We start from the raw sequence: 72,089 nt of genomic DNA on the forward strand, positions 1-72,089 counted from the left end.
CCTGGAGAACGTATTTCTGAATACAAAAACCGCCTTCGGCTATCGCAGATCTCTCAACGAGTTGGCTGAACAGCTCAAAATTTACCTGTTCTGGGTGCCGGTCCGCAGAGATATCGCAAGGAATTGTAAAGTGGACGATCATTCGAGACTAAGAACTACCCTACACATTCACAGGCAACTGGAATCTGTGGGTATGCCTCTAGCGATATGTAAGCTAAGTTTTCAGGACCAGGCCCGAAGTGCAACGAATGTTAGATGGTCACAAAGAGGGGGCTGTGAGCATTCCAAAATTATGTGGCCTAATCTAGACTCGAAGTGGTCTTTGGTGTCATTGGCTAGAACAGATGTCTCAGTCATTGTGTCCGTCATGACAGGTCACTGTCTAATCGGAAAACATGCTGACAGACTGAAGGTTGCCAGCAACGACTTTTGCAGTAGCTGTGAGGACATCGAAGACGAAGAGACTATAGAACACTTTCTGTGCGTGTGTGTGTGTCCCGCACTAGTAGTCAGAAGGGGTTCCACTTTAGGTTCTCATTTCTATGAAAACCTGTCTGATTGAGCGGATGTGAACATCCGCAAGTTGTTGGGCTTTTTAAAGCGACTTGGATGGTTCAACGGTAGGAACTAGAAGGCATCTTCCTTCTTCTGTTCCTGTGGTATCACAATGGACGAAAATGTCTAAGTGAGTCTGATGGCAGACTGGCATTTAAGTCTAACCTAACGATGAGACAAATCGGTCTATAAACGGTCATACCTCCTATATAAACCGATATCCGAATTTGACTTCTTGAGCCTCTAAAAGAATAGATTTTTATCTAATTTGACTGAAAGTTGGCACAAAGTTTCTGCTATAACTTCCAACATACCTGCCAAGTATGATCCGAATCGGTCAATAAACTGTTATAGCCCCCATGTAAACCGGTCCCGGGATTTGAATTCATGAGATCTCTTGACATAGGTCTTCTGCTATGACTTCCAGCGTCAGTGTCAAGTTTTTTCCGAATCGGTTAATATAGGCCCTTTAAATACCGATTCCCCGATATGACTTCTTGTGACCTATGCGTCATTTTACATAAGTGAGCTCGTAGTCCTATGTGTCCCGTTATGATACCAATAGCTATACTGACCTCCTTCTTGTCTCATTTCAGTAATAGTCTCGTCTTTTCACGATCTGGACCGCCCCATAGGATTTTCGCCGTCCTACCGACCGGTTCGCTGTTCCACAATGTTGCATGCGCATTCGTCGCCCACTCCCTTAACTCGATCTGCGTCGACCCGAAAGGATTCGGGTTAACCAAGTTTATTGAAGGCAGTCCTCTGGCCTTCACCGCCAAATCGTCTGCCCTTTCATTTCCCCTTACTCCGTTATGGATTTTGCTATCCTCAGAGAAGGCGTTAATCTCCTTCTCACACTGCAAGACTGTTCGTGACCTTACCGTCCTGGTTGTTATTGCCCTTATGGCAATTTTACTGTCGGTAAAGTTGTTCATACTCGACGTCCTGGCGTTAGCACCACACCACTTCACGCATTCCGTGATCGCCCGTATCTCCGCCTGCAGGACCGTGTTATGGTCAGGCAGTCTACAATAGATCTCAGTCCCTGGGTTCTCAATGTAAACCCCCAGGACCACTTTGTCCTCTAGCTTTGATCCATCCGTGTAACATGATCTTCCAGATGGCAATACTAGGGTTCAGTCAATCCAAGACTGTGCCGATGGCAGCACTGCCTCAAACTCGACTTTAAGGTTCATCTCAGGTATCCGATCGGAAAATTCTTCCCTTCCTTCCAGTTTTCCTATCGTCGCCTCGATTATACCGCGACGGTATGAGCTGCTCCCATCACTGCTACGAACTGAGTTAATAAAGCAAATATTTAAGACGCAGGTGTTTCTCATCGTATTCTGGGTGTCTCCATAGGATACTCCATCTTTCCGATAGCATCTTCACTTGCGTTCTTCTTGTCCATGTCGCTCAGATAGCGTAACCAGAAAGGGCATCGCAAGTCCGATATAATGTTAAATGAGGCTTCGTGTGTCTGGTACCTAATGGGGGCCATGCAAATGCCGAAGGCCGTGTAAGTAGCGGCCCGTTTCTCTCCATGGGATTTGCTGTCCTTCTGACAGACTATTCGCTATACCTGCCAAATATTCTCTTCTCGCCCATTCCAGTGAGCCATATGGGGTTTTCTTTTCATTTGCTTTTAACTCAGATCGGGTAGCCAAAAAGGGCATCGCAAGACCGTTATAATGTTTGATGCCACTTTTCGGTGTATCTGTTATATGATGTGGGCCAGGTAGATGTCGAAGGCCTTATTTATCGCGGTCCGGGTATCCCCATTGGATTTTCTGTCTTTCGGACAGACACTTCGTTCTACCTGCCAAATATGCTCTTCTCGCTCATTTTAGCGAGCCATATGGGCTCTTCTTTTCATTGTCTTTTAACACAGCGTAGCCAGAAAGGGCATAGCAAGACCTTTATAATGTTTGATAGGACCTCGCGGTGTATCTGTTATATGATGTGGGACGTGTAGAGGCGGAGGGCTTTATTTCGGGTATCCCCATAGTATTTTCTGTCCTTGCGACAGGCTCTTCAATTTACTTGCCACATGTGTTCTTTTCGCTCATGTTCTTTACTCATAGTCAGCCAGGGTTTCACGTTTTCTAGATTGCCGTCGACAAACCTCTGGCCCATACTTAGTACCTCGTGAATCTGCGGCATACTCTTTTATTTTCACAAAATGATTTTTAATCCAAAACAAAGAAGTATAAGAAATGAGCGAGAACAAATATTTTCTTTACATTATTCGTATATTTTTGCGTTTTAAAATGTATTTGCATTATGTTTGATATGCCACAAGCCATTCAATGCAGAGGCAATGGGCTAAGGATAGTATGTTGGTTGGTTAGCTGTGATGGTAAACGGATTCAATGACTGTGAAGCTTGTTGAGGGTTCCTAGATGTTTGTATGGCATGGCTCAATGTTTGTTTCAGCATATCCTTGAATGACAATGACCCACATATTTTGAGTCTTAGATAAACTGAAACCGCAGAAAAAAAATCCCCCATCTCAAGTAGTTTACAATTGAAGAAAAATCATTTTCATTTCCGAGGATGTCATTTTGTTGGTTGGTTGGATGGTGCATATGCAAGCACATATCAGCATACGCATGACTAAAGAAATTGCTATCAATTGGAGGAAGAGCAACAGAAACTGGAGAAACTTTAAAATTTAATGAGATGGGAGTTGAGTAAGCACAAGATTTCAATGTGAAAATGATTTGGAAATTTGCTGAGGAGAAAGTTGTTTTGTTTCAATGTGAGCTGTCCAATTCAAAGTTTGAATCAATGGTGGGGGCTTCCAATTTTTAGCCTTGTTTGTGGAACAGGGACTTTAGAAAACTTAGACAGACTACATGAGGGTCTATAATGCAAATTTGCCCATGAACACTCCATTAAGGAAAAGGAGCAACTTCTCACATATCTATGAGTGCTGTCCGATTCAAGTTTAAGTTCAATGATGAGGGGCCTCCTTTTTATAGCCAAGTCCGAACGTCGTGCCGCAATGCGACACCTCTTTGTGGAGAAGTTTTACATGGCATATTACCTCACAAATGTTGCCAGCATTAGGAGGGGAAAGCCACCGCTGAAAATTGTTTCTGATGGTCTCGCCAGGCATTCAGCGTCATAGGCGGTTATGCTAACCTCTGCGCTACAGTGGCCTTCTCTGCCATCAGACTCACTTAGACGTTTTCGTCTATTGTGATACCACAGGAACAGAAGAAGGAAGATGCCTTCTAGTTCCTACCGTTGAACCATCATTGATGATTGACTGAGTAATTTGTCGAAGAATACCACTGATGAAGGGATGGAATTCCAGAAACTGCAGTCCGGTTAACCTTTCGACCAAATTTTTGAAAACATTTTGATTTAAAACCAAATGGTGATTTTATAAATAAATAAAATCACCCACGTTTGTCAACTAATAAGTTAGTTGGACAATCATTAGTTTGGAAGTTATCACTGTGATAAATGCGAGCCAAAGCTCGGCTGGGCTGAACTTTGGATACCCACCACCTGGAGTATATATGTTAACCACCTTTCGTCAAAATTCGGCGAAAATGCATACCTTATGCTCCATAGCAGATATATAGAAATATGTTCCGGTCTATAAGGCAGCCTATATCCAAATCTGGACCGATTTGGGCCAAATGAAAGAAGAATGTTGAAGGGCCTAATACAACGCACTGTCTCAAATTTCGGCAACATCGGACAATGAATGCTCTTTTTATGGCTCCAAAACCTTAAATCGCGAGATCGGTCTATATGGCAGCTATACCGAAATCTGGACCGATCTGTGCCATATTGCAGAAGTATGTCGAGAGTCTTTACCTAACTCACTGTCCCAAATTTCGGCGATATCGGACAATAAATGCGCCTTTTATGGACCCTAAACCCTAAATCGAGAGATCGCCCTATGTGGCAGCTATATCAAAATCTGGACCGATCTGGGCAAAATTTAAGTAGAGTGTCTAAGGGCCTAACAAAACTCATTGTCCACACTTTCGTCGACATCGGACAATAAATGCGCCTTTTATGGGCTCAAAACCTTAAATCAAGAGATGGGTCTATATGGCAGCTATATCCAAATCTGGACCGATCGGGGTCAAATTGCAGAAGAATGTCGACTGGTCTAACGCAACTCACTGTCCTAAATTTCAGCAAAATCGAATATTAAATGTGGCTTTTATGTGGCTAAGACCCTAAATCGGCGGATCGGTCTATATGGCAACTATATCCAAATCTGGACCGATCTGGGCCAAATTGAAGATGTATATCGAAGGGCCTAAAACAACACACTGTCCGAAATTTCAGCAAAATCGGATAATAAATGTGACTTTTATTAGCCTAAGACCCTAAATCGGCGGATCGGTCTATATGGGGGCTATATCAAGATATAGTCCGATATAGCCCATCTTCGAACTTAACCTGCTTTTGGAGAAAAAAAAGAATCTGTGGAAAGTTTCAGCTCAATTTTTCTATTTTTAAAGACTGTAGCGTGATTTCAACAGACAGACGGACGGACAGACGGGCGGACATGGCTAGTTCGTCTTAGATTTTTACGCTGATCAAGAATATATGTGGTCGGAAATGGATATTTCGATGTGTTGCAAACGGAATGACAAAATGAATATACCCCCATCCTTCGATGTTGGGTATAAAAACAGATCGACAAAAAACAAAGCTAAAATTGTTTTACTATTGGGTTGTCCAAAAAGTAATTGCGGATTTTTCATATAGTCGGCGTTGACAAATTTTTCACAGCTTGTGACTCTGTAATTGCATTCTTTCTTCTGTCAGTTATCAGCTGTTACTTTTAGCTTGCTTTAGAAAAAAAGTGTAAAAAAAGTATATTTGATTAAAGTTCATTCTAAGTTTTATTAAAAATGCATTTACTTTCTTTTAAAAAATCCGCAATTACTTTTTGGGCAACCATACATACGTTGATATCAGCTGAATTTTAATCAAATTTTAAAGATGAACTAATTCTCCGACTTTTTGCCTCAGCTTATTATCGGGTAACTCCGCATCCTACAGCCCATTTTAAAGCATCACATTCGCAAAGACCACAAACTTCCACAGGACTTACAATTTGTTGCCTTTTTGAAAACAACCATAAAAAGTACTTCACCCATTCTCTATTCGCCATTTGGCCACTAGAATACAGTTTAAGTTACTCTCATTGGTGTTCTGCAATTTGTTCCATCCACTGATATAATGCGTGCATGTGAATTTTGGCCTAATTCTAACCATTGGTGTAGGTCGCATGATTTGGATAGCTGAGTGAGTCTGGTTTTCATATTGCATTACTAACCCAGTTTCAGAGGCACCAGCCTCTTAGGGGAAATAAACGCAAACACATCCTTGTACATACACAACAACTATGTGAGTGTGTGTGTGTGTGGTAGCCACTATCCCTGCATCACTTATGCTTGGAGACAGAAAATCGTAAACTAAAGTCAGTGGCGACTCTTGGCACATGAATGCCTTTGGCAAAGGACAATGAACAGTGGTTACATTCAAGGATAGGCTTAGGTTTACAATTGAGGTGAAAACAAAAAACCAAAGGACTTTAGATGGGCAAAGTGGAGCTTTTGGCGCTCTGCACCATAGCAGTTTAAGAGAAATCTGTGGAATAGAAACCCATTTTACCAAATGCATTAGCAGCAATAGTATTCATGTCGCAAAACATTTTGCAGAAGTTTGGGAAGATCGGTGGATGAATGTTTTATGAGGCTAAAATGTTGCGTTTTTTCGGGAAGATCTGTGCTTTATAAAGCCAAAATATTGCATTTTTTCACCCACATGTTATGTCATTGGTAAACACTGTGACACTCAAGGCTCCACTAAATGTTGCCTGGCATATCGTCCATTTTGGCATCATCAGCCTTTGCCATACCAAGGAGACTTGTGGGATACATGCATGTCTCACTGTTGAAATCATTTACCCCAGTTAAGTGACAGAAAACTGAAACCAGCCAATGTCAGTCAGATAGTCTGAAACTACAAACTCTAACTATGTAAATAATACACACTTGAGTCTGATTAGCAGAGAGTTAAACTTCAAAAAAAGTGATACTAGAAACGATGTCCTATTGCTTTATGGATATTCTTGATGAAAATTAATTAAGATTCAGGGGTTTAGAGATTATTCGGATTTATATCGATGTTACGATACACAATTAAATTTGAGCCTTCCATCCATTTTCGAACAACTCCATTATGGCTATAGCTATTTAGTTTGTTGTGTTCTATCTTTCGTCTGCTTAACACGTACACTGAGGCGGCAGCCGTTGACGATGAAGATTTCATCGGGTCAATCCGGTGCGTACAACCAGCTGCTATGGGATTGCATTATGATCTGCTGTATTCTTTATGATGTCAGTAAAATAAAATTTCTTATAGAGTTGGTCTTCACGCACATTTACACACCTACGAAACAATGTAAAACAAGTGAAAGCGTGCTAAGTTCGGCCGGGCCGAATCTTATATACCCTCCACCATGGATCGTATTTGTCGAGTTCTTTTCCCGGCATCCCGGCATAAGAAAAGATATGCTCTGCTATTAGAGCGATATCAAGATATGGTCCGGTTTGGATCACAATAAAATTATATGTTGGAGACCTGTGTAAAATGTCAGCCAATTCGAATAAGAATTGCGCCCTTTGGGCCTCAAGAAGTGAAAAAAGAGAGATCGATTTATATGGGGCTGTATCGGGCTATGGACCGATTCAGACCATAATAAACACGTATGTTAATGGTCATGAGAGAATCCGTCGTACAAAATTTCAGGCAAATCGGATAATAATTGCGACCTCTTGAGGTTTATATGGCAGCTATATCAGGTTATGAACCGATTTGAACCATACTTGCCACAGTTGTTGGATATCAAAACAAAATACTTCGTGCAAAAATTCATTTGAAACGGATAAGAATTGCGCCCTCTGGAGGCTCAAGAAATCAAGACCCAAGATCGGTTTATATGATAGCTATATCAGGTTATGGACCGATTTGAACCATACTTGGCACAGTTGTTGGATATCAAAAAAAATACTTCGTGCAAAAATTCATTCAAATCGGATAAGAATTGCGCCCTCTAGAGGCTCAAGAAGTCAAGACCCAAGATCGGTTTATATGGCAGCTATATCAGGTTATGGACCGATTTGATCCATACTTGGCACAATTGTTGGATATCATAACAAAACACGTCGTGCAAAATTGCATTCCAATCGTATGAGAACTGCGCCCTCTGGAGGCTCAAGAAGTCAAGACCCAAGATCGGTTTATATGGCAGCTATATCAGGTTGTGAACCGATTTGAACCATACTTGGCACAATTGTTGGATATCATAACAAAAAACACGTCGTGCAAAATTTCATTTCAATCGGATAAGAATTGCGCCCTCTAGAGGCTCAAGAAGTCAAGACCTAAGATCGGTTTATATGACAGCTATATCAGATTATGGACCGATTTCAACCATACTTGGCACAGTTGTTGGATATCATTACAAAACACGTCGTGCAAAATTTCATTTGAAACGGATAAGAATTGCGCCCTCTGGAGGCTCAAGAAATCAAGACCCAAGATCGGTTTATATGACAGCTATATCAGGTTATGGACCGATTTGAACCATACTTGGCACAATTGTTAGATATCATAACAAAACACGTCGTGCAAAAGTTCATTTCAATCGGATAAGAATTGCGCCCTCTAGAGGCTCAAGAAGTCAAGACCCAAGATCGGTTTATATAACAGCTATATCAGGTTATGGACCGATTTGATCCACACTTAGCACAATTGTTAGATATCATAACAAAACACGTCGTGCAAAATTGCATTCCAATCGTATGAGAACTGCGCCCTCTAGAGGCTCAAGAAGTCAAGACCCAAGATCGGTTTATATGGCAGCTATATCAAAACATGGACCCATATGGCCCATTTACAATACCAACCGACCTACAGAAGTATTTGTGCAAAATTTCAAGCGGCTAGCTTTACTCCTTCGGAAGTTAGCGTGCTTTCGACAGACAGACGGACGAACGAACGGACGGACAGACGGACGGACAGACGGACGGACATGGCTAGATCGACATAAAATGTCACGACGATCGAGAATATATATACTTTGTGGGGTCTCAGACGAATATTTCGAGTAGTTACAAACAGAATGACGAAATAAGTATACCCCCCATCCTATGGTAGAGGGTATAAAAATTGCAAATTTTGTCCATGAACATTCCACTAAGGAGCAGGGGCAAACTTCTCCCATATCAATGGGTGCAGTCCGATTCAAGTTTAAGTTCAATGATAAGGGGCCCCCATTTTATAGCCGAGTCCAAACGGCGTGCCGCAGTGCGACACCTCTTTGGAGAGGAGTTTTACATGGTATAGTGCCTCACAAATGTTGCCATCATTAGGAGGGGAAAACCACCGCTGAAAATTTTTTCTGATGGTCTCGCCACGATTCGAACCGAGGCGTTCAGCGTCATAGGTGGACATGCTAACCTCTGTGCTACGCTGCGAAACAATGTATGTGCCTTCAAAATTCTTGTTGTGTTTTCGTATGCTTGAAGTCATTTGTTTGTTCCTCTAATGGTTTTTATAATAAGACGTACGAGCATTTTTCTACTTTAAACGAAAAATCGTTTGCGACTATCGAAACACTTTTACCATTAAAGAATTTTTGATTTTCTATGAAAGAAAGATTCCTTTACTATAGGCGAAATTGCTTAAGGATTCAATAATTCTACGTTTGATATATTGGACCTAAGCATCACATAGTTACAATAAAAATGGAACTTTATAATATTGGGTTGCCCAAAAAGTAATTGTGGAATTTTCATATAGTCGGCGTTGACAAATTTTTTCACAGCTTGTGACTCTGTAATTGCATTCTTTCTTTTGTTAGTTATCAGCTGTGACTTTTAGCTTGCTTTAGAAAAAAAGTGTAAAAAAGTATATTTGATTAAAGTTCATTCTAAGTTTTATTAAAAATGCATTAACTTTCTTTTAAAAAATCCGCAATTACGTTTTGGGCAACCCAATAAAATATTTTTGCTTGTCATAAATACGTTCCAAACGTTTTATTTTTGCGGCCTTAGTTATGTAGAAACAGTTTCAAATAACCATGTGTGGTTTTTGTACAAACAAAACTTTTTCCTTTTCAATGACAACAATTTTCACTTTTTTGCTCTAATTTTCATTTCGGCAAATTTTAGATTTTTCCAATACCATTTCAAAAAACCTTCGCCACTTGTATCGGCTGTTTTCCTAAAGGGTCCAGTCAAATTGCTGCAAATTAAAAACAAATAAGAAATTACTAAAATGGAATTTTTTCCTCTAATACATACCAATAACTGCAATCCATGAACCACCATCCACTTTTACGGTTTTTAGCACAATCATATGTATCATCGGTATCATTATCCTGATCAAATGTTGAGAATTTTGCACCCTTGATATATAACATAGCGTTAAATTCTGCATTACCGCTGTATTCGCCCAACTGGAGTATGGCATATTTCTCTGTTTCATTGCCCACTTGAAAGAGATCATATTTGGCTTGTCTCTCTGTATTATCAAATTCTTGCATCACCACAAGCAGCTCTTGGGGTAAGCCGTTACTGGTTAGATTGTGCAATACTTCGAGGCCAATGAAAAATTCTCCATCGGGGTTGCCAAAACCAGATTTGTAATCAGCCCAATTTCTATAGAAATTCACCGAACCATCTTGGCGTCGAAGTATGGTTTTCCATTCGTTAGTTTCAATGTCTGACAAGAGTAGTTTTTGCCTGAAATTGTAAAGAAAATTGTGTGGTCTTAGCTTTAATATATTGGGTTGCCCAAAAAGTAAAGATTTTGCATATAGTCGGCGTTGACAAATTTGTTCACAGCTTGTGACTCTGTAATTGCATTCTTTCTTCTGTCAGTTATCAGCTGTTACTTTTAGCTTGCTTTAGAAAAAAAGTGTAAAAAAAGTATATTTGATTAAAGTTCATTCTGTTTTATTAAAAATGCATTTACTTTCTTTTAAAAAATCCGCAATTACTTTTTGGGCAACCCAATATGTACATCTTGACGAGGAGTGATCCTATGGCGCTCTCCGATATTGAAAGCCGCAACAAAAGTTTATGTGGAATTTTTTAGTAAAATTTTAGTTTAAAATTTGCTTAAGGATAGACATGGCTAGATCGATTTAAATTATTATGGCCTTCGAGCATATATCACTGATTTACTTAATGGTTGACATTAATCAAAAATTGAGGTTTTTGAGTTAATGTTTTGTGAAACTACTGCCTATCAAAAAATTAGGCTAGAGCTTCATAAAGTATAAATATTCTAGATCATCATAATAAATATGTCGTTCTGGTAATGCCTAAATGAGTTAAGTAAACTAGCAAATGTAGGGCTAAATATCCATATAAACCGATCTCCCGATTTTACTTCTTTAACCTCTAGAGGGCGCAATTCCTCTCCGATTAGGCCAAAATTTATAAAGTAAGGCCTATAGAGGGAACCATTTGTGTTTTATGTATTTATAACTGTCCGAATCGGTCCATAACCTGATATAGCTCACATATTTACCGACTAGCATCACGGTGTTCCGCTTCGCTACCCCCGTTTTTGAGACCCCCTTCTTAGTGTAGGACTTCCAAAAACCTAGGTAGACACTCAGTTTATAAGAATGGGAATTTTGAGCGCTGTAGCTTAATTCACAAAGAAAGTACAATTTTTAGTAGTACAATTTTTTATAGAAAGTACCATTTTTATACCCTCCACCATAGGATGGGGGGTATACTATTCTGTTTGTAACCACTCGAAATATTCGTCTGAGACCCCATAAAGTATATATATTCTTCGTCGTGATCTTCGTGACATTTTATGTCAATCTAGCCATGTCCGTCCGTCTGTCCGTCCGTTCGTCCGTCTGTCTGTCGAAAGCACGCTAACTTCCGAAGGAGTAAAGCTAGTCGCTTGAAATTTTGCACAAATACTTCTTATTAGTGTAGGTCGGTTGGTATTGTAAATGGGCCATATCGGTCCATATTTTGATATAGCTGCCATATAAACCGATCTTGGGTTTTGACTTCTTGAGCCTCTAGAGGACCCAATTCTTATCCGATTGGAATGAATTTTCGCACGAAATATTTTGTTATGATATCCAACGACTGTGCCAAGTATGATTCAAATTGGTTCATAACCTGATGTAGCTGTCATATAAACAGATCTGGGGACTTGACTTCTTGAGCTTCAAGAGGGCGCAATTCCTATCCGATTTGACTGAAAATTTGCATGACGTATTTTATTCTTACATTCAACAACTGTGTCAATTAAGGTTCAAATCGGTTCATAAACTGATATATCTGCCATATAAACCGGTCTGGGATCTTGACTTTTTGAGCCTCTAGAGGTCGCAATTATTATTCGATTTGCCTGAAATTTTGTACGACGGATCCTCTCACGACCATCAACATACGTATTTATTATGGTCTGAATTGGTCTATAGCCTGATACAGCTCCCATATAAATCGTTCTCTCTATTTTACTTCTTGACCCCCCAAAGGGCGCAATTATTATTCGAATTGGCTGACATTTTACACAGGTCTCCAACATATAATTTAATTGTGGTCCAAACCGGATCATATCTTGATATCGCTCTCATAGCAGAGCAAATCTTTTCTTATATCCTTTTTTGCCTAAGAAGAGATGCCGGGAAAAGAACTAGACAAATGCGCTCCATGGTGGAGGGTATATAAGATTCGGCCCGGCCGAACTTAGCACGGTTTTACTTGTTTGTACCTAAATGTATGATTCGAAAAAAAAAAAAATATTCTTTAGAGAAGATAAGATATTTCTTACTATTTTGCACGATTTGGTACCAAAATGAACGAATTTCGAATGGATAATTTAGTCACCCATTATAAAATTCATTTGTTTACCTACATGCCAAATTTCAGAGTTCTAGCTACTTTCTTTACAATTGAAAGTACCAAATGGTACCAATATGTACGAGTTGCGGATAGATTATTTAGTCACCCATCATATTTTTCCTAGTTGTACCTGCTTCTAGCTCCATCTGTGAAGAATGCACCAATTTTGGTACCAAGTCGCCAATAACTCGCCTCGTCATATCGAATATCATAGGCACCCAGTTTAAGCAAGAGCCGGTGTTGGTCGGGCTCTCACTGAGACTCTCCACTCGATACCGCTAATTGTCCGCGACTGCAGTTGCAGCTACACCGTATATGAAGCATCCCAATATCCACAACCAGTGGACGCGCCCGATAGCTCTCAGCTGAGCTTCTCGTAATGACGATGAACACCACACAAATCGGAAGTTCCAACCCGTGTGATGCTCATAGTCATCCCGTGACGGTTTTTATACTTGTCATAGACCGTTGTGGAAGTCGTGGCGATTTCGGAATATGTACCGATGTTAAGTGATTGTGCCGAAAATGCGCTTACCCCCTACTCTCTTCTTATATCTCTCTCTATGTGTCTTATATTTCATAGTTTAGTTTTATCTTTTCACCTGCACTTATGACGGGGTATCACTGAGCAAATCTCGCCGCCAACTTAAACCTTAGTGATGATGGATGGATGGATGGAATTGAAAATGCTTAACTTATTTTAACACCCTTTTTTGAATTTTTATATGAATATACTGGACCATACTCACTGTTTGGTAAGTGGATCAAGCCTGAAATTATAAAATAGTTATAAATACAAGTTTTCATGTAAAAAAAAAACACTGACAGCGTTACCTGTTAAATGCTTCTAGGTCTTCTATCATCTGCTTAATCCGAACTCGAGGCACCTCTGATCTGCAAATCAAAGTAGTTTAAAGGAAGTTAAAAATAAATAAAAGCGTGCTAAGTTCGACCGGGCCGAATCTTATGTACCCTTCTCAATGGATCGCATTTGTCACGTTCTTTGAATTACTTTTTCAAATATATATGAGCCTTATCAAGTTATTGACCGATATGGACCGTACTTGTTATGCCGTACAAGTCATAGAAAAATATCACTTCGAAATTTTCAGGCAAATTGAGTAATCATTGCGCCCTCAAGAAGCTGAGAAAGTCAAATTGGGAGATTGGTTTATATGGCAGCTATATCTGTTTATGAACCGATTAAGACCATACTTGGGACAATTGTTGAAAGTCATACCAAAATGCCATATGCAAAATTTCCAAATTGGATAAGAATTGCGCCGTTTGGAACTCAAGAAGTCAAATCAAGAGATCGGTTTGTTAAGCAGCTATATCAGCTGATTTAGACCATACTTGACACAGTTATTGGAAGTCATACCAAAACATTGGAAGTCAGCCAAATCGGATAGGAATAGCGCCCTCTAGAAGCTCAAGAAGTCTAATTGGGAGATCGGTTTGTAGGGCGGCTAAATCAGGTTATGAACAGATGTGGACCATATTTGGTACAGTAGTTGAAAAGTAGTTGATAACAAAGCATCTCATGCAAAATTTCAACCAATTTATATAACAATTGCGCCCTTTAGAGGCTCAAAAAATCTAATCGGGAGATCGGTTTATATGGCAGCTATTTTAGGATATAGACTGATTTAGACTATACTTGACCCAGTTGTTTGAAGACATACCAAAACGATTTGTGCAAACTTCAAAATTTCAGTCAAATCGGATAAGAATAGCGCCATTTTGAAGGTCAAGAAGTCAAGAGCGAAGATCAGTTTATATGGCAGCCATATCAAAACAGGACCCGAATTAGCCCATTACAATCCCAACCGACCTACACTAACAAGAAGTATTTGTCTAAAATTTCAAGCGCCTAGCTTTACTCCTTCGAAAGTTAACGAGATTTCGACAGGCAGATGGATAAGCGGACAGACGGACGGACAGGCTAGATCGACTTACAATATAATGTCGTGAATATTAAGAATATATATGCTTTATGGGGTCTTAGACGCATATTTTGAGGTATTACAAACGAAATGACGAAATTAGTATACCCCATCCTATTGGGGGTATAGGTAATATCCACATCTGAGTCTATCTAGTCATAGCCGTCCGTCCGTCTGTCTTAATCACGATAGCCGTCGAAAGCGTAGATCTAGCCACTTGAATTTTTACACAGATACCTAATATTGATGTAAGTCGTTGGTTATTGCAAATGGGTTATATCGGTTCAGATTTGGATATAGCTCCCATATAAACAGATCTCCCGATGTTATGACTTCCAATAACTTCCAAAACTTATACGTGCCATCGACATGACTAAATCAATATCAGATATTTCGCCCTAATGTGGATATCATTTTCGTGCTCTACTTCCAAATACCTTTCATTTGAGCCTTATATTGCTGTGGTAAATCAGATTCATTTGAGCCTTATATTGCTGTGGTATATCAGATTTATTGAGCCCCATATTGTCATTATTGGTTTATATTTCCATTTGTCGGGTTTTGGAGGTGGCACGGCCCCTCTAGATATCCCACCCTAAATAAGGTTACCAAATTTCTGTTTTTGAGTTATTATAAACAAACTAAATTTCACTTTAATCGCCGCACCCATCTCCGAGATCTGACGTTTTTGAACATAGGGTAAGAGGAGTGTGCGCCCATTTCAGTGTGGAAGTTAGATCTACTTCATTCTCTTGGCTTTGCTCAGAAAGTGGATATAAGATTCATACTTTACTCCCATAAACCACATTTAAGCTACATATTGCTATAGTCGGTATTTATATGGTTTAGGGGGAGTTTATGAGGTGAGACGTCCCGAAGCACTTGGCTATTAAACAGATACCAGATTTGGGCCCCTTTTTGCCATAATCCACAAATATGTCCAGTTTGAGAGGTATGTAGGGTGGGTCGGCCACACACGCACTTGGTCCTGAAAACATATCAGCATCGTGCTCTGCATCGTACATGTCCAGCTGAATGGCAGGACGGGTGGACTTGACCCAGATTCTTGAATCCTTATATCAACATTAGATTCGAACTCTACTGACATAGACATTTCTTTTCTTATTGAAAGGTATTTAGAGGATGGTCCCAGATGGGGTGGGGATGCCCCTCAGACACCAAGGAATACATTTTAATGTCAGATTGCCCATATTGCCCAAAGCGGTGAAAGAGTCCTGTTGTGGGGTTTTTTTGGGGGTGGGACCCCCCCCCCCCCCCGAACTCTTTGGGCGACATATTTATACCAAGTTCGAACTCTACTTTCAAATACCTTTCATTTGATACCCATATTGTCGTAATCGGTAAACATTTCCGTCCGGGAAACATTTTATTTATTTTTTTAAATCGGTGCACGCACCTCTGAGATTTGGCTTTTTTGAAAATTGGGGTATGGGGGAGGGTCCACCCCTCTCGGATATCAAAAAATGTACTAGCCTATTTTCACCGAGTGCTCAAACTATACCATCTGTCAAAATGTCATGAAAATCGGTTCGGCCGTTTTTGAGTCTATATGGAACAGACAAACAAACAAAGCGCAATATAATATAATAGATATATAAAGGGTGATTTTTTTGAGGTTAGGATTTTCATGCATTAGTATTTGACAGATCACGTGGGATTTCAGACATGGTGTCAAAGAGAAAGATGCTCAGTATGCTTTGACATTTCATCATGAATAGACTTACTAACGAGCAACGCTTGCAAATCATTGAATTTTATTACCAAAATCAGTGTTCGGTTCGAAATGTGTTCAAATTTTGACAAATTTTGTTCAGCGATGAGGCTCATTTCTGGTTGAATGGCTACGTAAATAAGCAAAATTGCCGCATTTGGAGTGAAGAGCAACCAGAAGCCGTTCAAGAACTGCCCATGCATCCCGAAAAATGCATTGTTTGGTGTGGTTTGTACGCTGGCGGAATCATTGGACCGTATTTTTTCAAAGATGCTGTTGGACGCAACGTTACGGTGAATGAACACATTTCGAACCGAACACTGATTTTGGTAATAAAATTCAATGATTTGCAAGCGTTGCTCGTTAGTAAGTCTATTCATGATGAAATGTCAAAGCATACTGAGCATCTTTCTCTTTGACACCATGTCTGAAATCCCACGTGATCTGTCAAATACTAATGCATGAAAATCCTAACCTCAAAAAAATCACCCTTTAAAAGATACTAGGTCATACTCACTGTTTGGCAAGTGGATCAAATCTGAAATTTTAAGATGATAATGTATACAAGAGATATAAACCTTTATCAATATATGAAAATTGCTGGTTTACCTGCTCACTTTTGCCTCCAAACTTCTAATCAAGGAGTCTTGCTCATCTAACCTGCAAAAATAAAAACGTGTTAATATGTAGACAACTCGGATAATGAGAACATTTTGCTATTTAGGAGTGAGATTTCTGGTATCCATTTTAGTGCCTTGTTGCTTTCGATGGATTCTATATTAAAAAAAAGTAAAAGCATGCTAAGTTCGGCCGGGCCAAATCTTGGGAACCCACCACCATGGATACTGCTACAAATTTATTCAAAATAAATTTAGTTGAATGCGACCATTTCATTCTACATACAAAACTTCTGTCAAACCAGCAAAAATTAAAGCTTCTAGGAACCAAATAAGGATGATCGAGAGACCAGTTTATATGGAAGCTATATCAGGTTCTAGACTGATTTGGACCGTACTTGGCACAGTTGTTGAAGATATTGCACCCTCTAGTGGCTCAAGAAGTCAAGACCCATGATCGGTTTATATGGCAGCTATATCAAGACATGGACCAATTTGCTTTCGACAGACAGACGGACGGACGGACGTACAAACGGACGGACATGTCTAGATCGTCTTAAAATGTCATGACGATCACGAATATATATACTTTATAGGGTCTTAGACTCATATTTCGAGGTGTTACAAACAGAATCACGAAATTAGTATACCCCATCCTATGGCGGAGGGTATAAAAAAGATATCTCACAGGCTAAAACATCTTTTGAGGCGAAATACAAAAGACGGACACTGCAACGCGTTGACATCTGAAATAAAGGTTCGAATGACCATTGTGACGCAGAGGTTAAAATGTCCACCTATGACGCCGAACGCGTGGGTTCGAATCTCAGCGATAGGATCAGAAAATGTTTTTCAGCTGCGCTTATCATCATTCTTCTATTGATGGCGACATTTGTCAGGTATATCTGGTAAGTGGTGTCGGACTCGGAGGAGGTTACAAAACTTAAACTTAGGTCTGACTTCATTCAATGGTATTAAAGGAGGGGATAACCTGCTGTTTAATGGCATGTTCTTGGGGAAAATATCTATGCGGCGAAACTAACCAACCCAACTTTAACCAGCCTAATTAAATAAATAAATAAATAAATTTGAAAAATAATCGTAACTGTTAGCATTATATACGTACACATTTACATATATGACTTATACCTTGTATTCGAGTCTATTCGTTGTTTTATCAAGTCAGCCTTCAATTCTCCCAAAATGGCGTCTTCTTTATTCAAACTGCAAAAACAAAAAATATGGTATTCGACTTAAATTTTCAACCTACAACTGAATTTTAGAAACTGCAGCCACTAAAAAATGCATTATAATCCATTTGATTGGAAGGTTTGCAGTTGGATTGTGGCATACAAACTTAAATAGTGGAGCAAAGGTTCTATGATAGACAACTTACTATCACATAACGTTTGTTCCACTAGCCAAACTCATAATTGATTTCCAAGCGCCCCTATTTTGAACACTTATACTCTAATTTCTTACACTAGGTAAGGTTGAAAGGAGGGTGCGCATATTAATCCGCCCATGCCACTAAGGACATACACCTAAGTTAGCAATCGGCATGTTGTGCGCTCTAAAAACTAAAAAGTAACCTAAAGGAATTCCATGCTACTTACAAAGTCCTAAATTGTATTCGATACAACTCCCCTAACTTGTTTCATGTCAGGTATAGTTTCCCCACCTAAGTACCGGTGTCTTTTAGCCGCCAAAGCCGGGCAATGACATAGGAAATGCTCCAACGTCTCATCATTTTCCCCATATGCCCTACACATGCTATCACTTGCCGCACCGATTTTGCATAAGTGAGCTCGTAGTCCTATATGTCCTGTTATGATACCAATAGCTATACTGACCGGATCACCCCCTAGGATTTTCGCCGTTCTGCCGACTGTTTGGCTGTTCCACAGTGTTACATGAGTGTTGGTCGTCCACGCCCTTAACTCGGACTTCGCAGACCCGAAAGGCTTTGGGTTAACCAAGGTTATTGACGGCAGTCCTCTGGTATTCACCGCCAAATCGTCTGCCCTTTCATTTCCCTTTACTTAGTTATGGCCCTGTTTTCAAACAATGCGTATTGTGCGGAGAAGGCGTTAATCTCCTTACACTGCAAGACTGTTCGTGACCTTACCGTCCTGGTTGTTATTGCCCTTATGACAAATTTTATTGTCCGTAAAGATGTTCACAATCGACCTTCTTGCGTTAGCACCACACCACCTTACGCATTCCGTGATCGCCCGGATCTCCGCCTGCAGGACCGTATTATGGTCAGACAGTCTAAAACAGATCTCAGTTCTTGGGTTCTCAATGTAGACCCCCAGGCCCGCTCTGTCCTGTAGCATTGATCCATCCGTGTAACATGATTTTCCAGATGGAAACACTATCAGTCAAAAACTGTGCCGATGGCAGCAGTGCCTCGCACTCGACCCCAAGGTTCATATCAGGTACAGATCGGAAATCCCTTCCTTTTCTTCCAGATTTCCTATCGTCGCCTCGATTATACCGCGATGGTATGAGCTGCTCCCATTCTCCCATCGTTGTTAGTCTCATAGCTTAAGTGGCTGTCTTAAACTTTATCTGTATTTCAATGGGTCGAATATCTAGAATAGTCTCCAGTGCCTTAGTGGGCGTGGTCCTCATCGCTTCACCTATGCCAATACAACATGTACTCTGAAACTGTTGTTGTTGTTGTAGCCATATTTTCATGTGGAGGTCGCTCAGGTACAAAGGACCAAGCTCGTACCGGTCTAAATGACCAAGCCCGTTCCGGTCCAAAGGACCAAGCTTGTACAGGTCCAAAGGACCGATCAGCGCGGGAACAGTGTGGTCATTGGCGCCAATAACTCGCCTTGTCATATCCAGCATCATAGGCACACAGTATTTATACAAGAGCCGGTGTCGCCCGGCCTCTCACTGAGACTCGTCGCTCGATACCGCTGATTGTCCGCGACTGCCGATGCATTTACTGCGTATGAAGCATTCCACTATCTGTAACCCGTAGATCCATCCGGTAGCTTGCAGCTAAGATTTTTGTGACAGCAATGAACATCACACAGATTGGACCACAATATTCCAGCCTTAGTGGTGCTCACAGCTATCCCGTGCCTGTTGTATATTCTTAAGTTGCACTTTTTCTCCATCGCAGTCCATCAAACTATTGAGGCGTAAGTAAGTATTGGTCTAATCACTCTCGTGTAGAGCTAGTAGACTATCCTAGGATTCAGGGCCCATTTCAAGCCTACGGCCTGTCTACATAGTGCCTAATATCTGTGAGCCTTCTCAGTATGCTCCTGAATGTGATACTTCCAATTAAGTTTTCTATTCAAGATCACACCTAAGTATTTGACCTTGTCGGATATCGAAATTGTTGTGTTGAGGAAACGTGGTGCGTTAAATTGGTCCACCTTCGTCTTCCTCGGTCTCATACATTGAGACCCCTAGGTCTAGCCCAGTCGTATGCCATCTGCAGGACTCATTCGGTCCTTCTGCATAACTGGTTCGGATCCTTACCCCTAAAAAGTATTATAACGTAGACGGGTTCAAATACCTCCTCAGTCGCCATCCCTAATAGGTTATTTATGGTGGTCATCCAAAGGAGTGGCGATAAAATGCCCCCCTGTGACATGCCTTGTGCCACTTTCTCAAGAACTGCTCATATCGAAAAGGTTAGCCGATCGCTGCAGTGTGTATCAAGCGGAGACCCTTGCAATTAAGGAAGTGGTGGAATGGCTAAGATATAATGTCATAACGACGATTGGCATAAATATCTTCTCAGACAGTCAGGCAGCTATTAAATCCCTGAAGAACGTATTTCTGAATTCAAAAACCGCCCTTGACTGCCGCAGAACTCTCAAAGAGATGGCTGAACAGTTCAAAATTCACTTGTTCTTGGTGACGGACCACAGAGATATCCCAGGGAAGTGTAAAGCGGTAGCGGTGTCGATCCGCATATTGTTAAACGCCCATTGGCAAACCATCAATGTGTTCATGTTGGCATCGGAGCATTCGTTTATTTAATGTACAACCTCGTGCAGGACAGTCTGCACCGACCTTCCCTTGACAAAGGCATGCTGTTTGTTCGCTGGATGTCCTACTCTTTATCATTGTATCCACAATACGTTCCATGGTTTTCAGTAGAAATGCCTATAGGCCTTTGGTGTATCATAACTTGCCTTGCCGGGGGTATAAATACCACCCATGCTTCCTGCCAAGCTTTCGGAGTATATGCAAGTCCTAGCCACGCTGTAAAAATAGTGGCCAGATGAGTCGCCAGATAGTCGCCCTCCTTTCGTAGTAACGCCGGAAATATTTCATTAGGTCCGGGTGACGTTAAAGGTTTGAAGCTTCTCAGGGCTCCCTTGACCATAAATTCCATTCTGATAAGCCTTCGATCAACCTCATTATTCCAAGATTCCGGTGTTTCCGTGAGTCCTGTCGTATCCTGTGGAAAATGCGTTCTCAGCAAAAGCCTCAACATGTCATCCGTTGTTTCTGCTCTCACTCCCATGTCGTCTGCAGAAGTTTCCGTTTGGGCATCGGTTTTTGAGAGAAACTTTTTCATCTTGGTGGCGTCATTAACGCTATCGACCTATTCGTAGCAAAGCTTCCAGGAGGTACGTATTGCCGCACTGATCATCTTTTGTATTCCTTGAGCCGTGTTTAGTATACATCTCCGTAAACTTCCGGTTTTTCATGACATGCTCTGTTAAAAAGTCTGCGGACCTCTTTTACAATGTTGGGAATCTCCCCGGTCATCGAAGGGTTTTCTTGGGCTGATTTCTTTTTTCGAAGAAGACCAGGACAACTGTCATTGAAAGACTCCACCAGTGCAGTCGTAATCCTGTTGACATTTTCGTCAATGTATTTTTTCCTTGGACAATCTAAATTATCTTTCTAAAGTCTTCTTTTGAGTAAAAATTGCAAATTTTGCCCATGAACATTCCACTAAGGAACAGGGGCAAACTTCTCACATATAACATAGTGCAGTCCTATTCAGGTTTTAAGCTCAATGGTAAGAGGCCTCCTTTTTATAGCCAAGTCCAAACGGCGTGAGGTGCGACACCTCTTTGGAGAGAAGTTTTACATGGCATAGTACCTAACAAATGTTGCCAACATTAGGAGGGGAAAACCACCGCTGAAAATTTTTTCACATGGTTACGCCAGGATACGAACTAAGGCGTTCAGCGTCATAGGCGAACATGCGAAATTTGGCCAATTGGTTTTCAACTTATTACGGAAGCTTGTCGGATTCGACGCTGGCCGTGCTTTTCTTAACCTAATGTAGCGATGGTCTGAGAGGGAATGCTCCATGAAGGCCTTCCAATCCTGAACCTCACCGATTAGATTTTCCGAACATATTGCCACATCTAAAAACTCCTCCCTTATCCTATTAACAAAGGTATAAGGATGTAGAGCTTATTGACATTTGTCTTAAATCTTTGGATGTCAAAGTGGGTGGGAAAAACGTTAGCCGGATGTCGATTCCACATACGAACGGTTCGGGCGAAATAAGAATTCTCTTTATAATGCATTGTGCGGTCCGCTGGCCAATCAATTACAAACGGGTGTGAGATCCAGGAATGTTTAGTATCCCTCATATACATCCTTACATCAGGAATAAGAAGACGAATATCAGACGAACACACGACATGAAAGTACCGATAGAACAGCGCCAAACAACTCACACTGCGACAATGATGAAGGGAGGCTATAGAGTTGGATACCCCACTGTCCCCAATCAACGCCATCGCTCTCCTCTGTACACGGTCCAGTAGCTCCAGTGATGATTTTGAAGCTCCAGCCCATGCATCTGAGTTGTACTCCATTTTCGGCCTTATGAAAGCGGTGTAGATGTTGAGAAGATCAGACGGAGTGAAGTAATTCTTACACCGTTTAAGGAAGCCTAAACACTTGAATTCTTCTTTCGACACTTCAAGTACATGTTTAGCCCAACTGACATCACCTTGTATTTTCATGCCCAGAACATCAAGAGCTTCTGATTGCTCAACATATACACCGTTGATAGACAAAGATTATCGTAATGGGTCAGCGAATGGTTTGTGCGACAACAAGCAGCACTGAGTCTTCTGTGCATTAAAATCTACTCGATTCATTCGACCCCACTCAAAAATGGCCAGCAAATCCTGGCAGAGTGTATCGTCCATATCCCGTCTCTTGTCCTCAATCTCTCGAAGACTTGGCCTATGGTCGAATGAGTACAAATGACAGAGACAACTGTTTTCAGCAAATGAGTAGATCGGATTCGATGTCTGACCCAACAGATCGTTGATAAAAATTAGAAAAAGAGAAAGAACAGAGCCCTGGGGTACACCTGCGGTCAATTTGTGCTCATTGGATGAGAACCCATCTACAATGACTCGAATAGTGCGATTTCTGAGAAAGCTCGAAATAAATCGAACGAAGCCATTACCATTACATTATTGAACAACAAATGCGAAGCGATCCTTGCGTACAAGATTAGCTCAACTTACAGGCGGATGTGACTTAACCAAATCAGAACATACCTTAGCTTAAGTAGTGTATTTGGTTTATACCTACCTAAAAGTCAAATCATCAATGCTGAAAAGATAAAAAATTTTAGAATGACACAGAAAGGTTTCAAAAAGAAAATATTACAAAAATATTTTACTAACCGCTTTCTGATCTCCTTTAAGATTGGATTTATTGTTTCAAACAGTTCTTTCATTATAACATTTTTATCATCGGCGCCCTGTGAAGAAATTGAAACAAAAAGGAACTTTTTACAATAAAATGACAAAAGTATATCTACAACAGTTTTGCTATATTTTAATTGGCTATGACAGAACATTTGTCCCAATAGCCGAATGTAGAATAGGGTTCCAACGTCTCAATCTTCTGAGCTCCATCTATAATCTCTGATAGCAAGTTTCGAGGTTTCTCTCACCACTTGATTATTCCATCGGGCTTTTGGTCTTCCCGGTTTGCGTGTACCACCGTGTTTGCCTTCAAAAGACATCTTCGCTGGAGCTTCTTTATACATTCTTACACATGACCTAGCCAGCGCAACCGTTGTATTTTGATACGTTTAACTATGCTAACGTCGTTATACAGCTCATACAGTTCGTGGTTCATACGACGCCGATACTCTCCATCAATGCAAACTGGTCCATATATTTTACGAAGAATCTTTCTCTCAAATACTCCAAGCACTGAGATAGTGCTTTCACAAGTACCCATGACTCGGAATCATATAACAACACGGGTAGTATCAGTGTCTTTTGAAGTGTAATCTTCGTTTGTCGAGAGGTGCACTGATGAAAAAATGCACCAATGTTGTCATTATCATACACACATGTTGTTGGAAATATTGTAAACAAGTGTATGATTTTGTGAACACGTGTTGTTGTTTCATGCACCAACCGTTCTGAACATCCTTAGGTTTAAATTATTCTAAAAACGTTGTACGTACATAGCTGTCTGTGGTGCAATGTGTTAAGGTGTTTGTAAACATTCATTGGGATGGATGGAACACAGGTTCGACACTCAGCAGTACACAAAAACTTTTTGGATTTTTTTTAAATCTGTGCATGAAATGTTGTCGGAATGTGAACGGGTGTGGACGTTTCATTTACAAAAACTGTTGGTGGTTTATGAAAATTTGTGGTTGATCTGATAACATCTGTGTGTTGATTCAGTGTTATGAACGCCGTGCTTGAATTTTTCTTTGGGTTTGGTCTTGTTTCTGTACCGCTTACTCAATACAAAGTAGCATCTGTTTGGCAGTATTATTCGTTGTTTTATTCCAAAACTTGTGTCATTCGTTTCGGTTATGGCGCTGTCGAGTTAGATAAGTTGCTGACTATTTCAAAATTGTTGTTCCCTACTTTCTCTATTTTCTTTGTCTGCTCGGTTGTGCAAGGGGTTTTGGGTCTTGATATTCTATCCTATCCTATTTTCACTGATTCTCTTTGGATTCTTTCAAAGGCTGCAGTTACTACTTCCGGTGACTGGCCTCGATATCCGACCCGAAAATGATGAATATCGGACCATATTTACATATAGCTGCCATATGAACCGATCTGGCGATTTAGGGTCTTAAGCCTATAAGAGGCGCATTTATTACCCGATTTCGCTGAAATTTGGAACTGTGACTAGTATAAAGCATCTCGGCACCTGAACCAAATATGATTAAGATCGTTCTATATTTGAGTGGGGCAGTGATCACATTCACTTTCTGACGCTCGTAGAAAATATCCTTGGTTTGCTCGTCCTTGTCTTCTGTCGGGGCATGGGCACAAATAAGGTTGATGTTGAAGAATTTGGCTTTCATGCGGATTGTGGCTAGCCTCTCATCCACCGAAATAAATCTGGGGACAATGTGTTTCAGTCTCCGACCAACCACAAATATACAGTCAAATTCATGCCTCTTGTCATGGTAGCAATAGTATAGTTTGTGTTGCTGTGTCGCCAGTCGCGCACTTCCTGTAAGGCGAGTATATCTGCCTAGGGAATACTTCTCCAATACATCGGCCAATGCGTTTACTGCACCTTCTCTGAAAAGAGTCCGGACGTTCCAGGTGCAGAACTGCCTGGGTCGTCAATATTAGGGGAGTCTGTTGTTACTATTTCTCGAGTAACTCTTATAATTTTTCGGGGGCGGGTTACTGGCCCAGCGCTCCAACCGCATGGGTTTTGAGGGATCGCACGTTTATTTTACAACAGTTTACAACAAATAAAAGAGGTTTATAACCATGCCCGAGCGCAATGTGACACCTTTTGGAGGAGAATGTTTTACATGGTTTAATATCTCACATATATTGCCATCATTAAAAGGGGATAACCAAAGCTGAAAATTTATTTTGATGTTCTAGCCAGGAATGTCATATATGGCCATGAAAGCTTTTGGGCCACAGTGGCCTTCATTATTGTTGGCGGCCAACGTGATGGACCGTATAAGAATTAAATAAAATTTGTGGTTGACCATTGTTTTTTATTTGGATCACTTATTAGGTATTATTTCACTCACTAGGTTTGGACTATGAGTAGTAGGGTCGGCGCCAAAACTCAAGCCCACACATAGAATAAGAATTAATGGTATGATGTGCATTGTTTCCCGAATAACTGAACTGAATGAAATCCGAACAACCTTTTATAAGCGATGAAATCCAAATCTTATTAAGAGCAGTGACTGAATTAAATCTTCAAAAAATTATGATGTATTGATAAGAGAGCAGAGATCGCCAGTATGTATAGGGTGATTTTTTATGAGTTAATTTTTTGAGGTTGCAGTACTGGTTGATAATTGTGTCCAAACGTCTCCTGTGAAACTGAAAAGTGTTCAGAATACTCTGCCATTTTATCAGAAGGAGAAACTCATAAACGAAAAAGGATTCAAATCGTTGAAATTTATAATCAAAATGCGTGCTAAGTGACCACAGCTCATTGGAATTTCACTGATTTATCGAAAAAAACAAGCAAAACTGTCTCGTCTGGGGATGGATGTTCTTCCATATGCCGTACAAGAGTTACCGATGCATCCCGAAAAACCGACAGTTTGGTGTGGTTTATGGGCTGGCGGCATCATCAATCCATTTGAATATATGAGAGAAATTTTAATGAAAAAGTGTCATAAAAAAATAAGTAAAAAGGCATTAAGTTCGGGCCTAAGACCCTAAATCGGAGGATTGGCCCATATGACAGCTATAACCAAATGTGAACCGATCCAGGCGAAATTAACCAAGCATGTCGAAGGTCCTAACACAACTCACTGTCCCAAATTTCAGCAAAATCTGATAACAATTGTGACTTTTATTGGCCTAAGACCCGAAATGGGCGGAACGGTCTGTATGGGGGCTATATCTAGATGTAGTCCAATATAGCTCATCTTCGAACTTAACCTGCTTATAGACAAAAAAAAGAATCTGTGCAAAGTTTCAGCTCAATATCTCAATTTTTAAAGACTGTAGCGTGATTTCAACAGACAGACGGAAATGTGTCGGAAATGGATATTTCGATGTGTTGCAAACGGAATGACAAAATGAATGTACCCCCATCCTTCGGTGGGGGGTATAAAAACGCTTTAAGTTCGGCACGGCCGATACCCACCACTATGTATCCATAGTGGTGATACCCACCACTATGGATATATTTACTATTCAAATGTGTTATAACATTGCTATGTCCATATTAATATCCTAATATAGGCCGATCTTAATCATATTTGGTTCAGGTGCCGAGAAGCTCCAAATTTCATCGAAATAGGGTAATAAATGCGCCGTTTATGTGATTAAGCCTTAAATCGGATGATCGATCTATATGACAGCTATATCTAAATATGACCCGATCTGGACCATTTTCGGTACAGTTGTTGCGAGTCTTAATACAACTCACTGTTCTAAATTTCAGCGAAGTCGGGTAATAAATGCGCCTGTTATGGGCCTAAGACCCAAAATTGGCAGATCGGTCTATATGGCAGCTTTATCCAAATATGTTCTAATCTGCACAAATTTTGATTCGGATATCGAAGGGCCTAATAAAACTCACTGTTCTGAATGTTAACAAAATCGAGTAATAAATGCGCCTATTATAGGTTTAAGACCCTAAGCCGGCATATCGGTCTATATGGCAGTTATATGTAATTATTGTCCGATATACACACACCATATTCGGGTCGGCCTTCGAGGCCTTTAGTGCAACTCACTGTTTCAAATTTCAGTGTAGTCGGGTAATTAATGCGCCTGTTATAGGCCTAATGCCCAAAATCGGCAGATCGGTCCACGGAACCACGATCTGGACCATTTTCGGGACAGATATTGGGAGTCTTAACATAACTCACTGTTCCAAATTTCAGCAAAGTCGGGTAATAAATACGCCTAACTAGTCAGATCGCTTTTTATACAATAGCTATATCCAAATATAGTCCGATGTGGGCCATTCAAGAACTTAACCTGCGTATAGAAGAAAAATGATTCTGTGCCAAATCTTAAAATATCTCAATTTTTAAAGACTGTAGCGTGATTATAACTGACGGACATACGGATCGTTAAATCGTCTTAGAATTTTACGACAATTTGATATATATACTTTGCAGGGTCGGAAATAGATATTTCGATAGCTGCTCTCCAACCGTATCCATCGAGCCTGGCACGAAGTTAATGCGACTTATTATCGGGAAAAAAAATGTGCAAGCTGCTTAAGAGCCGTGGGCACGCAAACAGTTCGACCGCAGGTTATGGACGTACCAGCAAGACTTGGCACGGCCACATAAAGCACGTTTAAGCCGAGAATTGCTACAAAGTCTTGTTCCGCAATTAATTTCGTCCACGCATTGGAATGCCGCTGTCGCCCGATGTCAATCCAATTAAGTCATTTTAAGAGCAGGGTAAGGACCAACAGCTAAAAACGTGCTAATATCGGCCGGGACGAATTTTGGCAATTTTGGCTTATATATATCAAATTTCTGTCAAAACAAGAAAAACGGAAGCTTCTTGGGGCCTTAGAAGACTAAACCGGAGATCGGTTTACATGGGAGCTATATAAGGTTATAGAACGATTTGGACCATACTTAACACGAATGTTGTTGTCATAACAGAATACCACATGCAAAATTTCATCCACATCGTATAACAATTGCAACTTCCAGGTACGCAAGAAGTAAAATAGGGAGATCGGTATATAAGGTTGTTATATCAGTTCATAAAACGATTTGGATCGTACTTGGCACACAGGGGCACACGAAGTCAACTCGAAAGACCCCTCTGTAAGGGAGTTGTATCAAAATCTGAACCGATATTACTCTTTTGCAATACCCAACGACCTACAATAATATGAAGTATATGTGCAACATTTCATGTAAATACGAAGGCTGCTGTATTTCTATTGAAAAGTTTGACATTACCGTACTCACAACTTTTTGACGTACGACCATCTCCATTCGTGGAGATTTCAAAACTTTCCGCGTAGATTATCACAAGAGTGCATTGATTAAGTTAAACCTTTGTGTGGCGATGAAGCACCATCTGGTATTGTGCAAATCTGGTTTAATGACTTCAATCGTGGACGACGCTCGTCCAAAGACGATCGTCTAAACACGGCCGTTGTACCAGAGAACATTGATGCCGTGCGTGCACTTATAATTCAAGATCGCCATGTGGCTGTGAGATAGAGGCATCCTTGGGCATTTTTATACCCTCCACCATAAGATGGGGGGTATACTAATTTCGTCATTCTGTTTGTAACTACTCGAAATATTCGTCTGAGACCCCATAAAGTATATATATATTCTTGATCGTCGCGACATTTTATGTCGATCTAGCCATGTCCGTCCGTCCGTCTGTCTGTCGAAAGCACGCTAACTTCCGAAGGAGTAAAGCTAGCCGCTTGAAATTTTGCACAAATACTTCTTATTAGTGTAGGTCGATTGGCATTGTAAATGGGCCATATCGGTTCATGTTTTGATAAAGCTGCCATATAAACCGATCTTGGGTTTTGACTTCTTGAGCGTCTAGTGTGCGCAATTCTTATCCGATTGGAATGAAATTTTGCACGACGTGTTTTGCTATGATATCCAACAATTGTGCCAAGTATGATTCAAATCGGTCCATAACCTGATATAGCTGCCATATAAACCGATCTTGGGTCTTGAGTTCTTGAGCCTCTAGAGGGCGCAGTTCTTATCCGATTGGAATGAAATTTTGCACGACGTGTTTTGTAATGATATTCAAGAACTGTGCCAAGTATGGTTAAAATCGGTCCATAACCTGATATAGCTGCCCTATAAACTGATCTTGGGTCTTGACTTCTTGAGCCTCTAGAGTGCGCAATTCTTATCCGATTGGAATGAAATTTTGCACGACGTATTTTTTTATGACATTCAACAATTGTGCCAAGTATGGTTCAAATCGGTCCATAACCTGATATAGCTGCCATATAAACCGAGTTCTTGAGCCTCTAGAGGGCGCAGTTCTTATCCGATTGGAATGAAATTATGCACGACGTGTTTTGTTATGATATCCAACAACTGTGCCAAGTATGGTTCAAATCGGTCCATAACCTCATATAGCTGCCATATAAATTGATCTTGGGTCTTGACTTCTTGAGCCTCTAGAGTGCGCAATTCTTATCCGATTTGGCTGAAATTTTGCACGAAGTATTTTGTTATGATATCCAACAACTGTGCCAAGTATGGTTCAAATTGATTCATAACCTGATATAGCTGTCATATAAACAGAACTGGGGACTCTTCTTGAGCACAATCCTATCCGATTTGGCTGAAATTTTGCGTGACGTATTTTATTCTTACTTTCAACAACTGCGTCAAATAAGGTTCAAATCGGTTCATAACCTGATATAGCTGCCATATAAACCTATCTGGGATCTTGACTTCTTGAGCCTCTAGAGGTCGCAATTATTATCCGATTTGCCTGAAATTTTCTACGATGGATCCTCTCATGATCCATGGTCTGAATCGGTCTATAGCCCGATACAGCTCCCATATAAATCGATCTCTCTATTTTACTTATTGAGCCCCCAAACGGCGCAATTCTTATTCGAATTGGCTGACATTTTACACAGGTCTCCAACATAAAATATAATTGTGGTTCAAACCGGACCATATATTGATATCGCTCTAATAGCAGGGCAAATCTTTTTTTATATCCTTTTTTGCCTTTGAAGAGATGCTGGGAAAAGAACTCGACAAATGCGATCCTTGGTGGAGAGTATATAAGATTCGGCCCGGCCGAACTTAGCACGCTTTTACTTGTTCTCACTAGCATACATTCGATATTGCATGAACATCTGGTTACTCTCGTTAGATTCCGCTTTTATCGCTCAAAAATGGCTCGTGTCGATTAGTGAGAAGAAATTTTGAAAAATTACAACCATGGTGCTTCGAAAGACGTTCATAAAATCGTCACAGGTGGCGAATGAGCGCGAAACAAAACAACAATCGACTGTGTGGGTCTTCGAAGACAAGCCCAATCCAACGAAGGTTATTCGTGGAAGTAGCTCTTCGAAGCAAATGGTTGCCTGTTTCTTCGGAAAAACTGGTCATGTGGTGACTTTTCTGCCTGAGCAATGTAGGCGGTCAATTCTGGGTGGAACACCACAATTGATTGCCTGAGGTCTTGGAAGAAATTCGAAAAAATAACAGGAGAAAACGTTTCATTTTTCACCAGGACAATGCGAGCTCTCACATATCGGCTTAAACGAGACATTTTGTTGACCGACCAAAACGCCGAATTAATAGGGGGGGGGTCACATAGCTCGACGACGACGGCGCTCGCACAGCACCTTGCAACATATCCAGTATGACTATACTCCCTCAGTAAAGTGAGGCCAGAGCAAGATCGGTAATGTAACCACTCCATGCACCGGTTACACCTCACCGACACCGACCGATGATGGAGGCGGATCTGGCAACTTCTTTTTATTCCCGCGCATTAAGACAAAAAAAGCTTGGTCAATGCTTTTGAAGCGCTCAATAACCATGTCATGGAGGTGTCCCTATCGGAGTGGCAAATGTGCTTAGAGAATTGGATTGAGCGCATGCAAAAGTGTTTAAATCTTAATGGAGAATTCTTTGAAAAACATTACAACAATTTCATTTTCATTATTAGGCCAGAAACTTATGTACCAGCCCACGTATGTTGCAAACAAACTTCCTGTTTAGAAATAGCTCCAATCTTAACTGATCCCGCAATTTGACTTCTTATGTCCCTAGAATTGTTAGGCATGGAATGGTGATGGGAGTGTAGCAACCTATGAATGTAGGCAGCGACATTTGCTAGCAAAATTACCAAAAATGTTTTCTACTATATATGGATTTGCTTATCTTTTTTTGTTTTCATTGATTTGTTTTATAGTAATTTTCAAAATGACACTTGAACTACAAAAAAATTTAGTAACTTTTGGAAGAATTTCTTCAAATTCCATATACATACATATACTGAATGTTTAAGCGAAGTCTATGTTCTCTTATCACATTATTATTGTTTTTTTTTTTAAGAATTTCTTTCAGTCACTGCTCACACCGAGATTTGAATTTCATCGCTTATTAATTGGTGTCGGGATTTCGTGCAAAATTCAGTTAATCGGGTAAATAATGCGGTTCACGTACGCCATAGAACTAATTGTGATTTTTTGTTTGGGCTTTGTTTTTGGCGCCACCAACACAACCCAGCAACCTTACTTAGTAAGTAATACTACTTCATATGTGATCCAGATGAAAAAAATGTCAAGTTGGTAAAGTGAATGAATGTTGTTTTTTTGGGACACTCTAATGTGCTAGTATTGGAGGAGATTGACGAGAATCGCCACCACCATATGCAAATATGGTTACAACAACAACCAATTAGCATTTAAGGTCTGACAATTGCAGTATAAGCCCACTGTATGATAATCGGTTTAAAACCCTCAACTTTTGCCAATGGCTCTCTTGCAGGTGTATAGGGCAAGAGTTGCCTTTCTTGCCCTCAACAAAAGGTTGGCTTTGAATTTCAACTTCCTGTTCAGCACAACACCCAGGTATTTTGCGCTTTCAGTAAACTAAACATTCACTCCTCCCAAGGAGACAGGTGCCACTGTAGGTAACCTATAGCTCCTTCTGAAAACTACTACTGAAAACTACTTCTGTCTTACGTGAATTTCAGCCTACACCACTATCGGTAGCCCACTTCGCTGTTGTATGTAGAACTTCCTGAAGTGTATCTCTAAGAGTGTTGGGAAACTTTCCCCTAACCGCAATAGCCACTTCATAAGCATACGCGACAACTTTTACAACTTTTTCTTCAAGGGACATATATTGTTAATGGCTATATTCCAAAATAGAGGAGACAGTACAGCTCCTTGAGGGGTACCTCTGCTGAGCCATCTTTTTGATCTATAGATTCCAAGCCTGCCGTATGGCGTCTTTTAGTACATAAGTTATTAATTTACTTTTTATACCCTCCACCATAGGATGGGGGGTATACAGGGTGGCTGATGAAAGCCGCTACCAAAAAAAAATGTAATAACTTTTTTTCTATTTAATAATAATAATTTAATAATTAATTTAATTAATTAATTAATTAATTTAATTAATAATAATTTAATAATTAATTTAATAATTTAATTTAACATGAATAAAAGAAAAATGTATTCCATACATCGAAAAAAAAATGTAGCAATATTCATCATTGTAGCAATATTCATCAGCCACCCTGTACTAATTTCGTCATTCTGTTTGTAACTACTCGAAATATTCGTCTGAGACCCCATAAAGTATATATATTCTTGATCGTCGCGACATTTTATGTCGATCTAGCCATGTCCGTCCGTCTGTCTGTCGAAAGCACGCTAACTTCCGAAGGAGTAAAGCTAGCCACTTGAAATTTTGCACAAATACTTCTTATTAGTGTAGGTCGGTTGGTATTGTAAATGGGCCATATCGGTCCATGATATTTGATATAGCTGCCATATAAACCGATCTTGGGTCTTAAATTCTTGAGCCTCTAGAGTGCGCAATTCTTATCCGAATGAAATGAAATTTTGCACGACGTGTTTTGTTATGATATCCAACAACTGTGCCAAGTATGGTTCAAATCGGTCCATAAACTGATATAGCTGCCATATAAACCGATCTTGTGTCTTGACTTCTTGAGCCTCTAGAGGGCGCAATTCATATCCGATTGGAATAAAATTTTGCACGACGTGTTTTGTTATGATATCCAACAACTGTGCAAAGTATGGTTCAAATCGGTTCATAACCTGATATAGCTTTTATATAAACCGATCTTGGGTCTTGAGTTCTTGATCCTCTAGAGTGCGCAATTCTTATCCGATTGGAATGAAATTTTGCACGACGTGTTTTGTTATGATATCCAAAAAGTGCGTCAAATAAGGTTCAAATCGGTTCATAACCTGATATAGCTACCATATAACCGATCTTGGGTCTTGACTTCTTGAGCCTCTAGAGTGCGCAATTCTTATCCGATTAGAATGAAATTTTGCACGACGTGTTTTGTTATGATATCCAACAACTGTGCCAAGTATGGTTCAAATCGCTCCATAAACTGATATAGCTGCCATATAAACCGATCTTGGGTCTTGAGTTCTTGAGCCTCTAGAGGGCGCAATTCATATCCGATTGGAATGAAATTTTGCACGACATGTTTTGTTATGATATCCAACAATTGTGCAAAGTATGGTTCAAATCGGTCCATAAACTGATATAGTTGCCATATAAACCGATCTTGGGTCTTGAGTTCTTGAGCCTCTAGAGTGCGCAATTCTTATCCGATTGGAATGAAATTTTGCACGACGTGTTTTGTTATGATATCCAACAACTGTGCCAAGTAAGGTTCAAATCGGTTCATAACCTGATATAGCTGCCATATAAACCGACCTGGGATCTAGACTTCTTGAGCCTCTAGAGGGCGCAATTATTATTCGCTATGCCTGAAATTTTGTACGACGGATCCTCTCATGACCATGAACGAACGTGTTTTTATGGTCTGAATCGGTCTATAGCCCGATACAGCTCCCATATAAATCGGTCTCTCTATTTTACTTCTTAAGCCCCCCAATGGGCGCAATTCTTATTCGAATTGGCTGAAATTTTACACAGTTCTCCAACATATAATTTAATGTAGCCCGAACCGGAACATATCTTGATATCGCTCTAATAGCAGAGCAAATCTTTTCTTATGTCCTTTTTTGCTTAAGAAGAGATGCCGGGAAAAGAACTCGACAAATGCGATACATGGAGAGTATATAAGATTGGGCCCGGCCGAACTTATCACGCTTTTACTTGTTTACGATAGTATTGATGCCTAGAAGCTCCAGCTCCTTCATGATTGATGTCGGTTTTACACGATTGAAAGCACCTTCAATGTCAAGAAATGCTATCATTCTGCGGGAGAACCCTCTATGTAGGCGACAAGGTCGTGAAGGGCTTTTTCAGTGGACTTTCCCTTAGTATATGCATGCCCTTAGTATATGCCGAGACAGGCGATCTCCAGGGATCTCTGTCCTAAGATATGTTTTTATCAACCCCTCTAGAGTCCTTAGCATAAAGGATGACGAAAAATTTTTGTTTTCGTTTTGGTAAGGTGTTCCTGCTTTTAGAGTGAAAATGCCCTTTGTGTCCCTCCATACCACTGGTATATACGACATGCTGAGTATATCTCCTTAGGTCAAGGAGCCAGTCTGTCGGACTCAGCTTCAACTGGCGAAATATCATCAGGGCCTGGCGACTTAAATGACCTGCCAGAAGAGGTTATCACTGATATGCTTTCGTCGGAGTTTGTAGGAGAAATTGGGCCTGGCGACTTAAAGGAGTCGAAACTTTTTATAGCCCAAAGGATTTTCGACGGCTTTAAGTCGCCAGGCCCAATTTCTCCTACAAACTCCGACGAATGGATATCAGTGACAACCTCTTCTGGCGCCACGTTGTCCATTGGAGGGATTCCCGGGAAATGTGTACCAACGAGTAGTTCTAGAGTTTCTTCACTAGACAATGTCTATACATTCTCTGATTTGGGAATGTATCCCACCATAATAGGTTTTGAGAATAGAATCTTCCTTAACTAGAGGCCTTAAATGTATTCTCCAAGGAGCTGCTGAATTCTTCGCAGGATATGCTCTGAGCCTTTCTCAGTACGCCCTTGTATTTTTTCTTAGCTCAGGCTTATAGAAGTCCCAATCGGGTGTTTCGCACTGTTGAAGAGTTTTCTGTAATCCTTCCTTAGACAAAATAGTTCCAGGGTCCACTATGATGGTCGCTGTTTGACACTTGCTTTTAGATCCACAGATTCCAAGTCTGCCGTATTGCATCCTGAGTTTATCTCCCATATATCTCACAGCTTGTAATTCAACTGGTGAAACATCATCAGGGCCTGGAGACTTAAAGGAGTCGAAACTTTTTATAGCCCAAAGGATTTTCGACTCAGACCCAATTTCTCCTACAAACTCCGACGAATCAGTGACAACCTCTTCAGGCGCCACATTGTCCGTTGGAGGGATTTCCGGGAAATGTGTATCAACGAGTAGTTCTAGAGTTTCTTCACTAGACAATATCTATATATTCTACGATTTGGGAATGTATCCTATCATTATAGGGTTTGAGGATTTAATCTTCTTTAGCCTTGAGGCCTTGGATGTGTTCTCCAAGGAGCTGCTGAATTCTTCGCAGGATTTATTCTGAGCCTTTCTCAGTACGCCCTTGTATTTATACCCTATACCACTACTGTGGTACAGGATATTATAACTTAATGAATTAGTTTGTAACACCCAAAAGGAAGAGAGATAGACCCGTTGATAAGTATACCGATCGACTCAGAATCACTTTCTGATTCGATTTAGCTATGTCTGTCCGTCTGCCTGTCTATGTTAATTTGTGTACAAACTGCAGATCGCAATTTTCATCCGATCGTCTTCAAATTTGCTATGGGCATGTTTTTCGGTCTAGAGACGAAGCCTGTTGAAATTGGAAAAAATCGGTTCAGATTTGGATATAGCTCCCATATATATGTTCGTCCGGTTTGCAGTATTAATGCAATTAAATGGTCATTTGTTAACCGATTTTCTCAAAATTTGGCAGGAAGGATTTTCTTATGACTCTCAACATTACTGGCGAATTTCATGGAAATCGGTTCAGGATTAGTTATAGCTCCCATGTGTATGTTAGTCAGATTTTGGGTAATATGCAATAATGTTGTCATTTGTCAACCGTAGTGATTACAGGTTGAACATATTTTTGCTCGCCAAGGTCCATCAAAAATGGTTCAGAATTGGATATAGCTCCCACATTGTACTTATAGGGTAGGTATAGGGTATTATACAGTCGGCACCACCCGACTTTTGCACATCCTTACTGGTTTTTCTTAGCTCAGCCTTGAAGACGTCCCAATTGTGTGGTGCCATTGGAAATTTCACCCTGTTGAAGCGTTTTTTGTAACCCTTCCTTAGATAACCAGTTCTACGCCCCACTATAACGGCCGCTGTTTGCCCTTTGGCTTGACACTTGAGCATGTTGACACAAGCTAGTCATTAAGGGCCTTCATGATAAGCTTTACCATATATTATCCGCAGTTTCCACTTTCGTATCATGTCTAGAGGGGATAGTCGTGCAGAACGTATGCCGGAATTCATTCCAATCCGCTTTTCTTCTGTTTACCCGAGGGATCACTTCTGCAATATTTTCTACCAAGGCCAAAGCTAATGTGAGGATGATCAGCGAATCTGTGGTCATCCAACACTTCCCAGTCACATATTCCTCCTCTAATATTTTCTGATATAGAGGTAATATCTTCTAGCTTCTGCCTGTTTCTGTTCGGTTTATTCCTTATATTACAAATCGCCAGACAGCAAATTGTAATATGCTCGATAAGCAGCTCATCCCTTTAGCTAATATCTCAACTTTCCCATACCTGGTGATGTGTGTTTGCATTACTTCTCACAATGAGGCACTTTTCCCTGCAATTCTGAATCGTGTGCCATATATAGGGACACCATTATGGAAATCGTTATTTATACTCTGGCTTCTTTGCAGGATCTCAACAACGCCAGCGATACAAATGATGCATGGCGAATAATTTTTGGTACCCAGATGAGAGAAACCGATAATAGGTTAGCAACTATTATTTCTGCCTACTCTACTTATTAATCTAAGCCACATTTGTCTTTTTTTTTTTCAGATATGAAAGTCTTAGCCAAAGGTTAGTATGAAGTAAAACAAGCTGAATCGCGTAAAGTTCTCGTCCATAGGCAGGTAAAGTTCGAAAATGGGCTATATCGGTATATATTTTGGTATAGAACCCATATGGACCGATCTGATCATTTAACACCTTAGGCCCATTAAAACCACAAATGTTATCCTATTTCGCTGAAATTTGAAACAGTAAATTATGTTAGGTCCCTCAATGTTCAATACGGTCCAGATTGGTCTGTATTTAGATATAGCTGCCATTAATACCGATTTCCTGATTTAAGTCCTGGGCCCATAAAAGGCACATTTATTATCTGAAGCCTCCGATATATGACACAATGAGTTGCGTTAAGACCCCCCACGACCAAATGCCAACTAGCAAGAAAAGCAGAATCCTAGCGATTGATTGACGATGCTGGCCTATTGAGAGTAGGTGAAAGTTTAACGAATTGTGATTTAAGCTATGAAGAAATGCATCCAATCATTCTACGTTGGAAATTGGATAAGGTTAGGTTAGGTTAGGTTAGGTTGAAAAGAGGGTGCAGATATTAATCCGCACCATGCCACTATGGACATACTAGTAATCGGCTTGCTATGCGCTCTAAAAACTATAAAGTAACCTCTAAAAAGAAAATTTTAAGTTAGGAATTCCGTGCTACTTACAAAATCCTCAATTGTTTTCAATGGCACTCCCCTAAGTTGGTTCATGTCTGATATTGTGCCTCCGCCTAAGTACCGGTATCTGTTCGACGCGAAAGCCGGGCAATGACAAAGGCCCTACACTTGCTATAACTTGCCGCACCGATTTTACATAAGTGAGCTCGTAGTCCTATGTGTCCCGTTATGATACCAATAGCTATACTGACCTCCTTCTTGCTTCCTTTCAGTAATAGTCTCGTCTTCTCACGATCTGGATCCCGGCCATAGGATTTTCGCTGTCCTACCGACCGTTTCGATGTTCCACAATGATTCATGCGCATTCGTCGCCCACTCCCTTAACTCGGACTGCGTCGACCCGAAAGGCTTCGGAATAACCAAGTTTATTGACGGCAGTCCTCTGGCCTTCATCGCCAAATCGTCTGCCCTTTCATTTCCCCTTACTCCGTTATGGCCCGGCACCCAAACGATGCCAATTTTGCCATCCAAGACTGTTCGTGACCTTACCGTCCTGATTGTTATTGCCCTTATAGCAATTTTACTGTCAGTAAAGATGTTCAGACACGACGTCCTTGCGTTAGCACCACACCACTTCAGGCATTCCGTGATCGTCCGGATTTCGGTCGGCCTGCAGGACCGTATAATGGTCAGGCAGTGTAAAACAGATGTCAGTCCCTGGGTTTTCAATGTAAACCCCCAGGCCCACTCTGTCCTCTAGCTTTGATCAATCCGATCTTCCAGATGGCAATACTAGGGTTTCGTCAATCCAAGACTGTGCCGATGGCAGCAGTGCCTCGCACTCGACTTCAAGGATAATCTCAGGTAACCGATCGGAAACCACTCCACTTCCTTCCAGGTTTTCTATCTTCGCCTCGATTATACTACGATGGTATGAGCTGCTCTAATCCTCAATCCATTCTCCCATCGCCTTAAGTCTCATAGCCGCAGTGGCTGCCTCACACTTAATCTGTATGTCAATGGGTCGGATATCTAGAATAGTCTCCAGTGCCCTAGTGGGCGTGGTCCTCATCACCCCGCCTATGCCAAGACAATATGTTCGCTGAACCTGTTGTATGGTCCTTATGTTGCACTTTTTCTCCATAGCAGTCCACCAAACTACAGAGGCGTAAGTAAGTATTGGTCTAATCACGCTCCTGTAAGGCCAGTGGACTATCCCCGGATTCAGGCCCCATTTCGAGCCTACGGCCCGTCTACATAATGGCCAACATCTGTGAGCCTTCTCAGTACGCTCCTGAATGTGACACTTCCAATTCAGTTTCCTGTCCAAGATCACACCTAAATATTTGACCTTGTCAGATATCGAAATCGTCTTATTTAGGAAACGTGGTGCGTTAAATCGGCCCACCTTCGTCTTCCTTGTGAACAGGTATATTTCAGTCTTCTCTGGGTTAACATTGTGACCTCTGGGTCTAGCCCAGTCATATGCCATATACCTCTTAGAAGTATTGGGTTGCCCAAAAAGTAATTGCGGATTTTTTAAAATAAAGTAAATGCATTTTCAATAAAACTTAGAATGAACTTTAATCAAATATACTTTTTTTACACTTTTTCTCCAAAGCAAGCTAAAAGTAACAGCTGATAACTGACAGAAGAAAAAATGCAAAAATGCAATGCAACGACGACTATATGAAAAATCCGCAATTACTTTTTGGGCAACCCAATATTATAACATCGTCGGGTTCAAATCAAAATTGGATAAACTTAAGATAAAATTCATGAAGGATGATTTTGCACACTGATCACCAAACCATGCTCCGAGCCAAGGCTTTTACGCATCTCGAGTTAAAAATCTTATCCGCCAATGCTTAAGGCATAACACTAAGCACTGAGGGTATTCAAGGGCGAGGAGTGAACGAGTTTGTTTTCTTTATTATACTTGGTGTTTGCTTTTGTTCTCTTTTTCTTCTGGTTGTTTAAATGATGAGTGATTTTAAAATACTTTCGGCCAATATACGAGGATAGATGGCGAATTTCTTTGCGGTACATGCACATATTCATTTTCACCGTCCTAACATTCGAGCTCTTTGTGAGAGCCAGGAGCGTGAGGATTCTGATCCACAGGATTTCAACATCCCTGGGTACCACACACATTGAATAATGTTAGACCTCTCGAGATTCGTACAGAGTATGATCAAGATAGGGCTATATTTTTATACAGCTACCGGTCTCCCGATTTAAGTTCATGGGCCCAAAAAACCAGGGTGTATTATCCGATTTCGTTGAAATTTGGCGCAGGCTGCTGCATTAGGCTCTTCAACATGCAGCCTTTATTATCTGATTTCGCTGAAATTTGCTGCAGGGAGCTGTGTTAGGGTCTTCGATATACGTGTTTAATGTGGTCCTGATCGGTCTATTTTTGGGAGTTGCTTATATATAGACCGATCTCCAGATTTAAGGTCTTGGACTCATAAAAAGCGCTTTTAAAATCCATTGTCCATTGAATTGTAGTACCCTTACATATCCTTCCCTAGTATGGAGGAGATCGGACTGTATTAAGTATAGCTGCCATATAGATCAATATTTTGTTTTGCCGTCTTGAACAGTGAATTGTATTAGACCCCTTGACCCTATTACGATATAACTGCTATGGGTTGATGATTGATGCATTTCTCCCCGAATTATGACGAATGGTTTAACCTATTTATTTAGCTTTCTAACATACCATTTAACATAAGGCTTGATTGCTAGGACCTGTGCTAAAAAAGGTTTTATAAATCCATCAATTAATATTTATCTTCTATTTCAATTTCAGATTGGAGGCCCTAGTCAAACTGTGAGTATATAATATATTGAATTTGTTTCTTCTTACAAATTGCTCTACGAAGAAGTTAGAAATAATATTAAAAATTACAACTATGTATTGCATATATGCATGTGGACATATTAGATTTGCTTACGCAAATTGCAAATTGAAACAAGTAAAAGCGTGTAAAATTCGGCCGGGCCGAATCTTATATACCCTTCACCATGGATCGCATTTGTCGAGTTCTTTTCCCAGCATCTCTTCTTAGGGAAAACAAGAAGTAAAATAGAGAGATCGATTTATATGGGAGCTGTATCAGGCTATAGATCGATTCAGACCATAATAAACACATATGTTGATGGTCATGATAGGATCCGTCGTACAAAATTTCAGGCAAATCGGATAACAATTGCGCCCTCTAGAGGCTCAAGAAGTCAAGACCCAAGATCGGTTTATATGGCAGCTATATCAGATTATGAACCGATTTGAACCTTATTTAGCACAGTTGCTGGAAATCATAACAAAACACGCCGTGCAAAATTTCATTCCAATTGGATATGAATTGCGCCCTCTAGAGGCTCAAGAAGACCCAAGATCGGTTTAAATGGCAGCTATATCAGGCCATGAAGCGATTTAAACCATACTTAGTACAGTTGTTGGATATCATAACAAAACACGTCGCACAAAATTTCATTTCAATCGGATATGAATTGCGCCCTCTAGAGGCTCAAGAAATCAAGACCCAAGATCGGTTTATATGGCAGCTGTGTCAGGCTATGAAGTGATTTGAACCATACTTGGCACAGTTGTTGGATATCATAACAAACACGTCGTGCAAAATTTCATTTCAATTGGATATGAATTGCGCCCTCTAGAGGCTCAAGAAGACCCAAGATCGGTTTAAATGGCAGCTATATCAGGCCATGAAGCGATTTAAACCATACTTAGTACAGTTGTTGGATATCATAACAAAACACGTCGCACAAAATTTCATTTCAATTGGATATGAATTGCGCCCTCTAGAGGCTCAAGAAGTCAAGACCCACGATCGGTTTATATGGCAGCTGAGTCAGGCTATGAAGTGATTTGAACCATACTTGGCACAGTTGTTGGATATCATAACAAAACACGTCGCACAAAATTTCATTTCAATCGGATATGAATTGCGCCCTCTAGAGGCTCAAGTCAAGACCCAAGATCGGTTTATATAGGAGCTATATCAAAACATGGACCGATATGGCCCATTTACAATACCAACTGACCTACACTAATAAGAAGTATTTGTGAAAAATTTGAAGCGGCTAGCTTTACTCCTTCGGAAGTTAGCTTGCTTTCGACAGACAGACGGACGGACATGGCTAGATCGACATAAAATATCGCGACGATCAAGAATATATATACTTTATGGGGTCTTAGGCGAATATTTCGAGTTGTTACAAACAGAATGACGAAATTAGTATACCCACGGTGGAGGGTATAAAAAAAATAATAATTTATAATTAATATGATTCTATAAAACAATCAACTTATATTCTCCATTTTAATTTCAGTGCGAGTGATCTATCTAAACAGTGAGTATATTGGATTTGTGGAATCCATCTTTTGCCCGAACGATGGCAAAAGATATTGGATGAAAATGAAGAATGCATTATTTACTAAATGCAGAAAAGAAAGAAAATCGGACGACCCAAAAAATGTTCATTTTTGTTTGCAGATTAGAAGAGGAACAAACCAGGATAAATCAGCAGCGGGAAGATTTAGAAATCAAGAAAAATACAACGTAAGCAGTCAGTTTCGTATTTAGTTAATATATGTAAATCAAATCATCCTAAAATTTCAGATTAGCTGCTTTTAAAAAAACGTGAGTATGGTCTATGATATCGTCCTGCCCTGAGGTAAGTTCGTTATATTGCATTGTCTTTCATTTCCCTTGTAAATGACAAATCGTAATCCTTTTCTTAAACCGTTTTTAATGTAAGAAGTACATTGCACCTGCAAGAATGTATAACTCATAGAGCTAGAAATCTAAATGTAAAAATTACTTCTTATACCTTCTGATTTCCGATCTAATTTCTACTGTAACAGATCTAACTTCTCACTGTATGGCATCAAAACGCTTTGTCAAAACGACTTTTCTTTGGAAGAAAGGAAGACTGGGATAAGCAAAGATCCTAATACTAAAACGTCAGGCAGGGGAGAGAGACCCAACACAGCCTAACGAACAGGGACCGACGACGGAACCATTAACGACTTTCTCGAGATTAGGAAGACTAGGATGGATAAAGATCCTTATGCTGAAACATCAGGCAGTGCAGTGACTGAGGTCTTAATGCCGCCTAACAAGCAGGGAGCCGGCGATGAGAACATAACCTACTCCCAACAAGCCCATTTACTCAAGATTTAAAAGACTTGTATAGGCAAAGATCGTAATATTGGAACATCAAGCAGTGCAGGAACGGTAGACTCAATATAGCCTAAAGAACAGGGACCCTATGATGGAACCATTACCGACTTTCTCACGATTTGGAAGACTTGGATATGCAAAGATCCTAATATTAAAACATCAGGCAGTGCAGGGACGGGAAACTCAATATAGCCTAGAGAACAGGGAGTAGTTGTTGAGACCATCACCCGCTCCCAAGAAGCCCATCTAATGGAGGGCCAATGGTTGAGGTCATTCAGATGAACCTCCACCGGAGCGAGACAGCTACTCACGCTCTGATGGAGAAAATCAGCAAAGGCAAGAGTTCATATTACCGCAATTCAGGAGGGATGGACGACCCGGAACAAAGTTTCTGGACTGAACCATATCATCTACCAATTATTTTATGCTAACACTGGTACTCGGCTGAGGACCTGGGTCATTTGTCATAAAAATTTTAGATTATGTATCTTCCCCAGAGTGGGGTTCAGTCCAGAAACTTTGTTCCATATCGTCCATGGCTCCTGAATTGTGGTAATATGAACTCTTGCCTTTGCTGGCCACCGTAACGCAGAGGTTAGCATGTCCGCCTATGAAGCTGAACGTCTGGGTTCGAATCCGGGCGAGACCATCAGAAAAAAATTTCAGCGGTGGTTTCCTACTGCTGGCAACATTTGTGAGGTACTATGCCATGCAAAACTTCTCTCCAAAGAGGTGTCGCTCTATGGCACGCCGTTCAGACTCGGCTATAAAAGGGAGACCCCTTATCATTGAGCTTAAACTTGAATAGGACTGCACTGATTGATGGGCAAAATTTGCATTTGCATTTACATTTTCCCCAGAGTTGTCAACGTCGGGCATTGACGATAATGTCAACAGGATTTCGACTATACTGGTGGAGTCTTTCGAAGATAGTTGTCCTATTCGAGAAAGCAAATCAGCCCAAGAAAAACCTTGGATGACCGGGGAGATTCGCCACATTGGGAAAGAGTTCTGCAGACTTTTGACAGAGCACACGACTCAAGGAATACAATAAGATTACCAGAACGGCAAAACGCACCTCCTGAAAGCTTTTCTGCGACCAGGTCGATAGCGTTAATGACGTCGCCAAGATGAACAAGTTTCTCTCAAAACCCCATGTCCAAACTGAAACTTTAGTAGACTACATGGGAGTGAGAACAGAAACAATGGAGGACATGTGAGGCTTTGTAAGAAAACGCATTTTCTGCAGGATACGACGGAACTCACGTGGACAGCGGAATCTTGGAATCTTGAGGTTGACCGAAGGTTTATCTTAACAGAATTTAAGGTCAAGGAAGCCTTGGAATATTTTCGGCGTTGCAACAAAAGCAGGCCAACTACCTGGCGCCTCATCTGGCCACTATTTTCACAGCGTGCCAAGGACTTGCATATACTCCAAAAGCCTGGCAGGAGGCCAGAGTGGTATTTATACCCAAGCCCGGCAAGGCAATCTATGAGACACCAAAGGTCTACAGGCCTCTAAGCCTTACATCCTTTCTACTCAAAACCATGGAAAGCATTGTGAGCAGGACATCCACCTAACTGCCTCAATACAAACAGCATGCCTTTGTCAAGGGAAGGTCGGTAGAGACTGTCCTGCACGAGGTTATGCATAAAATAGAAGAAACCTTTCGTCGCCAAGACGTACACATTGGCGGTTTACATTGACATTTAGGGGGCGTTGAATAATGTGCGGACCGACACATTGATTCAATCCTTAGACCAGTAGCGGATGGACCTGGTCCTTCGAAACTAAGAAACAGGTGGATAAATTGCCGGTCCCATGACGTAAATATAAGTGGGAAAGTGCCACAAGGCACGCCACAGGAGGGCATTTTATCGCCACTCCTTTACGTAACCACCATAAATAACCTATTACGAATGCTGACTGAGGAGATACTTTAACCCGTCTGCTATGCAGGCAAAGTTTTAATACTTCATAGGGGTAAGGATACGAACCAGCTATGCAGAAGGGCCGAAAAGGTCTTGCATATGACTAAGCTAGAGCCAGGAGTCTCAGAGTTAACCCAGAGTAGACTGAAACATGCATGTTCACGAGGAAAACGAAGGAGGGCCAATTCGACGCACCACGTTTCCTCAATAAAACGATTTCGATATCTGACAAGGTCAAATACTTAGGAGCGATCTTGGATAGGAAACTTAATTGGAAGTGTCACATATAGGAGCGTACTGAGAAGGCTCACAGATGTTGGGCACTATGTAGACGGGCCGTAGGTTCGAAATGTGGCCTGAATCCGAGGATCGTTCACTGGCTCTACAGGAGCGTGATTAGACCAATACTTACTTACGCCTCAGTAGTTTGGTGGACTGCTATGGAGAAAAAGTGCAACATAAGGACCATACAACAGATTCGTAGAACATGTTGTCTTGGCATAGGCGGAGCGATGAGGACCACGCCCACTAGGGCACTGGAGACTTTTCTAGATATTCGACCCATTGACATACAGATTAAGTGTGAAGCAGCCGCTACGGCTATGAGACTTAAGGCAATGGGAGAATGTATTGAGGATGGGAGCAGCTCATACCATCCATCATACCAGATACCTGAGATGAACCTTGAAGTCGAGTGCGAGGCACTGCTGCCTTCGACATTGTCTAGGATTGACGAAACCCTAGTATTGCCATCTGGAAGATCATGTTACACGGATGGACTAAAGCTAGGAGACAGAGTGGGCCTGGGTGTCCACATTGATAACCCAGGGACTGAGATCTGTTTTAGACTGCCTAACCATAATAGGGTCCTGCAGGGGATATGAAAGGACAGACGATTTGGCGGTGAAGGCCAGAGGATCCCCGTCAATAAACTTGGTTAACCCGAAGCCTTTTGGGTCGACGCAGTCCGAGTTAAAGGAGTGGGCGACGATTGCGAATGCAACATTATGGAACAAGGAAACGGTCGGTAGGACGGCGGAAACCCTATTGGGTCGACGCAGTCCGAGTTAAGGGACTGGGCGACGATTGCGGATGCAACATTGTGGAATAGTTAAACCGGAACAAGGAAACGGTCGGTAGGACGGCGAAAATCCTTTCTGTATCATTACGGGACACTTAATACTACGAGATCACTTATGTAAAATCGGTGTGGCAAGTGATGGCATGGTACTAACTTGAAGACGTCGAGTGTGAACATCTTTACTGACTGTGAAATGGCCATAAGGGCTATAACAACCAGGACGGTAAGGTCACGAACAGTCTTCCAGTGTAAGAAGACTAAAATGGTCATAGGGGCCGTAACAACCAGGACGGTAAGGTCACGAACAGTCTTGCAGTGTAAGAAGGAGATTAACGCCTTCTCTGAGGATGGCACAATCCGCATCGTTTGGGTGCCGCGCCGTACCGAAGTAAGGGGATATGAAAGGACAGGCGATTTGGCGGTGAAAGCCAGAGAACTGCCCTCGATGAACTTGGTTAAACCGAAGCCTTTCGAGTCGAGCAGACCAAGTTAAGGGAGTGGGCGATGAATGCGCATGCAACATTGTGGAATAGTGAAACGGTCGGTAGGACGGCGAAAAGCCCATGGCAGGATCTAGATCGTGAGAGGACGAGGCTATTACTGAAAGGAAGTAAAAGGGTGGTCAGTATAGCTATTGATATCATAAGAGGGCACATAGGACTACGAGCTCACTTATGCAAAATCGATGCGGAAAGTCATAGCATATGTTAGGCATGTGGGGAAATATGATGAGACGTTGGAGCACTTCCTATGTCATTGTCAGGCTTTCGCGGTTAAAGGACACCGGCCGATATTTGAATAGGGACACAATACCAGACATGAACCAATTTAGGGGAGTGGTATGGAAAACAATTAATTCCTAACTTAAAATTTTATTTTTCGAGCTTACTTTTTCGTTTTTAGAGCGCACAACTAGCCGATTACTGGCTAAGGTGTATGTCCTTAGTAACATGGGGGGTGGGGGGGGGGGGGGGGGGGGGGGATTAATATCTGCGCCCTCTTTTTAACCCAATTGTTTTTTATTTCGCAGATTAGAGGAGCAAGAGGCCACAAGGAGGCAGTTGGAGGAAGATCTGGAAATAAATAACAGGTAATGCCACCGATTTTATATATACATAAAAATTTATATTAATATATGATTTTATTTAAATTTCAGACTTAATTCACTTACCAAGCAGTGAGTATGACCTAGTATGTAATGTAATAAACAACGTATTGCGATAAGCTCGCCGTATAGCATTGCCCTTTATTGCATTTTCGCGCTATCCAAAACTTAACATAACGTCTCAAGACGTCACCTTTAAAAAATGCTACACGAGGAGTGAGATTTTCTCAATGGGTAATATTGAGTTAAGAATATGAGTTGTCACAACCTCTGGATCCCATTTACCATTTTGTGTGGAATAATACAATGCTAACCTGCTTAAACACTGTGCCATAAATATTAACTGTTAAAATATAAGATCGAAACATATTTTTATAATTTCAGACAAGAGTTATTCTTGGCAGACATTGAAAGTAACGATTGGAAAATAATACTTCGACGACAAGATGGCTCGGAGAATTTTAATCGAAATTGGACTGATTACAAGTCTGGTTTTGGCAATCCAAATGGAGAATTTTTCATTGGCCTGGAAGTATTGCACAACCTAACCAACAATGGTCCACCCCAAGAGCTAGTTGTGGTGATGCGAAATTTCGGAGATGAAGAGAGACATGTCAAATACGATCTCTTTCGAGTTGGCAATGAAGCCGAGAAATATGCCTTACTCGATTTAGGAGTATTTAGTGGTAACTTAAACTTTGATGCTTTGCGATCTCATAGGGGAGCAAAATTTTCCACACCAGATCAGAAAAATAATGCAAGAAATTCAACACATTGTTACAATGAAAGGATTACAAGTGGTTGGTGGTACATGGATTGTGGCCATTGGTATGTTATCTATTTAAAAGAACTTAATACCATTTTAGTAACAACGAATACGTTTTTATATTTTGCAGTTATTTGACTGGACCCTATAGAACAACCCCGGATATGGTAAACTGGGATTATTTGCATTGGTGGTGGCAAAATGTAAAGTTTGCCGAAATGAAAATAAGAGCAAAAAAGTGAAACTTAAATCAACAGAGGAATTGTAATATGGTTGTATATCAGGGATATATAAAATATTAAATAGAACTAAAAACTTACTTTTTGGACTGAAATAGTATTTTCTTCTTTGGAATGATTACAGTATAAATACTGGTCAGCTGGTCTGGTCTTTATTGAATCGATATGTCTCAAGTAGATATATGAGCTATATCAACTAATTGATCGATTTTGATCATACCTGCCCTGGATTTTAGAAATCTTCAGTTGGCCTGGATCAGTGGCAAACTTCTCACATATCAATGAGTGCTGTTCGATTCATGTTTAAGTTCCATGAGAAGGGGCCTCTTTCTTATAGTCAACTAGCTGACCTGGGCCCGCTCCGCTGCGTCTTCTTTTACTTTATATGGAACAAAAGTTGCCTTGGAATATTTATTTTCGACAATTAACGATCTTTAAGTGAAAAAATATCCAACATGGTGCGAAAATAGTATTGGGTTGCCCAAAAAGTAATTGCGGATTTTTCATATAGTCGGCGTTGACAAATTTTTTCACAGCTTGTGACTCTGTAATTGCATTCTTTCTTCTGTCAGTTATCAGCTGTTACCTTTAGCTTGCTTTAAAAGTGTAAAAAAAGTATATTTGATTAAAGTTCATTCTAAGTTTTATTAAAAATGCATCTACTTTCTTTTAAAAAATCCGCAATTACTTTTTGGGCAACGCAATATATCGCTTGACTAACATTTTAACAATATAAGTGCCTTTATCTGAATCCCATATGATCTTTATTGGTCTACGAATTTCAGTTTGAATGTAAGGTGTAATCCATTCTTAAAATACTTCATTTCAGCCCGATATTCTCATGATGTCTGAATTAATGGTGTTTTCGGGGGAGAGGTGGTCCCCCAGATACTTGGCCCTGAAAAAATATCAGCATCGTGCTCTTCCCTCAAATACCATTTATTTAAACCCCATATTGCCATTGGCTTAAGAGGAGTTTACCGGATGAGGCGTCCCCCAAACACATGGCCAAAATAGGTTATCAAATTCGTTGTCTAATCTCAAATACCTTTCATTTAAGCCACATATTGGCATGGTCGAAAAATTTGTTCCCTTTGGGGGTGTTTTGGGAAAGGGATGATGCCCTAAATACATGGTCCTAAATTTGGATATCAAATTCATATTCTACTTCCAAACGCCTTTATTTGAGCCCCATATTGCGATGGTCAGTAAAAAATTGCTGTTTGTGGGGTATTATGGGAAAGGAGTAGACCCCCAGAAAATTGGTCCCGAATATGGGTATCAATTCTTGCTCTAACCCCCAATACCTTTCATTTAAGCTCCACATTGACATGGTCGGTAAATATGCCCGATTTAGGGGTGTTTTGGGGATTGGGGTGGTCCCCCAAACACTAAACCCGGAAAAATATCAGCAACGTGCTCTATTCTCATATATCTATATATGATTTATTTGAACCCCATATTGCCATCGCCCTCAAAAATTGGATATCAAATTCGTTTTCTAATCTCATTTAAACTCCTTATTGCAAAAGTCAGCAAATATGTCCGGTTTGTGGTATTGGCCCTAAAAACTATGAATATTTAGTTCCACTCTCTTAAAGACCCATATTATCTTGGTGAGCAAATATGTCCTATTTGGGGGGTTGTTATGGTGGTGGGACGTCCGCTAAACAGTTGGCCCCTAATGTTGATATCAGATACATGGTCTACTTCCACATAGCTTTGATTTGAGCCCCATATTTCCATAGTCGGTAAACATGACCGGCTTGGGGGTTTTTTGGGGGATGGGCGGCCACTAGGCTAGTTGGCCTTGAAAATATATATCGGATTCGTGTTCCACTTTGAAAGCCCTCTTATTTGAGCCTCATATTGCAATAGTCAGAAAATACTTACTATTTGGGTGGTGTTGTGGGGGTGGCGTGTCCCATGGACAATTTTCTTGAATTTTGATATCAAATTTGTGCTTTACTCCCAAATACCTTTCATTTGAGCCCCATATTTCTATGGTCGTTTGTGCCCTTTGGGGATGTTTTTGGTGAGAGGCGGCCCACCAAACACTTGGTCCCATATTTTGATATCAGATTCGTATTCTACATTCAAATATCTTTTATTTAAGCCCCATATTCCCATGATCAGTAAATAAGTCCTGTTTGGGGGTGTTTTGGGAAAGGGGTGGACCCCCAGTAACGTGGTCCCACATTTGGATATTAGATTCGTATTCTACTCGCAAATACCTTTCATTTGAGTCCCATATTGCCATGGTCGGTAAATATGTCGATTTATGGGTGTTTTGGGGCTTGAGGTGGTCCCCCTAGCACTTGGTCCGACAATTGGATATCAGATACGTTTTCTTATCCTAAATACCTTTCATTTGAGTCCCATATTGTCGTGATTGTTCTAAATATATATCTGGTGGGTTTTAGGGTGGGGCAGCCCCCCTAGGTACACGCTTACTTTCGAAGGAGTTAAGCTAGGCGCTTGAAATGTTGCACAAATAGTTTTTATTTGTGTAGGTCGGTTGGGATTGTAAATGGGCCAAATGTGAACATCTTTGCCGACAGTAAAATTGCCATAAGAGCAATAACAACTAGGACGGTAAGTTCACGAATAGTCTTGCAGTGTAAGAAGGAGATTAACGCCTTTTCTGAGGATGGCTAAATCCGCATCGTTCGGGAGGCGGACCATAACGGATTAAGGGGAAATGAAAGGGCAGACGATTTGTCAGAGAAGACTAAATGACTGCAGTCAATAAACTTAGTTAACCCGAAGCCTTTCGGATCGACGCAGTCCGAGTTAAGGGAGTGGGCGAAGAATGCGCATGCAACATTGTGAAACAGCGAGACGGTCGGTAGGATGGCGAAAATCCTATGGGCGGATCCAGATCGTGAGAAGACGAGGCTATTACTGAAAGGTAGCAAGAAGGAGGTCAGTATAGCTATTGGTATCATTATGAGACACATAGGACTATGAGCTCACTTATGTAAAATCGTTGCAGCAAGTGAAAGCATGAGACCCAAAATTTGGCACTCAGTAGCCACTTTGGCCAAAGCAATTGCCTGTTACGCATGCCACCTTAAAACAAAGTAAGCTAGAAACACACGCACATATACAATAGAGTGAGTGATGCTCTAAAGTTTTAGCAATGTGTGCATGCGGATGTGTTTTTCAATTTGCATGTATTGATTGCAAATGAACACCACCCAGATGAGTGTCATGTGAAGCCAAAGCAATTAGAGGAATGAGACATCAAGTGTTGTTGAGCGGCATATATATACTCTGTTCTTTTTTTCTCTTGTTTCTTATTTGTGGATGAGAATTGCTTTTATCAGTGACGTACGTCCTATCTGTTTCCGTCTGTTAAAAAGTGACAGACTTACTTCCATTTTTTTCTTAACCCAAGCCATTACAAAGCACGCAAATTAATTTCAGCCCTCGTAACTTTGAACGGTAGTTGTGTGTGTGTGTTACGGTCAATTTGATCTCTTGTGAGTATTGCTCAAAATGTAAAATAAGACCCTCAATTATTTTATGCTCATCTGTTAAAACAATTACAATAGCTCAACGGATTTAAATGAGTATTTTATGTTTTGGTTGTTGAGTCGAAAGCGTCAACTACGATTGCTGGTATAAGGTGGGAGCTTGCCATTCGCAGCATGTCTACCATGTGCACTTATTTTTAAGATAGCTTGCTGCAGCTCTCTGCCTTCCGTCCACTAGTGGGATTTCAATGCGTCTTTAGAACTGGTAAATCTACCATAGGTCAGATATTTACACTGTCCTAAATCCAAAGCAATAAGCAATTAGGTTAAGAAATATAAAATTTTTCTTCATTTACAAAAACTTAACATAAACTAAGGCTAACTAATTAAAAGAAAATTTTAATATCATATATACATCATTAAAACCAATAATGGCAACAATGAAACAAAACATCCGGACTGTTTGATTGCCGAATTTTTTTTATATAACCCTATTTTCTTTGAGAGAACAAAAACGTGTGGCATATTTTGGGATTTTAAGTTATCCTGTAAATTATTTGGTTTGGTGGTAGCAAATGTGGAAAAAGGTGAAGGCGTGGTATACTGCATTGAAGATATCTGGTTGTCTCCCCTTGATTGTGAGGTTGCAGGATACATTTGTGAAAAAGCGCCATAGTTTTGAAAGAATGGATTGGAATTTGCCACTGCATTTGGTGTTTGCTGATGTTGTTGTTGGGGCCAACTAGGAGGACATACCAATTGTTCCGTTTCGATGTAACGTCTTGGATCATTGGAATCGGGTTCTCTTATGACTTCTTTATAACATCCATTGGGAAGAGTTTTATATTCATCAGTGTGGATAATCGGTTTGGAGTTTTGCTGTTGATTATTGTATTCAGAGCTTAAGTGTTGAGTAAAAATATTATCCAAATCTACTCCTTCCATGTCGTCAAGAAATGAACCTAAAGAAAGAACAAATAATTTGCACATCAAAAATTTGAATAACAAACAAAACAAAACCAGTAAGGAAAGGTTCATCCATATCGGATGAAAGACATATATGGGAGCTATATCTAAATCTGAACCGATGTTGAAGAAATTTTGCACACATGTGTAAACGTCAAATAAATCGCCTCATGCTAAATTTTGTAAAGATCGGACTAAAATTTGGGCTGTTACAGCCTTAAAATTCCATATCGGATGAAAGATATATGAGGGAGCTATATCTAGACCGATTTTGACGAAATTTTGCACACATATATAGACGTCAAATAAAACACCTTTGGATGTTACAGCTTTAAAAGGCTGATCTCCTTCTTACTTCCTTTCAGTAATAGACTCGTCTTCTCAAGATCTGGATCCCCACCATAGGATTTCCGCCGTCCTACCGACCGTTTCGCTGTTCCACAGGGTTGCATGTGCATAAGTCGCCCACGCCCTTAATTCAGACTGCGTCGATCTGAAGGGTTTCGGGTTAACCAAGTTTATTGACGGCAGTCGTCTGGCCTTCACCGCCAAATCATTTGCCCTTTCATTTCCCATCCTCGCCATCCTCGGAGAAGGGGCTAATCTCCGTCTTACACTGCAAGACTGTTCGTGACCTTACCGTCCTGGTTGTTATTGCCCTTATGGTAATTTTACTGTCGATAAAGATGTTTACACTCGACGTCCTCGTGTTAGTACCATACTACTTGACTCGTTCCGTGATTGCCCGGATCTCCGCATGCAGTACCTTGTTATGGTCAGGCAGTCTAAAACAGATATCAGTACCTGGATTCTCAATGTAGACCCCCAGGCCCATACTGTCCTCTAGCTTTGATCCATCCGTGTAACATGATCTTCCAGATGGAAGTTCCGTCAATCCAAAACTGTGCAGATGTGCAGCAGTGCCTCGCCCTCGACTTCAAGGTTCATCTCAGGTATCCGATCTGTTTATATCAGGTATCCCTATTAACTGCCTGAAATAATGCTTCCTTGGTAGGATAAGCAAAGTCCTCCTCCTCGAGAAGTAGTGACATATGTCTTTTGCCATCCTTCAAATCCTATATTCAGTTGACACTTCATTCGCACATTCCTCGTAGTAAGCGCCTATTCAATCAAAATACTTGTACAGTGGTGGACCGACTTAATTCACAGACTGGGCCACTTTCATCAGTGCACCAATCATGGTGGTGAAAAAGTTTGTCAGTCCCTATGTTCAGCGCTATCAGCAGCCTGAGGTCCTGCTTTTTATACCCACCTCCATAGGATGTGGGTATACTAATCTAGTCATTCCGTTTGTAGCACCTAAAAATATTCGTCTAAGACCGCATAGAGTATATATATTTTTGATCGTCTCGACGTTCTACGTCGACCTAGCCATGTCCGTCCGTCTGTCGAAACACAATAGCGGTCAAACACGTAAAGCTAGCCGCTAAATATGGAATAGGTCGTTGAGGATTGCAAATGGGCCACATTCAGATTTAGAAACAGCTCTTATATAAACCGATCTCCCGATTTGACTTCTTGAGCCATTACAAGCCGCAATTTTAGTCCGATTTGGCTCAAATTATGTGCGTGTAGTGTTCTGTTATGACTTTCAACAACTGTGCAAAGTACGGTCCAAATCGGTATATAACCTGATATAACTCCTATATAAACCGATCTTCCGATTTGATTTTTGACCCCTTGGAAGCCGTAATTTTTGTCCGATTTGGATAAAATTTTGCCAATAATGTTCTGGTATGACTTTCAACAACTGTGCCAAATACGGTCCAGATCGGTCTATATCCTCATATAGCTCCCATATAAACCGATCTCCAGATTTGACTTCTTGAGCCTCTGGAAGCCGCAATTTATGTCAGATTTGGCTGAAATTTTGCACATAGTGTTCTGGGGTGACTCTCAATATCTGTGTCATGTGCGGTCTAAATCGGTCTATAACCTGATATAGCTTCCATATAAACCGATCTTCCGATTTGACTTCTTGAGCCCCTGTATATAAGTACGGTTCAAATCGGTCTATAACTTGATATAGCTCCCATATAGCTCCCATTTTGACTTTTTGAGCCCTTACAAGCCGCAGATTTCGTCCAATTCGGCTAAAACTTTGCATGTAGTGTTCCGTTATGACTTCCAAAAACTGTGCCAAGTACGGTCCAAATCGGTCCATAACCGATTTGGTTGAAATTTTGCATGTGGTGTTCTGTTACGACTTCCAACAACTGTGCCTAGTACGTTCCAATTCAGTCTATAACCTAATATAGCTCCCATGTATACCGGTCTCTCGATCATCCTTGTTTGGTTCCTAGAAACTATAATTTTTGCTGATTCGGCAGAAGTTTGGTATGTAGAATAAAATGATGGCCTTCAACTAAATTTATTTTCTATAAATTTTTAGCCGTATCCATGGTGGTGGGTTCCCCAGATTCGGGGAACCGCATCACTAAATAAATTTATGACTTACCTAAAGCGTTTTTTTGAAAAGAACCAGCCATAATTGTCAATGTTTGCATGATTAGGTATATATTAATAATTGTTTTAATTTTTCTTTTTGCCATTTTATTCGATAACATTTAAATTAAAATCAAATGTTGTCTTTTTGTTGATGAATTTCTAATAATAAAATTAAAAACTCTTTGAAGCTACTCTGTTGCGTAGTTACGCTGAAGACTTGGATTCGTTTAATTCCCCAAATAGCAGAATAGTAAAATTCATTTGCTCAAAACACTTGTGTCATTGCACAAATATAGCCATTATTCATATGATTCAGAAATGTTTAGAATGTCCCAGCACACCATGTGGTGCGAGTACATACAATCATCAACGTAGGGCTTGCTCATTGGGAAGCAAGTAAACGCTTGCTAAGTTCGACCGCACTTTTCACAAAGTGGCTTAGTTTTAAGAGAATACTTATAGAGCAACTAAGCTGGCGAATAAATGTGGTTGGGGTGGTTTCAAGGAGATTATTTGGGATATGGGTTTCCAGTATGGCCAGAAAATGTTTCGTCGCCAAACTCTCGTTGTAATTCTACTTCCAAAACCACGAGCTTAGCCGCAGGTCGATCGAGAATACCATGTTTTGTAAGCACTTTAGCACTTCGAACCTGCCCATCCGTAGCCAATCTCGTCCCCAAGACTTTTCCACGCAGCCAAACATTTCTTGGTAATGATGGGTCAACTATGATGACTAAATCGCCTTAAGAATGTGCTTTAGACTTTTTCAACCACTTCGACCTATATGTTAAAGACGGCAAATATTGTGCTACCCACTTTTTCCAAAATATGCAAACTTTTTCTTAACAGTATGCCGCTTTGGGATCACTCCGACATAGGCTTTAAACCATTTAAACTTCCTAAAAGAAAGTGTTTCGGCGTTAAAGCTTCATCCGTTTCTGAGTGCAATGGAACATACGCAAGAGGACTAGAATTAATGATATTTTCAACTTCTATTAGCATACTAAATAGAAGCTCATCACTGGGTAACCTCGATGGCATAATTTTATATAATACTAGCCAAACCGGGCCCGCTTCGGTGCGCCTCGCGATATTTGCGAGGTACAATGCATGCATGGGCAATAAAAAAATTTTCCCCAAAGAGGTGTCGCACTGCGGGACGCCATTAGGACTCGGCTATACAAAAAGGTCCCTTATCATTGAGTTTAAACTTGAATCGGAAAGCACTCATTGATGTGTGAGAATTTGCCCCTTTTAGGTACCTGTTGGTAATGTTCTTCCTTAGGGTAATGTTCTCATTAGGGGAGGGATGGCACCTCAGACATTTCGACATTTCGACTTTTCAAATCCCTTTAATTTGTGCACCATATTGCCATGGCCGGTAAATATGAACCGTTTGGAGTGTGTTTTGTGGAAGGGCGGCCACCGGCACTTTGCACTGAAAATAGATATTACATTCGTTCTTTATTCCCAACGGAAATGAAGTTCAGTTTAGGGGGTGCTTTAGGGCGTACCTAATTTCATCATTCTGTTTGTAACTCCTCGAAATTTGCGTCTAAGACCCCATACAGTATATATATTCTTGATCGTCATGTTATTTTAAGTCGATCTAGCCATGTCCGCCCGTCCCTCTGTCTATCGAAAGCACGCCAACTTTCGAAGGAGTAAAGCTAGCCGCTTGAAATTTTGCACAAATACTTTTTACTAGTGTAGGTCGGTTGGTATTGTAAATGGGCCAAATCGGTCCATGTTTTGATATAGCTGCCATATAAACCGATCTTGGGTCTTGACTTCTTGAACCTCTAGAGTGCGCAATTCTTATCCGATTTTTGTTTGATATCCAACAACAGTGCCAAGTATGGTTCAAATCGGTCCATAACCTGGTATAGCTGTCTTATAAACCAATCTAGGGTCTGGACTTCTTGAGCCTCTAGAGGTCGCAATTCTTATCCGATTTAAATGAATTTTCGCACGTAGTATTTTGTTATGATGTCCAACAACTGTGCCAAGTATGATTCAAATCGGTCTATAACCTGATATAGCTGACATATTAACCGATCTTGGGTCTTGACTTCTTGAGCCTCTAGAGTGCGCAATTCTTATCCGATTGGAATCAAATTTTGCACGACGTGTTTTGTTATGATATCCAACAACTGTGCCAAGTATGGTTCAAATCGGCTCATAACCTGATATAGCTGTCATATAAACAGATCTGGGGACTTGACTTCTTGAGCTTCTAGAGGGCGCAATTCCTATCCGATTTGGCTGAAATTTTGTATGACGCATATTATTCTTACTTTCAACAACTGTGTCAAATAAGGTTCAAATCGGTTCATAACCTGATATAGCTGCCATATAAAGCGATCTGGGATCTTGACTTCTGGAGCCTCTAGAGGTCGCGATTATTATCCGATTTGCCTGAAATTTTGTACGACGGATTCTCTCATGACCTTCAATATACGTGTTTTTATGGTCTGAATCGGTCTATAGCCCGATACAGCTCCCATATAAATCGATCTCTCTATTTTACTCCTTGAACCGCCAAAGGGCGCAATTCTTATTCGAATTGGCTGACATTTTTCACAGGTCTCCAACATATAATTTAATTGTGGTTCAAACCGGACCATATCTTGATATCTCTCTAATAGCAGAGCAAATCTTTTCTTATATCCTTTTTTGCCTAAGAAGAGATGCCGGGAAAAGAACTCGACATATACGATCCATGGTGGAGGGTATAAAAGATTCGGCCCGGCCGAACTTAGCACGCTTTTATTTGTTTCATCCCAATTTATCTTTGATCAGTCCAGATCAAAGGCATTTTGCATAAGGACCTTTACACAGATTATTACGTTGCCTATTAGGCCCAAAGGGTCATGTATTGACATAAAAAACCGCAATATTTCGCTTCGTCGGAATTTTATTCCCCAAAAATATATCAATTTTGAATGTAATTACGTCCTCTTGGTGCTCCACCTAAACTTTTTCAATGCCACGTTCATCTTTAACATTCAGGCACTTTGTGGCCTTTAATGGTACAGCAGGAAAAGAACCCATTAAAGGCTACAAGGTATTCGGGTGATTTTTTGGGTTGCGTTAATCAATATATTCATCATATGGTGATGGTTGCAAAAAAGTGGCTAATTTGAACATTTTTTTTTTTTTGTCAAAAGTGTCACTTTGTTGAAGGGTGTGGCAAAGGATATTTCTTGATCCTGAGTGAGAATAGTTTTTAACACAACTCAACATCTGCTGCTGAAATTTGGAGTTAAGTGCGTTTGCCCGATATACTACAATTGTACAGTACATCCCTCAGAACATATCCAAATGGGAGACCAATTGGTGTCTTATCCAAAATCAAATATTCTTCCATTCCATTTAACCACATCCCATTGTGCGACGTTTTCTTCATATGAGTGATGGTGAGTGATGTTTTCAATATGACAAACAGCGAAGAAAACAAATACTATTTAACGTTCACCAAAAATATTTGTTAGACTGAAATTCCCAAAAATGTTAACAATATTTTAGCTAATTAGCCTTAGTATAACTTGGAGCTTACTTTGGTGCAGTTAATTTTTGGAAAAGCTAGAAAAATTAGAACAAAATTTCACCATGTTAATTTATAATAGCAATAAGCGCATATTATTTCTATTAGTCACTCTATCTCAAGTATTCAGAATTGTGAAATGTCGTGCTGAACCTGAAGCCAATCCTGGATTGCGTAATTAGAACAAAATTCCATGGAACAAATTTATGAAAACTTTCATTTTTTCTTCAACTTTCAGTTGGTGGTTTGGCAGGCGGTGCTCTTGGCTCCGTCATTGGTCACACATTATTTCACAAATCCGATGATCATCAGCATCACCATACTTATCATGCAACCACTATAGATCGACTGGAGACATTTATCAATGGATGCTATCGACAAGTGGTGCGAGAACCTGACTCACATAACACTGATGACTATATAGAAACGGAGCAAATGTTGTGTCCCATAAATGTGCAGCCACCTATAATAGGAACAATGCCTTTGCAGCCACCTTCTTTGACCGCAGGACCAGATCCTCAGCAAGTTTTTGTTTTGTCTCGAAGATCTGGCACATATAGGAACAGTAGCAATAGTTTAATGGCATCAAGTCTGTTTGCATTATTGGTTTTTACTTCATTAAGCCATTTTATGTAGAACTTAACAGAGACAATTAAGCTCGTCTTGAAAGTGAAAAAAACAAACAAAAGAATAAATTGTTTGTCTAGCGGAAATAAGCGAATTGTTAAAATTATAATACGAGTATATATGTATATCGAGTTATTATTTACTAAACTGTATAGAAAAATAAAATTGTAGTGCCCTTACCAATGCAAATTTGCCCATGAACCATCCTTTAAGAAACTGGGGCAAATTTCTCACAAATTAATGAGTGCTGTCCGATTCAATTTTAAGCTCCATGATGAGAGACCTCCTTTTTATAGCCGAGACCGAACGGGGTGCCACAGAGAAACACCTCTTTGGGGAGAAGTTTTTACCTGACAAAGTACCTCACAAATGTCGCCAGCACTAGGAAGGGATAACCACCGCTGAAAAATTGTCTGATGTTCCCGCCAGGATTTGAAACCAGGCGTTCAGCGTTATAGACGGACATGCATTTCCCTTAAAACTCTTAAATGTAATGTTGTTAACCAATGCCATAGAATGTCTACCCGACGATTGTACATAACATTTACCTCCTAGTCAGAATCCAAGTAGCAGTAACCCGGTTGAAAAACAATAACGCAGCAGGAGCCGACGGGTTACCCGCTGAACTATTTAAGACCGGAGGCAACACTCTGATAAGGCGATGCAACAGCTTTTCTGCGCAATCTGGCTAGAAGAACGCATACCCGATGATTGGAACCTCAGCATACTGTGTCCCTTAAACAACAAAGTAAACAATACGGAATGTGCCAACTACAGAGGAATAAGTCACCTCCTCCCATACAATATACGAGCGTACTGTGTGAAAGATTAAAACCTAAATCAATGAGATGCATGGGTCTTTAGATCGGAGTAAATCCATTCTAGACCAGATGTTCACACTGTGCCAAATCCTGGAAAAGACCCGAGAAGAACTGGTCAATTCTCAATATATCTAAGTTGACTACAAAGCCGCTTTAGACAGTGATATGCGTTAAAAGGGGGCTCACCACCGGCGTCACACTCCCAGAGCGCCAGATCATCAGCGGCTTTATTCCCCGTTGCGGCTTGATAGTCCGGAACACAGCACAAACGGACCGCAGATAATTGGGCCCTATCAATGCGGCTTTAGATCTAGTAAATCCACCCTAGACCAGATATTTACACTGCGTCAAATCCTGGAAAAGACCCGAGAAGAACAGATAAATTTTCAATTTATCTTAGTTGACTACAAAGCCGCTTCCGACAGTGATATACGTTAAAAGGGGGCTCACCATTGCCGTCGCACTCCCTGAGCGCCAGAGCATCAGCCGCTTTATTCCCGCCGCCGCTAGAAGGTCCGGAACGCAGCACAATCTGACCGCAGCCCCAAACGTCGGTGACGCTCCATCTCGAGAGCTTACTCAGCGCGCCCTAAAGGATATCCGGGACAATAGAGAGAAACCGACCGCTTCTCAAAATGACGTCGCCGTCAGCATAGGGCACCACTTTCACTCTTTCCTCCTCGAAGGACCTGGCAATCCCATTGATAACCAAGAGCCACAATAGGGGGATAAACACCAATAAAAGTCGCATTAATTTTGACGCCATTTAAAGTCGCATTAATTTTGACGCCATTAAAAGTCGCATTTACTTTGACGCCAGGCTTACACTGAGAGTGGGCAGGAGACGGTGGAGCTTTTGACAGAGGCTCATTTCCCGGTTGGCCAGGAAGTGGTGGCATGTGGGCTTAACAGATGACCACATCAGGGACATCGTTGACGAGGAGAATATAGCGTGGGCGGTCCACACTTTCCGGTCATTTAAGTCGGCCGGACCTGACGGTATTTTTCCGGCACTGCTGCAGGGGTCCCTTGGAGTCATCCTGCCCTGGCTTGGGCGGATCTTCCGAGCGAGTCTAGCATAGTCATATATACCGATGGCATGGATGGAAGTCAATGTGATCTTTATCCCCAAGTTGGGATAAATAAACCACACTACGACTATTATTCTGTCATCGTTTTTGCTGAAAACACTGGAAAGACTGATGAACCTGAGGGTGAGAGGGCGACTGACGCCGGAAAACTTCAGTGGAGCACAACACTCATACCTCAAAGTCAGGTCGGTGGAGATGACCCTTCACAAGGTGGTACAGGAGGTTGAGACATCTCTCCGACAAAAGGATTATACCTTGACGGGCTTCTTGGATATTGAGGGGGCCTTCAATAACGTGGAGATAGGGACGATAGTCGCCGCACTAGAACGCATGGGGATTCACCCCATAATCTCCCAGTGGTTTATGTAGTTTAGAGTTTCCCAAACTCACCTTATCAATTGAGTGCTACCCGATTCTAACTTAAGCTTTTAGATAAGAGGACCTCCTGTTTTATGCCGAGTTCGAACAGATTGTCACTGAAAAGTGACACCTCTTTGTTGAGAAGTTGTACAAATTTTACCAGCATTTGATGAGGGGATAACCACTGGTGACAAATGTTTTGAGATGTTCTCGCCTGCAAGATTTGAAGCCGGGCGTTTGGGCACGATAGTCGGCATGCTAAGCTATGCACCACGGTCTCCCAGTGGACCAATAATATGCTTTATGGCAGGATTATTAATGCGGAGCTGGGAGATAGTGTTGTCAGGAGGCGGTTGACCAGAGGAACGCCCCAAGGAGAGGTATTTTTGCCGATTCTATGGAACCTCGAGATTAATCCTGATGGATCTCGGTGGGGACGGCACGAGGATTATCGCTTATGCGGACGACGTCGTGCTGCTGGTCCAAGGCGGGTTTCTGTCGACGATCAGCGAAATCATGGAAGGGTCAAGACCAACCCAGGAAAACGGAGCCGGTGCTCTTCACGCGTAGATGGAAGATACCGGAGTTCAGACTCCCGTCCTTAGACAGGATCATCCTTCGGCTGTTGAAGGAGGCGAAGTATCTGGACATAGCCCTCGATTCGAAACTGTCTTGGAGGAGGAACACCGAGGAAAGAAGCCGTAAGGCAATGTGCGCTTTTAACTCCTGCAGGAGAATATTCGGTAGGAAGTGGGGGGTAACACCCAAGATGATTTATTGGATTAATACAGCCATTTTGAGACCAGTACTGGTCTATGGAGCACTGGTATGGTGGAATGCCGTAGGGAAGAGGACGCGTGCGAGGGAGTTCGAGAAGGTCTGGAGACAGGCCTGTGTCGCTCACAGGGGCACTGAGATCCGCACCGCAGTCAGGCCTGCAGGCGATGTTGGATATGTCAGGGTCGTGCTTAGGCAGCCATCCTCCATACCGAGCTTGGTATGGAGGATGGCTGCGGCTGCAGTTCGATTCTGTGTGTTACGGATGCAGAGGATAGACTGAGGAGGATCTACCTGGCACCAGTGCCAACTGGAGTGTGGGCATTCGCGATTCGATTTCTTGAGAAGGACGAATCGAGGGCGAATACTGCAATTGAGGAGGATAAGACCTCGATCTATGAGGGGATTCCAGGTAATGAGAGGGCGGACGAGTGCGGCAGGAGGGGTTCATCGTACCTGCCACCGGTCTTGCCAACGTGCCATTTGTCGAATTACTGAACACAGTAGAGGGGATGGCCAGGGCGGCGTCGGTGGTACTCGGTGGATGGTTTCCGCACTGCAAAGAGTTATTCCTATTTTTATACCCTCCACCATAAGATGGGGGGTATACTAATATCGTCATTCTGTTTGTAACTACTCGAAATATTCGTCTGAGACCCCATAAAGTGTATATATTCTTGATCGTCGCGACATTTTATGTCGATCTAGCCATGTCCGTCCGTATGTCCGTCTGTTCGTCCGTCCGTCCGTCCGTCTGTCTGTCGAAAGCACGCTAACTTCCGAAGGAGTAAAGCCAGCCGCTTGAAATTTTACACAAATACTTTTTATTAGTGTAGGTCAGTTGGTATTGTAAATGGGCCATATCGGTCCATGTTTTGATATAGCTGCCATATAAACCGATCTTGGGTCTTGACTTCTTGAGCCTCTAGAGTGCGCAATTCTTATCCGATTGGAATGAATTTTGCACGACGTGTTTTGTTACGATATCCAACAACTTTGCCAAGTATGGTTAAAATCGGTTCATAACCTGATATAGCTGTCATATAAACCGATCTTGGGTCTTGACTTCTTGAGCCTCTAGAGTGCGCAAATCTTATCCCATTGGAATGAAATTTTGCACGACGTGTTTCGTTATGATATCCAACAACTGTGCCAAGTATGGTTCAAATCGGTCCATAGCCTGATATAGCTGCCATATAAACCGATCTTGGGTCTTGACTTCTTGAGCTTCTAGAGTGCGCAATTCTTATCCGATTGGAATAAAATTTTGCACGACGTGTTTTGTTATGATATCCAACAACTGTGCCAAGTATGGTTAAAATCGGTTAATAACCTGATATAGCTGCCATATAAACCGATCTGGGATCTTGACTTCTTGAGCCTCTAGAGGTCGCAATTATTATCCGATTTGCCTGAAATTATGTACTACGGATCCTCTCATGACCATCAACATACGTGTTTATTATGATCTGAATCGGTCTATAGCCCGATACAGCTCCCATATAAATCGATCTCTCTATTTTACTTCTTGAGCCCCCAAAGGGAGCAATTCTTATTCGAATTGGCTGACATTTTACAAAGGTCTCAAACATGTAATAATATAATAATAGCAGAGCAAATCTTTTCGTATATCCTTTTTTGCCTAAGAAGAGATGCCGGGAGAAGAACTCGGCAAATGCGATCCATGGTGGAGGGTATATAAGATTCGCCCCGGCCGAACTTAGCACGCTTTTACTTGTTTAACATAAACTCAGAAACAACTGCTTTTGGTGGTTTGTAAACCACATAATGAGGTGTCAATATAACATATATCATGTAGCCGTCAATTCTAGTTTGACAATTACCCCATAGATTCAGGTTTAGAACAACAAATCACCAGAAATTAGCTATAATCTGAAATATTCAATCATTAGTTGAAAGTACTCTATCATCAGCGAAATTGTTTCAGATTGTGATTATTCACAACTAGTGTGTTATGCCTACTATATAAAGTGATCTTACATTGCTTTTATTTTACTTTAATTTTATTTGTGTTCTTTATTCTGGCATTTGGAATTGTATGCAAACAACTCCGTTGTAAGAATAAATAATGACACCTTATGGGTAGAAAAAACTACTTCGACATAGACACGATGTGTTATTTATTCAATATAAAATGCAAAACAAATATCATAAGTAGTTAGCTATCTGAGCAGCTGTATCAATAATATGGTAGTCTGGTAATAATTGTAATAAGAATTGCAATTAAAGTTCATTTGCTAGTTAGCCACTGATCAGCAACAGTTAAAGGATTACAATAGAGAGTTACTATAAAAAAAATTAAACTTGTGAAATGTTGTCACAAAAATTAAGAGATCAAAGTATTTTCGTAATCATTTACGTATATTTTGTACTAAAAATTTCGCTTACAATTTGTGGTCCTCAAGGAGGTATTTAATTTATTGACAAGTGTGCAAAGTAAAACCATAGAACGATTCTGTAGAGAATCCTTCATTTATATTGAAATTAATAACTTCTTAATTGTTTTATTATTTCAATTCCATTATTCCAGAAACTGTTATCCAACGTAATACTTTTTTGGAAAATGGTTGCTACGAAAACCCCATTAAGGAACCTCTTCATTCTGATCCCAATCGTTATCTGTTACGCGAACAATGGATTTGTCCACCTAATGCGATTATCACCCACATTACGAAAAGTAGTTTCAATGGAACCGCCAACTCTGTCTTCCTTAAACAACTTTCTTCAAACTCTACCATCATTGAACGTACGGCACCTTTAGAAAATGGATGTTTCCAAGAAACTATCAAGCAAGTCGATCCTTTAAATGCAAGCCATTTAATAGTCAACAATTCGTTGATATGCCCAGCTGGAAATGAAAGTTATGATCAGAGGAATATTACAGAAAATATTCTAAATCCTCTGCTTACTATAATAGAACGTACCGCTCCATTAGATAATGGTTGTTTTGAGGAAATCGTAAAGGAATCAAGTTCTACAAGTTTGCAGCATCTTATTACTGTCAGTAAGAATTTTATATGTCCACCTGGCTTGAATGTTACCTCTGTACATGGTAATGTTAACAATCAGCTATTGCCTCCTCATGCTCCGAATAATACATCAACCCAATTAGTAAATAATTGCAATACTACAAATCATTGTAAGATAGCTAGAAGCTCTAGCAAAGTTGGTATTTCATTATCCTTAAAAGGATTATTTTTTATGGTTTTTATGACACTGCTGTCAAATATTCATATATGACTTCTTTAATGATGAATTAAGAGTTTTTTTGTATTAAAGTTTCGAATAATGTAAATTTTACTTTTAATGTCCAATAAGTAAGGATGAGCTAAATTTGGGCAATGTCGAGTGGGTATGCAATGGTGACCTCTTTATACCCTACATCTCATTGGGTATGCAATGGCGACCTCTTTATACCCTACATCACATTGGGTATGCAGACTAAGTAGACGAAATTTGTTGAAATGAAAAATTTCGGCCAAAATCCGTGCATATTGTGGTAGTCAGAGGAAATCGCTGTGCAAAATTTTCAGAATATAGGTTGATAAATGCGCTTGAAAAGGCTCTAGAAGTGAAATGTGGGCGATACACATAAAGGCTGATTTTTTTACTATTATCTTTTTGGAAACACTGGCTTAAACAGCTTACTCATCTTTAGTGTTTTGTTTCACTGTGAAACATCTCCCGTTTGGTTTTTAATTTAATCATGAATCGTCTTACAAACCATTGATTTTTTTTAATCAAAAAGCATTCTCTGTTAAGGAAGTTCATCGCGCTCTTTTTCCATTTTATGAAGAAGCTCATTTTTGGCTCAATGGGTACGTAAATAAGCAAAATTATCGATTTTGAAGTGAAGATCAGCCAGAAGCATTGGAAAAGCTACCAATTCATCCAGAAAAAGCTGTTTATGGGCTGGTGGCATCATTGGACCGTACTTCTTCAAAGATGTTGCGAATCGTAACGTAGCTGTGAATGGTGAGCCCTATCGTGAGATTTTGAAGTGAAGATCAGCCAGAAACATTGGAAAAGCTACCAATGCATCCAGAAAAAGCGGTTTATGGGCTGGTGGCATCATTGGACCGTACTTCTTCAAAGATGTTGCGAATCGTTACGTAGCTGTGTTCAACTTTTATTTCCCAAATCCAAGAGCTTGACTTGCTTGGCATGCGGTTTCAACAAGACGGTGCCACATGGCACACAGCACTCGTAACAATGGACTTATTATGAGGCGAGTTCGGTGAACATTTTATTTCACGTTCGGGACCGGTCAATTGCCTGACTAGATTTGGAGGGAAGATCAGCCTGAAGCATTGGAAAAGCTACCAATGCATCCAGAAAAAGCCACAGTGCGATTTATGGACTGGTGGCATCATTGGACCGTACTTCTTCAAAGATATTGCGAATCGTAACGTAGCTGTGAATGGTAAGCGCTATCGTGAGATGATGTTCAACTTTTATTTTTGCCCAAAATTCAAGAGCTTGACTTGCTTGGCATGCGGTTTCAACAAGACGGTGCCACAAGCCACACAGCACGCATAACAATGGACTTATTGAGAGGCGAGTTCGGTGAACATTTTATTTCACGTTCGGGACCGGTCAATTGCCCGACTAGATTTGAAGTGAAAATCAGCCAGGAGCATTGGAAGAGCTACCAATGCATCCAGAAAAAGTCACAATTTGGTACGGTTTAGGGGCTGGTGGCATAATTGGACTTTCAGAGATGTTGCGAATCGTAATGCAACAGTGAATGGTGAGCGCTACCGTGAGATGATGTTCAACTTTTATTTTTGCCCAAAATCCAAGAGCTTGACTTGCATGGCATGCGGTTTCAACAAGACGGTGTCACATGCCACACAGCACGCGTAACAATGGACTTATTGAGAGGCGAGTTCGGTGACCGTCTAGATCGTGTGATGTAATGTCTTTAGACTATTTTTTGTGGGGCTATGTTAAAGGAGGCCACTGTAGTGCAGAGGTTAGCATGTCCGCCCATAACGTTGAATGCCCGGGTTCGATTGGTTGTTATTGCCCTGTTGGTTAGTTTACTGTCCGCAAAGATGTTCACACTCGGCGTCCTCGCGTGAACACCATGCCACCCCACCCATTCTGTAATTGCCCGGATCTCCGCCTGCAGAATCGTATTATTGTCAGACAGCTGAAAGCAGATCTCAGTCCCCAGGTTCTCAATGTAGACACCCAAGCCCACTCTGTCGTCTTACTTTGATCCACCAGTATAACATGATCTTCCAGATGACAATACTAGAGTTCCGTCAATCCAAGACTGTGCCGATGGCAGCAGTGCCTCGGACTCGGACCTCAAGTGTCATCTCAGGTATCCGATCGGAAGCCTCTTCCCTTCCTTCCAGGTTTCCTATCATCGCCTCGATTAAACCGCGATGGTATGACCTGCTCCTATCCTCTAACCATTCTCCCATTGCCTTAAGTCTCATAGCCGCAGGGGGTGCCTCACACTTAATCTGTATGTCAATGGGTCGGATATCTAGAATAGTTTCTAGTGCCCTAGTGGGCGGGGTCCGCCTATGCCAATACAATATGTTCTCTGTTGTTTCAGCCACATTTTCATGTGGAGTTGGCGATATTCGTCAAGCTCCTGTAGGCGAGTAAGCTCGTTCAGGTCCAAAGGTCCGATAGCAGCGGAGACAGTGTGGCCATTGGTTATTTAAGAGTGCCAATAACTCGCCTTGTCATAACGAGCATCGTAGGCACTCAGTATTTCTGCAAGAGTCGGAGCTGCCCGACCTCCTACCTAGACTCTCCGTTCGATACCGCTGATTGTCCGCGTATGTCGTTGCAGCTACTCCATATGGAGCATACCATTATCCGCAACCTTTGGACGCACCCGTTAGCTCGTAGCTAAGCTTTTCGTGATAGCAATGAACATTACACTGATTGGACCTTAATGTTCTAGCCTGTGTGGTGCTCACAGCTATCCCGTGCCTGCTGCATATCCTTTAGTTGCACTTTTTCTCCATCACAGTCCACCAAACTACTTAGGCGTAAGTAGGTATTGGTCTAATCACGATCCTGTAGAGCCAGTAGACTCTCCTAGGATTCAGGCCCTATTTCGAGCCTACGGCCCGTCCACACAGTGTTCAAAATCTGCAAGCCTTCCCGGTACGCTCCTGAATATGACACTTCCAATTCAGTTTCCTGTCCTAGTTCACTCTTAAGTGTTTGATATCAAAGTCTATTAAGGGAACGTGGTGCATCAAATTTTGTGTACAGAAATACGTTATCCAGGGATTTAATGGCTGCCTGGCTGTCTGAGATGATATTTATGCCAATCGTCGTAATGACATTATACCTTAGCCATTCCATCACTTCCTTAATTGCAAGGATCTCCGCTTTATACACACTGCAGTGGTCGGGTAACTTTTGTAACTTTTTTGAAATGACCAGTTCTAGATCTTAAGAGTACACCCCAAAGCCCACCTGGTCGTTTAGTTTGGAACCATCCGAATAGAAGTCTATATAACTTCTGTTACCCGGGATATCGTAGTTCCAATTGGTTCTATCAGGAATATTGGTACAGTACTTGTTATCAAAAAGCGGCTCAGGTAGGGTGTAATCCACACTGCCTGGAACATCGGATATTGTATCAAGGATAACACAGTGTCCTTTAAACCTATCCTATCACATTCTCATGTATTTATTGAAGTACCAAAGAGACGGTATCCCTTAACATCAGTCGCTTGACATCTTTTTTAATTGGCTGGAGCACAGATTGCAAAAGGTTTTGTAAAACAAAATTTTGTCATTCATCTTAAAATCTACTGGCGTTTAGCATATTTTTCATAGAGGTTTACGAAAAATATGGAAAATTTTCAACTCAGGGACAATCATGAAGAATGTACAATCCTGCATAAACAATTGCTTACGCATTCATGTATGTATTACTCATATCAACATGACATTGAAGTGGAAAAACTGCTACGATATCATGCCAACTGAGTAAAGGACGAAGACAAGAAAAGAGCAATCGTCAGTCACATTCAAGCTGACAACATCCTTTCGGCGAACAAAAGGTTTGGCAAGCAACGCAAAATGAATGGCAACTGCAACAAACAAAATGAGTACGGGTGTTGCATGTACCAATAAAAATTTTAGGTAAATTGCAAAGGCCTGCCTCAACATAGGTAGGTAAAATGGGGTACACTGAGAATTTTTTTTTGTCAGAGAATGACTTGAGGAATTTTAGGTCAAGGGGTCAATAAAGCGTATTTGGTTTTGGATTATAATAGATAATCATGCAAGCTCAGTTATTGAACACTTAACGAGCTTTTAGTACTATAAAATAGAAAATTGATTTATTTCAGGGACATTTTGATGGGAGCACAAGTAAGAGCGTGCTAATTTCAGCCGGGCCGAATCTTATATACCCTCCACCATGGATCGCATTTGTCGAGTTCTATGCGCGGTATCTCTTTTTAGGCAAACAAAGAATATTGAATTAGAACTGTTATGCTATTGGACCTATATCAAGTTATAGTCCGATTCGGACCATAAATGAAAGCTGAACATTGTAGAAGCAAATGGAAATTTTGCCCATGAGCATTCCACTAAGGAACAGGGGCAAACTTCTCACATATCAATGAGTGCAGTCCGATTCAAGTTTAAGCTCAATGATGAGGGGCCTCATTTTTATAGCCGAGTCCGAACGGCGTGCCGCAGTGCCACACCTCTTTGGCGAGAAGTTTTACATGGCAAAGTACCTCACAAATGTTGCCAGCATTAGGAGGGGAAAACCACCGCTGAACATTTTTTCTGGTGGTCTCGGCAGGATTCGAATCCAGGCGTTCAGCATCAAAGGCAGACATGCTAACCCATGCGCTACGGTGGCCTCCGTAGAAGTCATTGTGCAATATTTCAGTTCATTCGGATAGGAATTGCGCCTTGTAGGGGCTCAAGAACCAAAATTGGGAGATAGCTTTATTGGGAGCTGTATCAAGCTATTTATCGATTCAGACCATATTAGGCACGTATGTTGAAGGTCATGAGAGAAGCCGTTGTACGAAATTTCTCCCAAATCGAATGAGAATTGCGTCCTCTAGAGGCTCAAGAAGTCAAGATACCAGATCAGTTTATATGGCAGCTATATCAGGTTCTATACCAATTTACTCCATACTTAGCACAGTTATTTGGAAGTCGTAACAAAACACCTAATGCTAAATTTCAGCCAAATCGGATGAGAATTGCCCGCTCTATTGGTTCAAGAAGTCAAGATCCAAGATCGGTTTATATGACAGCTATATCAGGTTATGGACCGATTAGGACCATACATTGGAAGTTATAACAAAACACCTCATGCAAAATTTTAGCCAAATCGGATTGGAATTCCGCCCTCTAGAGGCTGAAGAAGTCAAGACCCCAGATCGGTTTATATGACACCTATATCAGGTTATGTACCAATTTGAACCACACTTAAGACGGTTGCTGGAAGTCATAACGAAACACCTCATGCAAAATTTTAGCCAAATCGGATAAGAATTCCGACCTCTAGGAATAGACTTTACATTTTTTTTAAAAACAGAAGGGACGGACCCTTCCCCTTTATCCCAAAAACACCACCCAAAATCAAAAATGGATCGATAAGGCCAATATGGATGTCAACTGAAAGGTATTGAAGAGTAAAAGTGCAAATGCAAATTTTGCCCATGAGCATTCCACTTAGGAACAGGGGCAAACTTCTCACATATCAATGAGTGCAGTCCGATTCAAGTTTAAGCTCAATGATGAGGGGCCTCATTTTTATAGCCGAGTCCGAACGGCGTGCCGCAGTGCCACACCTCTTTGGCGAGAAGTTTTACATGGCAAAGTACCTCACAAATGTTGCCAGCATTAGGAGGGGAAAACCACCGCTGAACAATTTTTCTGGTGGTCTCGGCAGGATTCGAATCCAGGCGTTCAGCGTCATAGGCGGACATGCTAACCTCTGCGCTACGGTGGCCTCCGTAGAAGTCATTGTGCAATATTTTTGTTCATTCGGATAGGAATTGCGCCTTGTAGGGGTTCAAGAAGCAAAATTGGAAGATAGCTTTATTGGGAGCTGTATCAAGCTATTAATCGATTCAGACCATATTAGACAGGTATGTTGAAGGTCATGAGAGAAGCCGTTGTACGAAATTTCTGCCAAATCGAATGAGAATTGCGACCTCTAGAGGCTCAAGAAGTCAAGATTCAAGATCGGTTTATATGACAGCTATACCAGGTTATGCACCGATTTGCGACATACTTAGCACAGTTATTGGAAATCATAAAAGAACACCTTATGCTAAATTTCGGATGAGAATTGCGCGCTCTATTGGCTTAAGAAGTCAAGATCCAAGATCGGTTTATATGGCAGCTATATCAGGTTATGATCCGATTTGAATCATACTTGGCACAGTTGTTGGAAGTGATATCAAAACACGTCGTGCAAAATTTCATTCCAATCGGATAAGAATTGCGCCCTCTAGAGGCTCATGAAGTCAAAACCCAAGATCGGTTTATAGAGCAGCTATATCAGGTTATT

At 40.9% G+C, this 72,089-nt stretch overlaps 4 protein-coding genes across 4 annotated transcripts; 3 read left to right on the plus strand and 1 right to left on the minus strand.

The window, feature by feature from the left end:
- Positions 1 to 9,703: 9,703 nt before the first annotated feature.
- LOC106094185 (ryncolin-4) lies at positions 9,704 to 25,871 on the minus strand. Its single transcript, XM_059367088.1, has 9 exons — positions 25,791 to 25,871; positions 23,437 to 23,513; positions 23,342 to 23,362; positions 16,779 to 16,829; positions 16,687 to 16,707; positions 13,326 to 13,385; positions 13,241 to 13,261; positions 9,912 to 10,352; positions 9,704 to 9,852 (listed from the first exon to the last, which is right to left on the minus strand). Exons 1-9 carry the CDS (start codon positions 25,869 to 25,871, stop codon positions 9,741 to 9,743), a joined length of 885 nt encoding a protein of 294 aa, XP_059223071.1. The 3' UTR covers positions 9,704 to 9,740.
- Positions 25,872 to 30,647: 4,776 nt separating this feature from the next.
- LOC106092482 (fibrinogen-like protein 1) lies at positions 30,648 to 48,577 on the plus strand. The gene is made up of 11 exons (XM_059367090.1): positions 30,648 to 30,843; positions 31,242 to 31,408; positions 37,296 to 37,372; positions 37,441 to 37,461; positions 42,423 to 42,443; positions 42,587 to 42,652; positions 47,320 to 47,379; positions 47,446 to 47,466; positions 47,779 to 48,222; positions 48,291 to 48,363; positions 48,524 to 48,577. The coding sequence occupies exons 1-11, from the start codon at positions 30,648 to 30,650 to the stop codon at positions 48,575 to 48,577; spliced, it is 1,200 nt and encodes a 399-aa protein (XP_059223073.1).
- A 10,343-nt stretch (positions 48,578 to 58,920) lies between these two features.
- LOC106092485 (uncharacterized) lies at positions 58,921 to 59,676 on the plus strand. The gene is made up of 2 exons (XM_013259370.2): positions 58,921 to 59,034; positions 59,099 to 59,676. Exons 1-2 carry the CDS (start codon positions 58,926 to 58,928, stop codon positions 59,494 to 59,496), a joined length of 507 nt encoding a protein of 168 aa, XP_013114824.2. The 5' UTR covers positions 58,921 to 58,925; the 3' UTR covers positions 59,497 to 59,676.
- A 5,117-nt stretch (positions 59,677 to 64,793) lies between these two features.
- Positions 64,794 to 65,852, plus strand: LOC106092484 (uncharacterized). Its single transcript, XM_059366850.1, has 2 exons — positions 64,794 to 64,965; positions 65,088 to 65,852. Exons 1-2 carry the CDS (start codon positions 64,869 to 64,871, stop codon positions 65,795 to 65,797), a joined length of 807 nt encoding a protein of 268 aa, XP_059222833.1. The 5' UTR covers positions 64,794 to 64,868; the 3' UTR covers positions 65,798 to 65,852.
- The last annotated feature ends 6,237 nt before the right edge of the window (positions 65,853 to 72,089 follow it).

This window comes from Stomoxys calcitrans, chromosome 4, assembly GCF_963082655.1.
Source record: "Stomoxys calcitrans chromosome 4, idStoCalc2.1, whole genome shotgun sequence".
NCBI classification, from domain to species: domain Eukaryota; kingdom Metazoa; phylum Arthropoda; class Insecta; order Diptera; family Muscidae; genus Stomoxys; species Stomoxys calcitrans.

Excerpts from the sequence above, each read along its gene's own strand:
- LOC106094185 (XM_059367088.1), bottom strand. The coding sequence starts at position 25,871 with ATGCACATCATACCATTAATTCTTATTCTATGTGTGGGCTTGAGTTTT. Across the intron at positions 13,386-16,686 it reads TTTGATCCACTTGCCAAACA|ATCAGAGGTGCCTCGAGTTC; the intron begins GTGAGTATGACC and ends TTTGATTTGCAG. Across the intron at positions 13,262-13,325 it reads GACCTAGAAGCATTTAACAG|GCTTGATCCACTTACCAAAC; the intron begins GTAACGCTGTCA and ends TTATAATTTCAG.
- LOC106092482 (XM_059367090.1), top strand. The coding sequence starts at position 30,648 with ATGGTGCTTCGAAAGACGTTCATAAAATCGTCACAGGTGGCGAATGAG. Across the intron at positions 37,462-42,422 it reads TATGAAAGTCTTAGCCAAAG|TGCGAGTGATCTATCTAAAC; the intron begins GTTAGTATGAAG and ends TTTTAATTTCAG. Across the intron at positions 47,467-47,778 it reads CTTAATTCACTTACCAAGCA|ACAAGAGTTATTCTTGGCAG; the intron begins GTGAGTATGACC and ends TTATAATTTCAG.
- LOC106092485 (XM_013259370.2), top strand. The coding sequence starts at position 58,926 with ATGTTAATTTATAATAGCAATAAGCGCATATTATTTCTATTAGTCACT. Across the intron at positions 59,035-59,098 it reads TGAAGCCAATCCTGGATTGC|TTGGTGGTTTGGCAGGCGGT; the intron begins GTAATTAGAACA and ends TTCAACTTTCAG.
- LOC106092484 (XM_059366850.1), top strand. The coding sequence starts at position 64,869 with ATGTTGTCACAAAAATTAAGAGATCAAAGTATTTTCGTAATCATTTAC. Across the intron at positions 64,966-65,087 it reads AATTTGTGGTCCTCAAGGAG|AAACTGTTATCCAACGTAAT; the intron begins GTATTTAATTTA and ends CCATTATTCCAG.